Consider the following 60,948-nt stretch of genomic DNA (forward strand, 5'->3'; position numbering starts at 1 on the left):
CACTTAAAACTCAGCCCGCACCCTAAGTTCTTTTAGCCTCACCGCTGGCTGCTTTTCTCCTTGTGCAAAAAGTAAAGAGAATCCATGTCTATTCTAGTGCTCAAGGACAGCAAGGTAAGGAAGGGTGCTAGGTCGAAGGGCTCCTGACCATTACATGCCAAAACCAGTCCAGAACTTGTGTGGTATAAGTGTTTACATCTCCCACCCCAGGTTTGTTGGGAATCAAAACTCAAGGCTCTGACCTTTCAACTGGAGTCTAAACATCAAGAAATCTCCTTCTCTGGGAACATTCCACAATGAGAAATTCTTTTTGGGCTCTGAGAGGTGAGGGGCTGTTCCAGTTGGAGGTGGAGGAAAAAGATAAGGCAACCTCTCAACATCCCCTTTAGAGGATGCCTGTGCGGGTGGGACGGAGTCTGATGCCCACCCTGCCCCACCCCCACCAAACTCATGCACTTTTAAATTTTTTTGAGACAGAATCTTGCTCTGTTGTCCAGGCTTGAGTGCGGTGGTGCCGTTACAACTTACTGCAGCCTCAACCTCCTGGGCTCAAGCAATTTTCCCTCCTTAGCCTCCAGAGTAGCTAGGACTACAGGTGCTTGTTACCACATTGGGCTAATTTTATTTTTTATAGAGAAGAGGTCTCACTTTGTTTGTTGCTCAGGCTGGTCTCAAATTCCTGGCTTCAAGCAGTCCTCTCACCTCAGCTTCCCAAAATGCTGGGATAACAGCATGAACCACAGTGCCCAGCCCCAAGCACCTTTGACTGGAGAGAAGATAAAGCTCTCCAAAGCCACCTATTACTCTCCCTCCTTCTCTTACTGCCTCTCTGCAATCCAGCTAGATAAATCCTGGACCAGACAAGATTATGGGAGAAGAAAGCTGTTAAAGCTGGGGCTTTGGCATCTAGCAGGGCTTGATTTAAATTCTAGGTCTGGCCAGGCCTGGTGTCTCATGCCTGTAATCCAAGCACTTTAGGAGACTGAGGCAGGAGCATTGCTTGAGCCTGGGAGGTGGAAGCTACAGTGAACCGTGATCATGCCAATGCACTCCAGCCTGGGTGACAGAGTGAGACCCTGTTTCAATCAATCAGTTAATTCCAGGACTCCCTGCCTCCTTCTGATCCTATGACCTTGGGCAAGCCTCTGAGCCTGTTTTCTCATCTGTAAAGTATGGATATTAAATATGATAAGCAAGAAGAAGCAGGGGGAGCTGAGGGGGCCATCTCCCCCAACTTCCCCACCATTCATCCCACCTGCCTCTAGGGGACAGTAGGGCTGTATTCTCTCTCCTAGAAGAGATCACAAGCCACTCTGGTCCTGGTCACATCCTTCATCCCCCACCTCTTTCAGGAAGATCCTGATTCCATCTATCCTAAATCCCTCTCTCTGCAAGTAAGGTCTGTGAGACGTATAAAAATAAGAACCTGTCCATGTTTTTTCAGAACACTTTCTCATGTTTGCTTCTGTGGCCCTTTAGCCCTGGTTCTTTCCCCTTCTTTGTTATTTTTCCACCACTTGCTTTCTGGAAGAAGAGGCTTGTAGTGTAGGGGGAAGGACACAGATGGGACTCAAGAAACCTGGTTCTAGCCTGGCTCTTCTGTAACTTGCTGTGTGACTTGGCCAGGTCACATGACCTCTCTGGCTCACTCTCAACATCTGAGTGGGTGAACCAGATGGGCTCTCAGGGTCCTTCCAGCAGAGAAAACAGACGGACCCTCAGACTAGCCATGTCTTGGCATTGGCCGGTCCGGGAGCTCAGCAATAGCCGCACACTCCCATTCATCTCCCGAATCAAAGGGCAGTGGCTACACCTCCCTCTGGCCCTGACCCCTTCCCTTGGGCACAGGGACAGGTGAGGACCCGGCTCATCAAAGCCCCAGGCTCTAGGGACCTTGCACCTCCCTCCTGCCCAACCTTCCCCCACAACAGTATCCAAGTCCACAGGAATGGAAACCTAGGGCAAAAAAAGAAGTAGGAATCCCACCTGTTATATCTCCCTTATTGCAATTCAGGGATGAAATACTGTATGTCTGAGGAGAGCCTACCATTGCAGCGCAGGAGCAAGAGGCTGGACTCCAGGGAAGGCTTTGTAATAAGGAGGGCTTCAAGGAGAAGCAAGTCAGGGGTTCATGGCAAGCAGCCAGGTCAGACCCTTACACAACAGCTTACTTCTGTCAGATCCGGACTGCTCCCTCCCAACTCTTTATCCTTCTTTTCTAGCCAAGACTGTGGATGAACTATGGGGAGGGAGGAGCTGTAGCCCCTTCTGCCTAGGGTGGGTGGGGGGTCTGGTATTTCATGCCCAAGTCCAAGTTTCCACCTCACCCTCTATATCCTCAGCATTTTGAGCTTCATTTTGTTGGGTCTAGAATAGGGTGAGGTGGGGATAGCCTGCCATCAGCTCTGCATACAGAAAGTAGGGTAATAGGGCCAGGTGCGGTGGCTCACGCCTATAATCCCAGCACTTTGGGAGGCCGAGGCGGCTGGATCACCTGAGGTCAGGAGTTCAAGACCAGCCTGGCCAACATGGCGAAACCTTGTCTCTACTAAAAATACAAAACTTAGCTAGGCGTTTTGGTGGGCGCCTGTAATCCCAGCTTCTCACGAGGCTGAGGAGGGTGATTTGCTTGAACCTGGGAGGTGAAGGTTGCAGTGAACCGGGATCGTGCCATTGCACTCCAGCCTGGGCAACAGAGTAAGACTCTGTCTCAAAAAAAAAAAAAAGAAAGAAAGGAAGTAGGGTAATGACAACTGGAAATTTTTAATAGGAGACTCTCACACTCTAGGCCTTGTTTGAATGTGTCTCCTTTAAACTGAGGCATCCTTTTTCCCCTTGCTCAGATGGGAAAAACTGAGGCTTGGAGATGACCTGCCCAAGCACTTGTGATAAATTCTGGAGATCTGGTGCTCTTGGTCCCAGATGCCTAGGGCCTAAATTGCAAGACAGGGTCCCCAACCTTTGAAGGAGAGGCTCTATTCCCATGGGGCCAAGGGTGGGGGTGGGAGGTTAACTCTCTCTCTATCGAAACTTGTCAGCAGGCAGGTGACTTGGGCAAAAAGCTTAGGATGCCTGAGTTCCAGTTCCAGCTCTGCCACTCACCTGATGGGTGATAGTGAACAATTCACAACCCCTCTGAGACTCAGCTTCCCCTTCTGTGAAATGGGCTAATGACTCTGCCATGCTTCCTGCCAAGTCTGGGGGCTGCTGCTCTGTGATTAGCAGGTAGAGGGTGACTCATTTTCTTTCTTTTTTTCTTTCTTTCTTTTTTTTTTTTTTTTTTTTTTTTTTTTTTTTTGAGGCAGAGTTTCACTCTGTTGTCGCCCAGGCTGGAGTTCAGTGGTGCAATCTCGGCTCACTGCAACCTTGCAAACTGCACTTCCCCAGTTCAAGTGATTCTCCTGCCTCAGCCTCCCAAGTAGCCACGATTACAGGTGCCCACCACCACGCTTGGCTAATTTTTTTGTTTGTTTTATTTTGTTTTCGAGATGGAGTCTGGCTCTGTCACCCATGCTGAAGTGCAGTGGTGCGATCCTGACTCACTGCAACCTCCGTCTCCCGAATTCAAGAGATTCTCTTGCCTCAGCCTCCCAAGTAGCTGGGACTACAGGTGCCTGCCACCACACCCGGCTAAATTTTTGTGTTTTTAGTAGAGACGGGGATTTCACCATGTTGGCCAGACTGGCCTTAAACTCCTGATCTCAGATGATCCGCCTGCCTCAGCCTCCCAAAATGCTGGGATTACAGGTGTAAGCCACCACGACTGGCCAGTTGCCTCATTTTCTCTTTGTCTCTGAAAGGACCAGCTTTGAGGGACTGGGGAAGAAATGCCTGATCTCAACTGGTCTTGGCTGCCTATATGTGTGGGCAATTCATACCTAACACCTGCCATTATGACCTCTCACAACCCCACTCTTACCTTCCCTGCCCAGCAGGATTCTCTTTCCCATGCTCAGGGTGGAGCCCCCAGGAAAGGCAGTCTCTGGAACAGCCAGCAAAGCCCAACTAGGCCAACTGAGAGTGGGACAAGGGGATGGTTAAAGCTGGGGCTCTAGATCTGGCTTCCAATCCCAACTCCCCCACTCGTGACTATGTGACCCTGAATCAGCCACTTAACCAAGCCTCAGTTTCCCCACCTTTGTCTATCTCATAGACTAAGTGAGATAATGTATATGTACCACGGTACCCTGGATCATAGCAGGCACTAGTGAAAGGGTGAGATTTTAAACCCAGAGCCTCTCCACCTCAGAGCGAGATGGCTTCCCAGCTAAATGGGGGCACCCAAATGCTCCCTCCCAAGACGCCGGAGGGTCTTTGCAAAGCTTGGGTTCTTTGCTTCCCGCGCGCCCTCACCCCGCACTCACTTGGGTAGCGAAAGTAAAATTCATTGTCCGCGTTACTGTGGTTGCCCCGGTGCCAGAGGGCAGCGTCGGTTTTGTGGTTGTAGCGGACAAAGACAGCAAAGAGAACGGCAGTGGCGCCCTGGAGGAAGAGGCACAGCAGGGGAAGCTGCAGTCGCCGGCCCGCGGCACGGCTGGGAGACCCGGCCATAGGTCTGGGCTGCGATCTAGGCTGGCGCTCGCAGGCTCTGGCAGACAATCCCCGGCGGCAGGGCAGGTTTCGCGGAGCCCCGCCCACAGAGGCGCTGCCCACGGAGGCCCCGCCCTCACCTGCCGCAGGCCCAGGGCCCCGGAGACCAGGAGCAGGGCGTGGGGGGTTCCTGGACCCTCGGCCCGAGGTGGGGCCAAGACTTGGGGAAGGGAGTCGCACAGTCCTGGCGCTGACCCTAGCACTGTTAAGGTGCCAGGTCCTTGGACGTGACCCTGGAAAGGTGCCATGTGTTCTGCCCTGATAGGCACAGCTGTGGGACCTGGGGGTGGGAGAACCCGCACCCTCATACATGATGTTACTTTAGAGTGTCTCCCAAGGAATAAGTGGCCCTTAAAAATCCTGGTCTGGGCCGGGAACGGTGGCTCACGCCTGTAATCCCAGCACTTTGGGAGGCCGGGTTGGGTGGATCACTTGAGGTCAGGAATTGGTGACCAGCTAGGCCAACATAGTGAAACCCTGTCTCTACTAAAAATAAAATAAAATAAAATAAAATAAATAAAATAAAATTAGTTGGGCATGGTGGCAGTGCTCCTGTAGTCACAGCTACTCGGGAGGCTGAGGCAGGAGGATCTCTTGAACCCAGAAGGTGGAGGTTGCAGTGAGACGAGATCGTGCTACTGCACTCCAGAGTGGGCAACAGAGCAAGACTCTGTCAAAAAAAAAAAAAAAAGAAAGAAAAAAAAAAACCTTGGTCTGGCCCCTCTAGGGTTAACACAAGAGAGAGTTTAGGGGTTACTCAATCTTTTCCCTACTGAAAAAGCAGAGGTGGAGAACAGAGATAAACAATGCTCTTCAGGCACTGATGATTAACCAGGCTGGGGAGTCTGGGCCTCTGCAGTGGAGTCCCTTACACTGCTCCAAGTGGTGTAAGGTAAGGGACTCTTCCCTTTCCTACCCCCAATCTGTACCACACCACAGGGAAGCAGGCCGGGCAGGCGCCACACTGACACCCGAGTTCCCTGCGTGCCCACTGTGGATGTGAGAGAGCCTGGGTTGCCTCTGCAGCTGCAGTGGAGGGAGGCTGAATGCAACGAGGGCTTCTCAATTCCAAGTCCAGGGTTCCTCATTACCCAAGCAAGATTGGCATCCACTGGGGGCCCAGTAGACAGACATGGAGGAGACAGACATTTATTGAACACTTACTGTGAGGCAGGCTTTGGAGATGAACCAGATAGCCCCTCCCTCCAGGAACCACTGTCTGGTGTCGAGACAGACACTTAGGAGGAAATTTGATTACCAGTGGGATAAGCGACCAACCCAGAGAAGAACAGAGATTGCAGGGGCCCAAAAGGAGAGGCTGCAGAGGCCCCAGGGATGGGGTAAAGGAGGGGACTGAGATGGAGAATAGCTTCCTGAGAAGGTAATGAATATATGAAGGTGATCTGGAAGAACAACCTATGAATTGGACAAGTGAAGAAGGAAGAGGAGCTATTACAAGAAGTGGGACCAACATAGACCGAGCCTGGCAGTGTAAGCATCCAATGTGTTCAGGAACTGAGGCTGGGGGAGGCTGGGGGGCAGTGCTGGGAAGGCCCTGAAGGCCCTGCTAAGGCACAGGGCCTCTACTCAGTGGGTTCTGGGCCACTGAAGGGCTCTAAATAGGTGTGGAACCCTGGCACTATTGGTTCTGACACCTGACACCTCCACAGGGTGAAGGCAAGTGTTCCATGGGGCTAGTAGGAGGGGAGGCTCTCTCTCTATGCTGCCGCCCATCCCAGGCCAGCCTGTCTGAGGGAGCCATTGTGTGCAAGGAGCCCGTGGGTGTCTGTAATGGTGTCCCAAACCCCATTCCGAAGGAAAAGCTGCCACTCCCATGAATATGGCCTAGGTCCCTAGGGGCCAGCCTCCCCCGAGAACAGATGCAGGGTAGGGCTCCTTCTCAGGAATGGGCAGGGATGGGGTCAACAGTAGAGTCCCTAACCTCTTCCTTTTCTTTCCTGCTGTCCCTTCCCCAGCTCACTTCTCTCTACCTCCCCTTAGGGGCTCCAGCCTCTGGCACAGAGCAGATTCTGGAGGACAGTTGGATTCTAGGTATCCAGTTTCCCTAACTCAGGCGCCAGCCAGGGGTCAGACTCAGGGTGGCAGACTCTGGTAGCACTGCTTTCTGGTAGAGGGCTTTCTGGCCCTCAGTGGCCTGTCCCAGAGAGACTCTGCTCCTACTTGCTCAGCAGGAAGCTTGTTTTCTAGCCCTTCCTGGGACAAGGGGTGTATCAGGTCAGCATCCTTGCCCAGCCTTCTGCCCCAAGACACTGCCTGAGTCCTGTTTGGGAGTGGGGGGTTGCTCAGGGCTGTCCAAGCAGGGACTGGACAGGCCCTGGGATGGGAAGAGCCTTCAAAAGCTGCAAACCAGGGAAAACAAAGAGGAGTAGGCTGGGCCTTCCCAGCATCTTCTGGGAATTGCCTCCCTGATTCCAGCCTCTTCCATCTCTTTGTCACCTGTCGTAGCCCTTAGTCTCTTTTAATTCCTCTAGGTCTCTGATTCTCTCTCCTCTGTTGCTCATTCATTCACTCAACAAATACTCATTTAGACTAATCCTGGGCCAGGTCTGGGGCTACAACCACAGGTTCTAGTCAAGGTATAAAACAGGGCTCGGTCCTGGGGCCCCCCCTGCCTGGCAGGTGTTAACCTCTTCGTTGCTGGATTATGGGGAGTTGTAAAGGAACTCCCCCCTGCCAGCCCAGGAGAGCTGGGCCAGTCTCTGGAGGGTACACTTAGAGACCTTTGGGCAACAGCTACTTGCCAACTTGAATGGGATAATCTTGATATTTCAACAGCTAGTGAGCACCAGCTGAGCTGGTATCAGCCCCTGGCTCAGAAGACAGCAAGACCCTGACAGCCCTCCCCTTCGGAGGGTCCCCTCCCTGGCTCCCCCACCTGTCTGAGGACTCCCTTGCCAGGCTGCCACCTTAGAGAATCTTAGAGGACCCCCTGGCCCACCACCTACCAAACACTATGGAGAGGCTTAGTCTATGGTTTCCTTTTGGACTGTGAAGTGATGTCAAGCCCTCGGTCCTCCCCCTGCCTTCTCTGGCCCTGGTGGTTCTGATGGAATGGTGAGGGCTTCATCTCTCATTCCTCCTTCCACTCCAGGCCTCCTCTGAGAAGCCCCTGACTCCACCATCAGCTGTCATTCTGCCTGGCCTGAAGTCTGTCCCATCTTTGACCTTCCATCTCCAGATTCCAGCTGTGACTAGCTGAGCGCCAGAAGGGTAGCCAAGGGGAACCGGTGTCTGCTGCCTGCCCTGGCCCAGATTGGCCAGTTTGTCCCTGGGGACCAAGTATTTGAGGTTACTGAGTAACTTGGTGTTGCTCAGAGCTGATTTCTACCAGGGTCAACTCCTCCCAACCTCCTGCTTTCTTGGTTCAGGAATCCCCAAAGCCACTTGGCTCCTTTAGTTCCATGGAGCCACCCCCAATGTTTATGTTGGAAAGAGAGAAAAATAGCAAAACACCAGAGTCAATAAGGTTCTTGTTAATCCATTTATTCATTAATTAATTCATCCATCCATCCATCCATCCATCACATCTTTACTGTATGACCTTGGGCAAGTAATTGAGCCCTATTTGAGTCCCATTTTTCTTATCTGTAGGAGTAACAACATAGTTCCTTTGTGGAAGTATAAGGATTCCAAGTAAGTGATGTAGATCACTGGCATTTTTGTAAGCATTCAACAGATGTGCTGATTATTATTGTTCTGATTGGCTGAGCAGGAAGGGCAAATGGGTGGCTGGCTCCAGTACACTACGGGGTGATAGTGTCTCTGATAGGAACAGATGGAGAAGGCAGGCAGAGTCTTGATGCATTGACTGGAGGGAGGTGGCAGCAGGGGCTAGGGGCCTAGGATAGGCACATTCAGGAAGGACCATCAGACCAGCAGCCCCAATGACATAATAACTTTTTTTTTCTTTTTGAGACTGGGTGTCACTCTGTCACCCAGGTTGAAGGGCAGTGGTACAATCACAGCTTGGCTTACCGCAGCCTCAATATCCTGGGTTCAAGTGATCCTCTCACTTTCAGCCCCCCAAGCGAGTAGCTGGGACTACAGATGCAAGCCACCTGCTGGGCTAATTTTTGTAATTTTTGTAGAGATGGTTTTTTTCCATGTTGCCCAGGCTGGTCTTGAACTCATGAGCTCAAATGATCCTCCTATCTTAGCCTCCCCAAGTGCTGCAATTATGTGCCCAGTCCATGACAACTCTTGAACAGACGAGATTTGGAAGAAGACAAAGCCTTCCTTCATTTAACAAATGTGTGTTGAGTGAGCACCTACTGTGTGCTAGACACTATGCTAGGCACTGGGCATCCAGTGGAACAAGATATAACCCCTGCTATACATCATCTCTACCCAGGGCCTGGCAAGGGACCTGGCACAGCAGGGTAGGAAGAAACAGGATGGAGATGATGAGATGAGTCCTCAAGGTCTGGCAAGAGCTGTTGGCCCTGAGCAGCTTGTGGCTGGAACATGAGCAGTGCGAGGGGCATGCTGGGAGGGGGGCAGCTGGGCCAGGGCACCCAGGGTGCAGTGAGGAGCAGGGACTTCACAGTGAGGACTATGGGGAGCAACTAAGGGGTCAACAGCAGAGAAGTCATATGATCCGATTTGTTATGTTAAAGTCCTGGCTGCCTGGGGATCATGGGCTGTAGGAGCCAGTGCAAGCAGGTTACCAGTCAAGAGGCCACTGCAATAACCCAGGCAAGAGCAGATGGTCATGGTAACAGTGGCGAAGAGAAGTAGTCAGGTTCTGGATGTATTTGGAAGGTAGGAGGTACATCCTATTGGATTTATTGAAGGATTAGGTATGAGGGTGAGAGACAAAGGAGTGCTGATTGGACCAGACTGTGTCTCTCCAAAGTTCATGTTGAAGCTCTAACCCCAATGTGATGGTAATTAGAGATGGGGCCTTTGGGAGGTGATTAGGTTTAGATGAGGTCCCAAGGGCGACTCTCATGATGGGATTAGTGCCCTTATAAGAAGAGACACCAGAGAGCACACTCACTCTCCCTCTCTCCCTCTCCACCCCACCTCATTCTCTATCTCTGTCTCTCTCTGCCATGTGAGGACACAGCAAGAAGGCGGCTGTCTACAAGCTAGGAAGAGGGCCCTCAGCAGAACCATCCTGGCTGACCATGTGGGCACTCCAATCTTGGACTTCCAGCCTCCAGAACTGTGAGAAAATAAATTTATGTTGTTTAAGCCCCCCAGCCTATGGTACAGTCATGCACTGCATAATGATATTTTGTCCAACAAGAAACTATTATATATGACAGTGGTCCCATAAGATTGTAATGAAGCTGAAAAATTCCTACACCTGGCATTTACCCTACTATACTTCTTATCATTCTCTTAGCTTATGTTTCTTCTACTTATTAAAAAGAAGGTTAACCGTAAATAGGCTCAGGCAGGTCCTTCAGGAGGTATCCAGAAGGTGGCATTTTTATCACAGGAGATGAGCACTCCATGTGTGTTACTGTCCCTGAAGACCTTCCAGTATGTCAAGATGTGGAGGTGGCAGCCTGGCCAACATGGCAAAACCTCATCTCTACTAAAAATACAAAAATTAGTCAGGCGTGGTAGCAGGTGCCTGTAATACCAGCTACTCAGGAGGCTGAGACAGGAGAATCACTTGAACCCAGGAGGCAGAGGTTGCAGTGAGCCAAGATCGTGCCGTTGCACTCCAGCCTGGGCAACAAGAGTGAAACTACATCTCAAAAAAATAAAAATAAAATAAAATGTTGAGGTGAAAGACAGTGATATTGACAATCCTAACACTGTGCAGACCTAGGCTAAAGTGTCTTTGTGTTTTTTTTAACAAAAAGCTTTTAAAATTAAAAAAAAAATAAGTAGGAAAAAGCATAGAATGAGGATATAAGGAAAAAATATTTTGTGCAGCTATACAATGTGTTTGTGTTTTAAGCTAAGTGTTATTACAAGAGTCAAAAAAGGCCAGGCACGGGGGCTCACGCCTGTAATCCCAGCACTTTGGGAGGCTGAGGCAGGCAGATCACGAGGTCGAGATCGAAACCATCCTGGCCAACATGGTGAAACCCCGCCTCTACCAAAAATACAAAAATTAGCTGGGCATGGTGTCGTATGTCTGTAGTCCCAGCTACTCGATAGTCTGAGTCAGGAGAATCGCTTGAACCAGGGAGGTGGAGGTTGCATTGAGCCGAGATCACGCCACTGCACTCCAGGCTGGCAACAGAGCCAGACTCCACCTCAAAAAAAGAAAAAAGAGTAAAAAAGTTTTTTAAAATTTGCCAGGTGCAGTGGCTCATGCCTGTAATCCCAGAGCTTTGGGAAGCCGAGGCAGGAGGATCTCTCAAGCCCAGGAATTCAAGACCAGCCTGGACAAAACAGGGAAACAGTCTCTACAAAAAATGTGAAATAGACAGGCATGGTGGCACACTCCAGTGGCCCCAGCTATTCAGGAGGCTGAGATGGGAGGATCACCCAGCCTGGGAGGTCGAGGATGCAGTGAGCCATGATCGCACTACTGCAAGACTGGGTGGCAAAGCAAGACCCTGTCTCAAAAAAATGTGTAAAAAGTTTTTAAAAGTTAAAAAGATTGCCGGGCGCAGTGGCTCACGCCTGTAATCCCAGCACTTTGGGAGGCCAAGGCAGGTGGATCACGAGGTCAGGAGATCGAGACCATTCTGTCTAACACAGTGAAACCTCGTCTCTACTAAAAATACAACAAATTAGCTGGGCATGGTAGCGGGCGCCTATAGTCCCGGCTACTTGGGAGGCTGTGGTAGGAGAATGGCATGAACCCAGGGGGTGGAGCTTGCAGTGAGCCGAGATTGTGCCACCGCACTCCAGCCTGGGCAACAAAGCAAGACTCCGTCTCAAAAAAAAAAAAAATTAGGCCAGGCGCAGTGGCTCATGCCTGTAATCCCAGTAATTTGGGAGGTTGAGACAAGAGGACTGCTTGAGCCCAGAAGTTAGAGACCAGCCTGGGCAACGGTGTAAAACCCAGTCTCTAAAAAAATTTTTTTTTTAATTAGCCGGGCAAAAAAAAAAAAAATTAGCCAAGCATGGTGGTGCACACCTGTAGTCTCAGCTACTCAGGTAAAATGATTGCTTGAGTTCAGGAGGTCAAGGATTCAGTAAGCCATGATCATGCCAGTCTGCATTCCAGCCTGGGTGACAGAGTGAGACCCTATCTCAAAAATTAAAGAAAAAAAAAGTTAAAAATATTTGAGTCTATAAAGTAAAAGGTTATCATAAGCTAAGGTTAATTTATTATTAAAGAAATAAATTTTAAAAACACTTTTTCTGTTTCCAATAGGGTTAGACAAAAAAAAAAATGCCTTTAAATACATTTAGTGTAGCCCAAGTGTAGTGTTTATAAAGTCTACAGTAGTGTTAACACTCTAGGCCTTCATATTCATACACCACTCACTGACTCATACAAAACAACTTCCAGCACTGCAAACTCCATTCATGGTAAGTGCCTTATACAGGTATATGGGTTTTTTTTTTTTTTTTTTTTTTTTTTTTTTTTTTTTTTTTTGAGACGGAGTCTTGCTCTGTCGCCGGAGCTGGAGCTGGAGTGCAGTGGCCGGATCTCAGCTCACTGCAAGCTCCGCCTCCCAGGTTTACGCCATTCTCCTGCCTCAGCCTCCGGAGTAGCTGGGACTACAGGCGCCCGCCACCTCGCCCGGCTAGTTTTTTGTATTTTTTAGTAGAGACGGGGTTTCACCGTGTTAGCCAGTTTGGTCTCGATCTCCTGACCTCGTGATCCGCCCGTCTCGGCCTTCCAAAGCGCTGGGATTACAGGCTTGAGCCACCGCGCCCGGCCAGGGTTTTTTTTCTTTTTCTTTTTCAGACCCTGTCTCACTCAGGCTGGAGTGTAGTGGTACCATCTCGGCTCACTGCAGTCCCGACCTCCTGGGCTCTGGTGATCCTGCCACCTCAGTCCCCCAAGTAGCTGGGACTACAGGGGTGTTCAGGGGTGCACCACCATGCCCAGTTAATTTTTCTTAAGACGGGGTTTCGCCATGTTGCCCAGGATGGTCTCAAACTCCTGGGTTCAAACAATCTGCCCACCTCGGCCTCCCAAAATGCTGAAATTACAGGCGTAAGCCACAGCACCCTGCAGGTGTGCCATTTTTTATCTTTTATATTATATTGTTGTTATTGTATCTTTTCTATGTTTAGATACACTTAGATACACAAATACCACTGTGTTACAATTGCCTACAGTATTAGGTACAGTAACATGCTGTACAGGTTTGTAGCCCAGGAGCAACAGGCTATACCATACAGCCAAGTATGTGGTAGGCCATGCCATCTAGGTTTGTGTAAGTACACTCTATGATGTTCACACAACAATGAAATTGCCTAACGACACATTTATCAGACTGTATCCTCGTCATTAAACAAAGCATGACTGTACTTTGTTATGGCAGCCCAAGCTGACTATCAGAGGAGTCAAAGATGGTACCCAGGTGTTTGGCCTGAGCCACTGGTAGAATGGTGGTACCGTGTGCCAAGCTGGGGAGTACTGAGAGAAGAGCAGGTCTGGGAGCCATCGGGTGTTCCATTTGAGATGTCAGGAGGCATCAGATACATGAGTCCAGAGTTCAGGAAAGAGGTCCAGGGTAGGGACAGAAATGTGGGTGTCGTCAAAGCCTAGCACCGTGGCTCAAGCCTGTAATCCCAGCACTTTGGGAGGCCGAGGTGGGTGGCAGGAGTTCGAGACCAGCCTGGCCAAGATGGTGAAAGGCTGTCTCTACTAAAGCTACAAAAATTAGCCGGGAATGGTGGCGCGTGCCTGTAATCCCAGCTACTAGTGGGGCTGAGGCAGGAGGATAGCTCGAACCTGGGAGGCAGAGGTTACAGTGAGCTGAGATCATGCCACTGCACTCCAGCCTGGACAACAGAGCAAGACTGTGTCTGGAAAAAAAAAAAAAAAGAAAGAAAGAAAAGAAAAGAAATGTGGAAATGTGGGCATCGTCAGTGTGGAGCTGGCATTTAGTCATGTTCTGGGTGAGGGCGGCTTGAAAGCAAGTAGAGAGAGAGGAACAGGAAAAGAGGGCGATCCCAATTGAGCTGGGAGGTCTAGGCTGCAGTGAGCTGTGGTTGCACGATGACAGCACTCCAACCTGGGTGATGCATCAAGACGCTGTCTCAAAAAAAGTGCTTTTGAACTGGTAAAATGCTGGTAGAATTTATCAAAACTATTGTTCACAAACCTACTTACCAAGCAGATGAGAGTAATAAAGATGGCTCTGCAGAAGTGCTCTAGGAAAACATTTTCTGAGCAGTTCACATATGGCAACATGAGTTATGAGCTTAAAATCTTTAAATCCTAGTGATGAATTTGGGAGTAAAGTAGCAATGGCTTAAATGTCCCACAGCTTCTCCTAATCTTTTTTTTTTGAGACGGAGTCTCGCTCTGTCGCCCGGGCTGGAGTGCAGTGTCCGGATCTCAGCTCACTGCAAGCTCCGCCTCCCGGGTTTACGCCATTCTCCTGCCTCAGCCTCCCGAGTAGCTGGGACTACAGGCGCCCGCCACCTCGCCCGGCTAGTTTTTTGTATTTTTTAGTAGAGACGGGGTTTCACAGTGTTAGCCAGGATGGTCTCGATCTCCTGACCTCGTGATCCGCCCGTCTCGGCCTCCCAAAGTGCTGGGATTACAGGCTTGAGCCACCGCACCCGGCCGCTTCTCCTAATCTTAAAGGATCCTTATAACATATCATATATGAAGATGCAGTGCAACTGAAAATACTCAGAAAATATTTCTGTTTCTTAAAGCATGCATACCAGCCACTAAAGAGGAAAGTAACTTCCAAATAGAAAGAAATTGCAAAGATAAGTTAGCCTCTTGCTGCTCTTGGGAGAAGAGACAGCCCGAGTGGAGAGTGAGCAATCTGGGAGAGGGGGAAGCCTGGGAAACAGCCAGCTCACCTTTCAGAGACAAAGAGATGGGCCATGCCTCTGCTGTGCCAATTCCAGGAAAATGCACTTCTAAAGACTTGGGTGAGCCTGTTGTCATGGAGACCACCAGATTGAAGGGCTGAGGGTCCAGCCCGGCCCTGGACAGGTGAGGCTTTTCACTCTTCCTGAAACACAGGGCACTTGGCCTCTGATGTCTTTCCCTTGGCTTGGCAACCCCTTTTTCCACTTGCTTCCAAGTTTCCTGCCCACCTTGGGGAACCTTTCCCCAACACCAACTCCTGTGCCCTCTCTCTGGGTATAGACTCCTTAAGTAGGAGCTTATGGTACAGTGGAAAGAGCATAGTTTTGGAGTCAAAAAGACTTGGATATCAATCTTGCTTCTGCTCAAACTGGATGACCTTGAACTAATTACTTAACCTCTCTGGGCCTCAATCTCTGTTTATTAAAATGGGGATGCCACTATGAGGTTGACCAGGTGGTTGTGATTCTAAGATGCTGTGTATCCAGTACCCAAGACAGAATAAACAATGAACAGAGCTATTACCACTTTATTATTACATAGTATTGTAATGAATTGTTTATGTATCTTTTTGGGTAGACTATGAACCCCTCAAGGGCAAGGGCCCTGTCTCATTGACCTCTATCTAGTGCCCAGCACAATGCCAGATGGAAGTAGGTGCTCAGGGAGTATCTGTAGAATGCATGCATGAATGAAGCAACTGGTGGGGTGTGCAGAACCACACCATCAGGTCCCCAGTTCTTCCATGATCATTTTACTTATTTATTTATTTAGAGACTGTGTCTTGCTCTGTCGCCCAGGCTGGAGTGCAATGGCATGAACTCGGCTCACTGCAACCTCCACCTCCCAGATTCAAGCCATTCTCCTGCCTCAGCCTCCCAAGTAGCTGGGATTACAGGTGCCCACTACCATACCCAGCCAATTTTTTTTTTTTTTCATTTTTAGTAGAAACGTCGTTTAACTATGTTGGCCAGGCTAGTCTCGAACTCCTGACCTCGAGTGATCCATCTGCCTTGGCCTCCCAAAGTGCTGGGATTACAGGCGTGAACCACCACGCCGGGCCCTCCATGATCATTTTAGAACGTCCCTTCTCCCTCTGATTCCTACAGATGCTGGAAAGCCAGCCGGAAGGTGTCGCTGGAAGCCTCGGTCAGCCTCCACTCCTCTTTGCAATTCAGACACACACCACACACAAACCCACACTCCCCAAGACCTCACCCCCTCAAGCCACCAAACCCCTTCTGACAGAAGCAGGCAGGCCCATCTCCAGCGGGGAACTGAGAAGACCCCTTCCCAACTCAGCCTGTTCCTCCTTCCAGGTTGAAAGAGTCATTTTCCAGGCTCTGCACTTGTTCAGGCTGTTACCCACATGCTGCTTCTGCTAAAACAGAACTCCGCCTGCAAGGCGCACCTCAAATGTGATTCCCTTAGGAAACGACCCCTGCCTTTGGACTCCTTGCTGCATTTTCCCCCCGAATTAGAGCACAGGGCACCCCATTGGGATTTATACTTCCACCCCTTTCTCTGGACGGGGGGTGCCTTGAGGTGACACCCCCTCACCCCTGCCCCTCATACTGGGCAGAGCATGGTCCCTATTTCCAATTCCTGAATAAAATATCTCCTTGAACGAAGTCGAAGCCTTGGCTCCACCCAAGGGAAGCGTCCCCCAATGTTGCTGGGGGTCCTACGCAGATTCCCTCCCACCGCCAGGGTCCTCCCGGGCCCTTCCCTGCTGGGCTCCTCCCCCTCCGGCTCTCACTGCCAGGCTCACCAGTCCTGAGCCAGCCCGCCACCTAGCGGCGGAGCGAAGTCCACGCCCTACTCTGTCGGCCAAACACCTCACCCTAGGCTTTCAGCCTAATAGTTCATTCCGGTATAGAGAGCAGGGACCAGCGGCTGCAGCTCAGCCCACAGCCTGTGAGCTGGGGGAGGGAGCAGGGCAGGGAAGGGTACGTCCTCCCTCTCCAACACCACTGGTCGCCGAGGGGAAGGGGTGCCCCCCACTGCCTTGGCTGGGCTGTGCTCCCTGGCTGGCTGTTTCCTCTTAGCCTCCCTTTCTTCTCAGCCGGATTAATTTGTAAACAATATTATCCTTCCCACTTATACATTCAATAAGTATTTACTATTTAAATATTTAATTTTGGGCAAGCAAGGCGGCTCATGCCTGTAACCCCACACTGTGGGAGGCCAAGTTGGGAGGATCACTTGAGGCCAAGAGTTTAAGACTAGCCTGGGCAACATAGGGAGATCCTGTCTCTGTAAAAAATTGAAAAAAATTAGCCGAGCATAGTGGCACGTGCCTTTAGTCCCAGCTACTCGGGAGGCTGAGGCTGGAGGATCATATGAGCCCAGGAGACTGAGGCTGAACTGAGCTATGAACGCACCACTGCACTCCAGCCTGGGTGACAGAGTGAGACACTGTCTCAAATATGTATGTATTTAATTTTATTAGTCAAATAAGTAGCAAATACTTAAGAGTGACAGCTATGTGACAGGCACTGTTCTGTGCACTAGTTATACAGCAATGGAAAAAAAAAACTGTCAAGAACGGGGGGGAAACACTGATTATTTTTTCACTAGTGTGAAACTTTTAAAAAATTGTATTGTTTTAAGCGGGGCGTGGTGGCTCACACCTGTAATCCCAGCACTTTGGGAGGCCGAGGCAGGTGGATCACGAGGTCAGGAGATCACGAGGTCAGGAGATCAAGACCATCCTGGCTAACATGGTGAAACCCTGGCTCTACTAAAAATACAAAAAAATTAGCCGGGCGTGGTGGCGGGTGCCTGTAGTCTCAGCTGCTCGGGAGGCTGAGGCAGGTGAATGGCGTGAACCCGGGAGGTGGAGCTTGCAGTGAGCCGAGATTGAGCCACTGCACTCGAGCCTGGGCGACAGAGCAAGCCTCCGTCTCAAAAAAAAAAAAAAAAAAAAAAATTGAATTGTTTTAAAATGTGTTACTAGTTGAAACTGGTAATTTGACTTTACACCAAACTCCTACCAAGTGGTTCGCAAATGTTAGAAGATGAAAAATCTGGGCCGGGCGCGGTGGCTCAAGCCTGTAATCCCAGCACTTTGGGAGGCCAAGACAGGCGGATCACGAGGTCAGGAGATCGAGACCAACCTGGCTAACACGGTGAAACCCTGTCTCTACTAAAAAAATACAAAAAACTAGCCGGGCGAGGTGGCGGGCGCCTGTAGTCCCAGTTACTCGGGAGGCTGAGGCAGGAGAATGGCGTGGGCCCGGGAGGCGGAGCTTGCAGTGAGCTGAGATCCGGCCACTGCACTCCAGCCTGGGCGACAGAGCAAGACTCCGTCTCAAAAAAAAAAAAGAAAGAAAAATCTGGCAGGGTGCGGTGGCTCACGCTTGTAATCCCAGCACTTTGGGAGGCTGAGGTGGACGAATCATGAGGTCAGGAGTTCAAGACTGGCCTGGCCAACATGGTGAAACCCCATCTCTACTAAAAAATACAAAATTTAGCCAGCATGATGGCACACACCTGTAATCCCAGCTACTTGTGAGGTGGAGGCAGAAGAATCACTTGAACCCAGGAGGCGGAGGTTGCAGTGAGCCAAGATCAAGCCACTGCACTCCAGCCTGGGCGACAGAGCAAGACTGTCTCAAAAAAAAAAAAAAAGAAGAAGGAGAAGGAGAAGGAGAAGGAAAAGGAGAAGAAAGAAAAATCGCATCGCCTGAGTTCCATATGCTTTAAAAAAAAAAAAAAAGCCTGGCGTGGTGGCTCACGCCTATAATCGCAGCACTTTGCGGGGTCTGAGGAGGACGGATCACCTGAGGTCAGGAGTTTGAGACCAGCCTGGCCAACATGGTGAAACCCTGTCTCTACTAAAAATATAAAAATTAGCTGGGTGTGGTGGCCCATGCCTGTTATCTCAGCTACTCTAGAGGCTGAGGTAGGAGAATCGCTTGAAACTGGGAGGTGGAGGTTGCAGTGAGCTGAGATCATGCCATTGCACTTCAGCCCAGGCAACAAGAGCAAAACTCTGTTTCAAAAAGAAGAAAGAAAAATCCCAGATCATGTTTCCAGGAAGGGAAGAGATGGGCTAGGTGTTGGAGCAGGACCCAACAGGATGTCTTGGGGGGGATGCTCCCTGGAGCATGCCTAAAGAACCCCTGCCAGCTTCCTGAATCTCCCCTTCCAAATTCCATTTCTCCCAAACTCTGAACACACCTGGATCTCTGGACTCAGTTAGCAGTGCTGCATCTGAGATGGGCAATAAACGGCAGGTTTGGATGAAAACTGCAGGAAGGTGTTAAAGGAACTGGGCTGCTTGATCTGGAGAAGAGGGGCCTAGGATGGGAGGGGGAGCAAAATTAGTCCCTGTCTTTCCTACGAAATTGGCTCACTAAGGGCTTGGAGAAAGATGTGAGTCACACCCAGGTCCAGGTACAGGAAGAGCCTTCTCACCCAGACCTGCTGCCCTGGGAGGGGGTTGGCTCTCCTGAGGCTAGGCTGATAGCCGGGTGACTCCTGGCAGGAGAATCATGGACCCAGAGGAGTAGGAAACCTAAAGCACACTCACCAGAACCCCTGGGTAACATTTTATTCTACTTGCTTTTTTACATAACTATACATCTATCCATTAATCCATTTTATTCTTGTATATATTTCAGAGTGAATTGCAGATGTCAGTATACTTCACCCCTAAGACCTTCTGTATGAGTAACATTAAGTACAGTTCAGTATTTGTTCAGTTTTTTAAGGTAAAATTTATATCCAGTAGGCCTGGCGCAGTGGCTCACAACTGTAATCCCAACACTTTGGGAGGCTGAGGCAGGCGGATCACATGAGGCCAGGAGTTCAAGACTAGCCTGGTCAACATGGCAAAACTCCGTCTCTACTGAAAATACAAAAATTAGCCAGGCATGGTGGAGGGCACCTGTAATCCCAGCTACTCAGGTGGCTGAGGCATGAGAATTGCTTGAACCCGGGAGGCAGACGTAGGAGTGGAGATTGCACCACTGCACTCCAGCCTGGGCGACAGAGACCTTGTCTCAAAAAAGAAGTGTATATCCAGTGAAATGCACAAATCTTAAGGGTACCGTTTGATGAATTTTTATAAGTGCATAAACCTGTATAACCCAAGCCACTATATCAAAATATAAAACCATCAACCTATAGTTTCCTATGCCCCTTCTGTCAATCCCTATTCCCACTCCTCCCACAATGGCCACCACTGTTCTTAGTTTTATCTACCATATATTAATATTGCCTGTACTAGAACTTCAAATAAATGGAATGGTACGATGTGTATTCTTTTTTTTTTTGAGATGAAGTCTCGCTCTTGTCCCCCAGGCTGGAGTGCGATGGCACGATCTCGGCTCACTGCAACCTCTGCCTCTCGGGTTCAAGCAATTCTCTTGCCTCAGCCTCCCATGTAGCTGGGATTAGAGGTGCCTGCCACCATGCCCAGCTAATTTTTGTATTTTTGGTAGAGACAGGGTTTCACCATGTTAGCCAGGCTGGTCTTGAACTCCTGACCTCAGGTGATCCACCCGCCTCGGCCTCCCAAAGGGCTGGGATTACAGGCATGAGCCACCATGCCTGGCCAATTTGTGCCCGGTCAATGTGTATTCTTTTGTGTAAGACTCCTTTCACTCAATGTAATGTTTTTGAGATACTTTCATACTGTTGCATTTATGAGTCCTTTGTTCTATTTTATTGCTCAGTAGTGTTCAATTGCATGAATTTAAGTTTATTCTAACCTTTTTATCATTATGAAATGTCTCTGTGACAGTACAGTTTGTCTTAAAGTTTACTCTATATTCTCTGATATTAATATAGCCATTCCAGTATCCTCTGATTACCCTTGGCCTACTGTATCTTTTTCCATCCATTTGCTTTCACCTAAATGTTTTTATATTTAAAGTATGTCTCTAATCAGACTGACTCCTGAGGGGTTTTTTTTTTTTTTTTTTTCACAATTTTAGCAAGATTTGATAGCCTCTTTTTACCAAACAGGGTAAGATATTCTAGGCTTATCTTGTATTTTTTTTCCTGCCTGAGACCTGAAAACAGTCATTTCTTCAGGATCCTTCCTTCATTTCTTGAAAAAAGTGGTATTTAGAGACTATAATCTGTGTGCTAGGGGTATCATTGCTACCAAGTTAATCACTGTTTGAAGGCCTTTTCAGTGAGCATGACTTTTTGGCAGGGTCTAATTTTTTTTTTTTTTTTTTTTTTTTTTGAGACGGAGTCTCGCTGTGTCGCCCAGGCTGGAGTGCAGTGGCGCGATCTCGGCTCACTGCAAGCTCCGCCTCCCGGGTTCCCGCCATTCTCCCGCCTCAGCCTCCGAGTAGCTGGGACTACAGGCGCCCGCCACCGCGCCCGGCTAGTTTTTTGTATTTTTAGTAGAGACGGGGTTTCACCATGTTAGCCAGGAGGGTCTCGATCTCCTGACCAGGGTCTAATTTTTTTGCATGTGATGTCCAATTGTTCCAATACTATTTGTTGAAAAGACTATCCCTTCTCCTTTGGATTGTCTTTGCTCCTTTATCAAAGATCAGTTGTCTATATTTGTGTGAATTTTTTCAAGAGCTGTCTATTCTGTTCCATTGGTATATGCCTATTCTTCCATCAGGACCACACTGTCTTGATTAGTGTAGCTTTATATTAAGTCTTGAAGTTGGGTAGCATCAGTCCTTTCAACTTTCATTCTCCCTCCACATCAAAATGTTTTGCCCGTAGTGTTTCTACTATCTTATGTGTGTCTCATCGCAACCTGGAAGCTGACAATGGCTTTCCAGACTTTCTCTTTTTTTTTTTTTTTTTTTTTTTTTTGAGAGGGAGTCTCACTCTGTTGCCCAGGCTGGAGTGCAGTGGCACAATCTCAGTTCACTGCAGCCTCCACCTCCTGGGTTCAAGTGATTTTCCTGCCTTAGTCCTTAGCCCCCAGAGTAGCTGGGATTACAAGTGCGTGCCACTACGCTTGGATAATTTTTGTATTTTTTAGTAGAGACAGGGTTTCACCATGTTGGCCAGGCTTGTCTGTAACTCCTGACCTCAAGTGATCTGCCTGCCTCAGCCTCCCAAAGTGCTGGGAATACAAGTGTGAGCCACTGCACCCAGCCACTCTCCAGACTTTCTAAAAGCTGCCATCAGAATAATTCTGCAGGAAAAGCTGACTTGCCTCAGCTCCTTTACATTCTACTTCACACTCTATATTCTGGGGGAAAAAACTCTTCCCCTTATTTATGATGACTTATTCTCCTACTGATATGGTTTGGATATTTGTCCCCACCAAATCTCATATTGAAACGTAATCTCCAGTGTTAGAGGTGCGGCCTGGTGGGAGGTGTTTGGATCACAGGGATGGATCCCTCATGAATGTCTTAGCACCATCCCCTTGGTGATGAGTGAGTTCTTACTCTAAGTTCACATAAGATCTGCTTGGTTAAAAGTGTGTGGTACTTCTCTTTCTCCCTCACTCTCTTGCTCCCTCTCTTGCTATGTGACATGCTGCTTATCTTTGCCTGATGCAAAGCTCCCTGAGGCTCTCATCAGAAGCAGATGTGGCACACACAGCCCGTAGAACAAAACTATGAGCCAAAATGAATATATTTTCTCTACAAATCACCCAACTTTAGGTATTTATTTATAGCAATGCAAGAATGGACTAATATATCTACCTCTAGGTCTTTGTCCAGGCTTCCCAACTGATATGGACCTACCTGACTTCATCTGTCCATGCCACCCAACCCCTCCCTTCTTCAAGTGGCATCATAAAGCCACATTCTCCATCAAGATTCTAAAATTGGTCCAGTTGTATCCTAGTAACCTCCAATGTTATTTCTTAACCTCCATCCCCTTTCAGAACACCACTACATTTTGTAATGAATTGTCTGCCTCATTAGACAGTAATTCCCCCAAACTCCTTTGTACAATGCTTTGACCTCAATGAGCACTTATTATGAACCTGTGAACAAATTAACCATATGTAGAATACATATACCCAGATTCCAACAAGGGTTTACTGGGAAGACAGAGGAAAAAAAAACACAGTAACTTTGTTCCACAGTTCATTTACTGAATGGGGGCAGGTGATTTAACAATGGATTAGGAGATAAGGCTGGGAGAGAAGAGTTATTGCTTCCCCTCCCAGGAGCCAGTTGTGTCACGGATGCCTGTAAATGTTCCAAAATAGCCATCTGTTGTTGGGCGAGCTGGGTCTGAAGCTGGAGGTTGGCATACATACATTCCAGGAGTCCTAGGCATTCCTTGGGCTTGTGATCAACTCCAGAAGGAAAAGCAATGGAGGTGCAAGGAAACAAAGGAGAGAGATTTGGTAATTGTACTGAGGTTGGAAGGACCGTAATAAAATGACCTCTCCAATCTTTCCAGGCACAACCCAACCCAGACATACCTTTGCCCAGCTGTCACCTCCCAGTGAGGCATACCTGACTATCCTATTTTAATTTGAAATCAATCATTGGAACTTATTACCCCTCTCCCTTGTTTTAGTTTTCCCATAATATTTATGGTCATATTGCATATTTTATAATTACTTAATTTTTTTTTTTTTTTTTTTTTTTTTTTTTTTTTTTTTGAGACGGAGTCTCGCTCTGTCGCCCAGGCTGGAGTGCAGTGGCCGGATCTCAGCTCACTGCAAGCTCCGCCTCCCGGGTTCACGCCATTCTCCTGCCTCAGCCTCCCGAGTAGCTGGGACTACAGGCGCCCGCCAGGTCGCCCGGCTAGTTTTTTGTATTTTTAGTAGAGACGGGGTTTCACCGTGTGAGCCAGGATGGTCTTGATCTCCTGACCTCGTGATCCGCCCGTCTCGGCCTCCCAAAGTGCTGGGATTACAGGCTTGAGCCACCGCGCCCGGCCTAATTACTTAATTTTTGTCTAAGTTCCCCTTCTAGAATGTAAGCTCCAGGAAGGCAAGGATTTTTATCTGATTTATTCACTACTTTAACCCAGCACCCAGAAAAATGCCCGGCGTATAACAAATATTTGATAAGTGAATGAAATGGTCTGGGAGGGAGGCCTAACTTCCCTAGAGCTCATGGGATACCTCAGCCTCCTCTGTTACCTGACATAGTGTCTCACTGACCTGAAGTTCCCTAACTTCAACCATTCTTGCTGCATCGGTCCATTCTTTTTTTTTTTTTTTTTTTTTTTTGGAGACGGAGTTTCACTTGTCACCCAGGTTGGAGTACAATGGTACGATCTCGGCTCACTGCAACCTCCACCTCCTGGGTTCAAGCAATTCTCCTGCCTCAACTTTCTGAGTAGCTGGGATTACAGGCATGTGCCACCATGTCCACCTAATTTTTGTATCATTAGTAAAGATGAGGTTTCACCATGTTGCGCAGGCTGGTTTTGAACTCCTGACCTCAGGTGATCTGCCCGCCCTGGCCTTCCCAAGTCTTGGTATTACAAGCGTGAGCCACTGCACCTGGCCAGTCCATTCTTTTTCTAATATTTTTCTTTTTCTTTTATTATTTTTTTTTCAGTGGAGCCTTGCTCTGTCTCCCAGGCTGTAGTGCAGCAGTACAATCCCAGCTCACTGCAACCTCCACCTCCCGGTTCAAGCAATTCTCCTGCCTCAGTCTCCCAAGTAGCTGGGATTACAGGCAGGTGCCACCATGCCCAGCTAATTTTTGTATTTTTAGTAGAGACAGGGTTTCACCATGTTGGCCAGGCTGGTCTCAAACTCCTGACCTCAGGTGATCTGCCCACCTCGGCCTCCCAAAGTGCTGGGATTACAGGCAAGAGCCACCATGCCCCGCCAGTCCATTCTTTTTTTTTTTTCTGAGATGGAGTTTCACTCTTGTTGCCCAGGCTGGAGTGCAATGGCCCAGTCTTGGCTCACTGCAACCTCCGCCTCCCGGGTTGAAGCGATTCTCCTGCCTCAGCCTCCTGAGTAACTGAGATTTCAGGCATCTGCCACCACACCTGGCTAATTTTTGTATTTTTAGTAGAGATGAGGTTTCACCATGTCGGTCAGGCTGGTCTCGAACTCCTGACCTCAGGCAATCCGCCTGCCTCGGCCTCCCAAAGTGCTGGGATTACAGGCGTGAGCCATTGTGCCCAGCTACTTTTTCTACTATTTTAAACTACACTATACACAGCCAGTTAACTTTGGTAATTATATTATCTGCTGTTTGTATTTTTATCAGTCTTGACTTCTTTGTTGGACTCTGAGATCCTCAAAAACAGGGGTTATGACTGTCTAGTTAGTGCCCTGTTTGGTTCCCCATAGCTATGCCAAATACCCACTGACCTCCCCAGGGGAAGATGAATGATGAAAATTCAAAGAACCTGAGACCGAGCTAATAGTTTCCTTCTCTGGCCACCGTCTTTTAAAATTTTACCTTCCCAAGTGAACAGGGGTAAACCTGGCCAACTTTTAACTAAAATTACCAATAAGCAATGAGAGGTTCACTTCACTCCTGCCTAGTCTATCAAAGGTGCTAACAAGCAAGGAAACAATACAAGTTGTTAGAACTGGGATGATAATGAAATCAATGAAACTAAATAATCAACAAGCTACCATGGAAAAATCTATAGATGCCTAACATAGATTTGGCTCTTGATCAATAGGTGACAGCTCAAGCCACCTCCTCCATGCAACCTCCCCCTGCTGAGTCCATTAGAAAACCCTCCCTGGCCGGGCGCCGTGGCTCAAGCCTGTAATCCCAGCACTTTGGGAGGCCGAGACGGGCGGATCACGAGGTCAGGAGATCGAGACCATCCTGGCTAACATGGTGAAACCCCGTCTCTACTAAAAAATACAAAAAAAAACTAGCCGGGTGAGGTGGCGGGCGCCTGTAGTCCCAGCTACTCGGGAGGCTGAGGCAGGAGAATGGCGTAAACCCAGGAGGCGGAGCTTGCAGTGAGCTGAGATCCAGCCACTGCGCTCCAGCCTGGGCGACAGAGCGAGACTCCGTCTCAACAAAAAAAGAAAAAGAAAAAGAAAAAGAAAACCCTCCCTACATACTTACCCGAGGGCAGCTTTGTTGTCTGGATGTTCAGAAAAGTGGCTGGTGGGGAACTTGCTTGAAGATTAATATAGCTGGGGGAGGGTTTTGCTCTACAAAGAGGCACAGCATTAGCTTCCTCTTTGGCTGGAACTAAATCAGAGGTAACTAAATCAGAGCTCATTCCAACAAGGGACAGCCATTCTAATTAGATCCCTGCACCTGGTCCATGAAAGCAGGTGCCCAGGCCCTGCTTTGAATATGTTACATATCAGAAAGACACATAAGACAAAAAGGAAATCATAATAGGATTAAGAGAAACCAAGCAGGAGTGGGATAAGCTAAAATCTAATTTGTTTACAAGTTCTTACTGATACACACTACATGCTTGTGACTGTACTAAATCCTAGCGAGTACATGAGATATGTTAAGACGTGGTTTCTTAGATGCTTCTTATCTAGTTAGGAAGACAAATCGCAGGTGAAACAGTGATCTAACAAGACGAGGACATAAACAATGAGTCTGATAGTCTGGGGTGAAAATAAAAGCCTTTTATCTGTTAGTTATACTATGTGATTACATGTAAAAGTGAATGTTTTTAAAAGGGAGAAGAGATCAATATGAGTAGTGAGAGAACTCTACCTGCCTTCTGGTAGAGGGTATTCACTAAATCTTAAAAACTTGAGAAGTGGCTGGGCACGGTGGCTCACGCTTGTAATCCCAGCACTTTGGGAGGCCGAGGCGGGCAGATCACCTGAGGTCAGGAGTTCAAAAAGTAGCCTGACCAACATGGTAAAACTCCATCTCTCCTAAAAATACAAAATTAGCCAGGCGTGGTGGTGGGTGCCTATAATCCCAGCTACTTGGGAGGCTGAGGCAGGAGAATTGCTTGAACCCGGGAGGGAGAGATTGCAGCGAGCCAAGACGCCACTGCACTCCAGCCTGGGCAACAAGAGTGAAATTCCTTCTCAAAAAAAAAACAAAACAACAACAACAAAAAGCTTGAGAAGCCAGGCTATACTGGTAAGACCACAATCAAGCCCCTCTCCCTAACAAGGATTGGCCTGTGACCCAATACAGGCCAATCATGGTATTCCCATCCCCCTTGGCAACTGTGACTGAGCCAAGGGAGTAGGCACATGAGGTAAGTTGGGCCAGAGTCATTCCTTGGGATCAATATATGGATTTCGAGTCTAAGAAATTTACTTTCGGCTGGGCGCGGTGGCTCAAGCCTGTAATTCCAGCACTTTGGGAGGCCGAAACGGGCGGATCATGAGGTCAGGAGATCGAGACCACCCTGGCTAACACGGTGAAACCCCGTTTCTACTAAAAACTACAAAAAGCTAGCCGGGCGAGGTGGCGGGCGCCTGTAGTGCCAGCTACTCGGGAGGCTGAGGCAGGAGAATGGCGTAAACCCGGGAGGCGGAGCTTGCAGTGAGCTGAGATCCGGCCACTGCACTCCAGCCTGGGCAACAGAGCGAGACTCCGTCTCAAAAAAAAAAAAAAGAAAGAAAGAAAGAAAGAAATTTACTTTCTTCTGATCTCCTATTCTGAGAAAATGTATGGTTGGGCCCAGTGAAAGCTATTTGGCTAGTACACCATGAGAAGTGGATAAAAGCAAGAGATCAGAGACAAGAAAAAGCATAGGATACACAGACACCAAGAGGCACTGAATCCCCAGTTTCAGTCCCTGAGGCCCTGGTTTTTGCCACTCTTCTTCCCATTATTCTGTGAGCTACTTCAGCATCTCTCCCAACTGCACAACCCCTGAATTGCCTTTTTGACTTAAAGAAGTTTGAGTAAAACTCAACTCTCATATTAACATAATCACATCTGGACATACTGAATCTGAGGTGAGAGTAGGAAATCCCAATAGAAGTGTCTAGAAAAACAGCCAGAGAGCTGGCACCGGAGCTCAAGTGAAAGGTCAAACTGCCATGCCAGCCCCAAAAAGAGGATAAAGAAGCTGCAAAAATACATTAGCTCTCCAAGCTAAAAAACAGAGAGACAAAAACTGAACCTTCGAGGAACTCCTCCACAAGAGTCTAAAAGATGAAAAGGAAGTGGCAAAGTAGACAAGGGCAATGGATGGAAAGTCAGACAGCTGGAACTAGGTAAGAGTTAAAAAGGCAAGACAGTAAGGAGACAATAATTCACTGTTATAATGAAATCAAGAAGGACGGAAAAACAATTCATTTTCATTCACACACATAAGAGACAGCTAAGTGCCTGCTATGCGTCAGTCACTGTGGATACCACAGTTTGCTAAACAGAAGTGGTCACTACTCTGCTGGAACTGACAGTCTTGCTGTGCAGACAGTCATTAGGTGATCAAGCACACACACCATTACACTTCAGTAAGTGCTATGAAAGCAACTGACCTAGTCTGTAGAGCTGAAAAACATGTCCTGAGGAAGTGGTATCTCAGCTGGGATCTGAAGGATAAAGAAGGACCTCTTCATAAAAAACAAGCCTGGTAGCAGAAGTGTGAAAAGTAGGTTGTATGAAGAAAGATGTCTTATTCTTGTTCTTTACTCAGAGGGCAACAGAAGGAATGGCCTGGTAAGAGGAAGAAGTGCTTATATGTGCGTGCCAGGGTGAGATGCTTTCTGTCTGGAAGGTCACTGAGCCTATGAAAACTGAAATCTGTTCTCTGTCAGTCACTCTTGGTGAGGAAAATATGTTTTATTGGTTTTGGTATTTTTCTTTTGCACTGGGTTACTGGGTTTGTGGATCTTCCAAGCTCTACTGGTAGGTCATCCATCTTCTTTTCCCTCCTGCTCCAGAGTCATCAGCTCATTTGACAGTTTGTGCAGAATGTGGTAAGGAGACAGAAGCTGAAACTTAGGTCTCAAGATTCTTCTCAATAATGTGTTAATTTCCATGTAAAATATGTTAATTCCCATGCAAATGCACTTCAAAATAATTTGAGTCCTTCCTAGACATATGAGAATGCATTTTGGTTTTTTTGGAGACGGAGTCTTGCTCTGTCGCCCAGGGTGGAGTGCAGTGGTGTGATCTCGGCTCACTGCAAGCTCTGCCTCCCAGGTTCATGCCATTCTCCTACCTCAGCCTCCCAAGTAGCTGGGACTACAGGTGCCCGCCACAACGCCCGGCTAATTTTTTGTATTTTTAGTAGAAACGGGGTTTCACCATGTTAGCCAGGATGGTCTCAATCTCCTGACCTCGTGATCCGCCCGCCTCAGCCTTCCAAAGTGCTGGGATTACAGGCGAGAGCCACCGTGCCCAGCCGAGAATGCATTTTATACTGGGTTATAAGGTTTGAAGAATGCTTTACATATTTTTACACAAGGTGGCATGAGAAATTAAAAATTGTTTTTAATTTTAAAAAGAGAGACTGCTTTACATACACTCTATACTAAAGGAGTTGTATTTCTGACAACATATGACAGAGGATGAGGGTGGAGAGGCCAAAGGAGGCAGAACAGAGGATATGATAATAAAAGGTGCTTTACATACATTCTCTTACGTGTTTCTCACAATGACCCTTAAAGTAGAGTCATTGTGGATACCACAGTCTGCTAAACAGATGTGGTCACTACTCTCCTGGAACTGATAGTCTTGCAGTGTAGACAGTCATTAGGTGATCAAGCACACACACTATTACATTTCAGTAAGTGCTATGAGAGTCTTGTGGAACTGGGGAACATGACCTGAGGAATGCAGATAAAGTAGGTAGCTTTACCTACATTTTACTTGAGGAAACTTAAGTCAGGAAATTTGCTCAAGATTCCACAGTTAATATGTGTGAATGAATAATGTTTTTTTAGTTAGGCCTAGCTTTATACCCTTAGCCCATCCCTTAGTAGCAGTAAATTTAAATGTTTCAATCGGTTGTGGGGTTAACAGTATTTTCTAGTAGAATTGTGAGCATTAAATAAGTTGTAAACTGGCTGGGCGCGATGGCTCACGTCTGTAATCCCAGGACTTTGGGAGGCCAAAGTGGGTGAATCACCTGAGGCCAGGAGTTCAAGACCTGGCATAACCCCATCTGTACTAAAAATACAAAAATTAGCCAGGCGTGGCAGCATACACCTGTAATCCCAGCTACTTGGGTGGCTGAGGCACAAGAATCACTTGAATCTAGGAGGCAGAGGTTGCAGTGATCCTAAGTAGGTAAACTGCTTAAGAGGGTCTGGCAAGGCTGGGTGCGGTGGCTCAAGCCTGTAATCCCAGCACTTTGGGAGGCCGAGACGGGCGGATCACGAGGTCAGGAGATCGAGACCATCATGGCTAACATGGTGAAACCCCGTCTCTATTAAAAAAAAAAAAAATACAAAAAAAACTAGCCGGGCGAGGTGGCGGGCGCCTGTAGTCCCAGCTACTCGGGAGGCTGAGGCAGGAGAATGGCGTGAACCCGGGAAGCGGAGCTGGCAGTGAGCTGAGATCCGGCCACTGCACTCCAGCCTGGGCAACAGAGCGAGACTCTGTCTCAAAAAAAAACAAAAACAAAAACAAAAAAAAGAGGGTCTGGCAAATAGCAGCTGGAATTAAATCTGGTCCTGTAGACTCCAAAGTCATGCTCTTTACCACTGCACTACATACTCTGTGAAAAGAGCTAGTTAATTTATGTCCAAGCTGGGGCCGGGCGCAGTGGCTCATGCCTGTAATCCCAGCACTTTGGGAGGCCAAGGCAGGCAGATCACCTGAGGTCGGGAGTTGGAAACCAGCCTGACCAACATGGAGAAACCCCATCTCTACTAAAAATACAAAATTAGCTGGGCGTGGGGGCACATGCCTGTAATCCCAGCTACTCGGGAGGCTGAGGCAGGAGAATTGCTTGAACCCGGGAGGCGGAGGTTGCAGTGAGCCAAGATCATGCCACTGCACTCCAGCCTGGGCAACACGAGCAAAACTCCGTATTAAAAAAAAAAAAAAATTATGTCCAAGCTATGGAATAGTAGGTCTTTCAGATAATGTATTCCACCTATAGTTAAGTGGATAGGCTCTGGAGTCAGAAGGCCTCAGGCATTTCCCTGGCCACCAATGGAATTGTCCTACTACAACTCAGTATCTGTTCACTCTAGCTAACACCATGTCTTCTAAGATCCTGTACACAGTCTTGTTCTAAGTAGTAAGAGGAGATACAAAGGAAGAATAATAAATTCATTTAACAAATAATTACTGAGCATCTACTATTTAACAGATCCAGTTCTAGGTTCTGGGAATACAGCAATGCTCCCATTTAATGGGGAATGCAAAGGAGGTCTTGCTTTTTAAGGGAGGGGAAGCAGGGCCTCCAACACACACCTTTTCTGTTAGGATGACTAGTGTGCTGCTCCATCTGAACACCAACAGGTGTGGTGCCTGGGAAAGAATCATAGCATCAGATGATCAACAATCCATGCTAGTATTTTCACTATGACAATTTCCTAAGTTATCTCCAGCAGATCTCAGGCTGTTCCAGTCTGCGGAGGAAAAAGTAGGAAACTCTATTTCATGGCCAAACGCGTGACTGTTCTTTGCTAGTTTGGAAAACAGCTATTTCTATAACAGTGCTTCCTTTTTTTTCTGGACAAAATAGTAATTTAACCAAAGCCAAACCTTAAACCTCTCTGATGAACGCGCAATTACTTTCCGTGTTCTCACCATGTTTAATTTCCACGGTATGATGAGTCCTTCTCCTATCCCGAATGGTAATTTTAAAACTCTGGCTCCCCATCATCTCTAACTAAGACTGAGGACAGCAGGAGAGGGATGGATGTGGGGAAATAAAATCTCAAAGCACCACAGGGAATACTTCTCTTTTTTTTTTTTTTTTTTGAGACGGAGTCTTGCTCTGCCACCAAGGCTGGAGTGCAGTGGCCGGCTCTCAGCTCACTGCAAGCTCCGCCTCCCGGGTTCACGCCATTCTCCTGTCTCAGCCTCCCGAGTAGTTGGGACTACAGGCGCCCGCCTCGTCGCCCGGCTAGTTTTTTGTATTTTTTAGTAGAGACGGGGTTTCACCGTGTTAGCCAGGATGGTCTCGATCTCCTGACCTCGTGATCCGCCCGTCTCGGCCTCCCAAAGTGCTGGGATTACAGGCTTGAGCCACCGCGCCCGGCCTACTTCTCTTTTTTTTGAGATGAAGTCTCACTCTGTCGCCAGGCTAAAGTGCAGTGCCGCGATCTAGGCTCACTGCAACCTCCATGGTTCAAGCGATTCTCCTGCCTCAGCCCCCCGAGTAGCTGGGATTACAGGCGCGCGCCACCACGCCCGGCTAATTTTTGTATTTTTATTAGCAGTCGGAGTTTCACCATATCGGCCACGCTGGTCTCGAACTCCTGACCTCAGGTGACCCACCCGCCTCGGCCTCCCAAAGTGCTGGGATTACAGGCGTGAGCCACAGCGCCCGGCGGAAATATTTGGAAAAATATTTTAGATAGGATAACTTAAGGAAACGTAAGCCATCACCCTCCGGTACTGCTCATAGCCTCACTGAAAGCATTTCCTAAGAAGGGAAAAGTCCACATACAGCCATTAGTCCAGATGCGATAAACCACAACTCCCAGTGTGCCCGGAGAAAGGCTGCCCAGTACGGCACTGTAAGACTACAACTCCCACTTCACCCAGGGCCAAGTCGGCCAGGTCTTCCCCCATCTGCTGGCGGGAGTCCCGCCTCTCTAGTCCACCTATTGCTAAGGCTAGAACAAAACAGTGGAAACTGTCAAGCCTTTCTTAGCCTTCACGGTCGGATAGGAGCCGAGTCGCGATACACAGTTTAACGACCTCACCTGGGGTGTTAACCGAAAGCCGCAACGCCAGCACCCAACCCTACAACTGACACACATGCGTAGTGGTGTGCCGGCCAACTGCCAGAGCCTTGGCGCCTGCGCCGACGTTCGCGCTGCACGCGGCCGGGAGCGGCCACCCTATTGCGCAAGCGCCTGTGCCCTCCCAGTGCCTTCATCGTGCTCTCTCTGCCTAACTTGTCTGGTCGTTCTTGCGTAGAGGGCGGGACTCAGGATGTCAATTGGTCGATTTTTGTGCCGATCAATGAGATGGGTGCGGTGATTGGTGACTACCTTGAGAGTAGCGGGTTGAGGTGTAAGCCCTGAGGAGGCAGCGTTTTCTGGGTTTCTGTCTGGTTCTCTCTCTCCAGAAGATTCTGCCGGTTCCCCCAGCTCTGGGTACCCGGCTCTGCATCGCGCCGCCATGATGGGCCATCGTCCCGTACTTGTGCTCAGTGAGTTCTGGGGATGCCAGGAAAGGGACCCCCTTTTCACCCTTCTCTGTCCATGGTTTTCTGTGTTGCCTCAGCTCCGTCCCGCCCTGACCCGGCCCTTGAGCCTTCCAGTCATCATCTTCATTTTGGAAGCCCGGTGTCCCGCTTTCCTTTCTTCCCTTAACCTGTTTGCTTCTCTTCACAAACTCAAACTGACCTTTTTCTCGCCGAGCCTCTTTTCTTGACGTGTGCTCCTCTTGGGAAGCTCTTTCCCACTCCGCGTTCTGTCCCTCAGTCCCCACGCTTCCCCCGCCGCTGCACCCTTTCTAGCCTGATTGTCGCTGTATAGCTGCATGAATAATGCTTTTTGTTTTTCAGTTAGGTCTAGCTTTATATCCTTGGCCCATCCCTTAGTAGCGGTCATTTAAATGTTTCAATCTGTATTACGGAGTTAATAGTATTTCCTAGTAGAATTGTGAGAATTAAATGAGATAAGTGGGCAGACTGCTTGAAGAGGGTCTGGTGAATAGATAATATCCTTGGTCACTTTACGTTACATTTATTTTCAGTAAAAGTCGCTTGAACAGCAACCCTGTTCCTGAAGTAACCGTACTTGCTTCACTGATCATAGATTGTAATCGTTCCCTCCGTGTCCCCGGCGTTGTAATCTTTCCCACTCACCAGTTGGGTTTTCCTAGATTTCTCGACTGGTCATCTTTTCCCTTTGGAAGATCCCTTATTTTTTTTTTCTTTCTATTTTTTGCGGCAGAGTCTCGCTCTGTCACCCAGGCTGGGGTGCAGTGGCGCGATCTCTGTTCACTGCATCCTCTGTCTCCCAGGTTCAAGCATTTCTCCTGCCTCAGCCTCCCGAGTAGCTGCGAGTACAGGCGCACGCCACCACGCCAGACTAATTTTTGTGTTTTTGGTAGAACTGGAGTTTCACCATGTTGGCCAGGCTGGTCTCCAACTCCTGAGCTCAGGTGATCCGCCCATCTCAGCCTCCCAAAGTGCTGGGATTACAGGCGTGAGCCACCTCGCCTGGTCCCTTATTTTTTCTAATGAGCACCACCTCCCTTGTCTTCCTTTGATATGTTTCCATTCTGTGTGTAACTTCTGTACCTCATCTGCAGAGCCTGACTAGCCATCTCCCCTCCCTTACTGTCTTCTGTATACTGAATGCTTTTCAGAGTTTTTATTCATTATCTCTGTACCTGGGAAATAACTTTTAAGGAAAAAAATAAAATAAAACTTAACGCTATTTTGAAAAAAAAAAAAAAAAAAAAAAAGGTTGGGCGCAGTGGCTCACGCCTGTAATCCCAGCACTTTCGGAGGCCGAGGCGGGCGGATCATAAGGTCAGGAGATGAGACCATCTTGGCTAACTCAGTGAAACCCCGTCTCTACTAAAAATACAAAAAATTAGCCGGGCGTAGTGGCGGGCGCCTGTAGTCCCAGCTACTCGGAGGCTGAGGCAGGAGAATGGCTTGAACCCGGGAGGCGGAGCTTGCAGTGAGCCGAGATCCCGCCACTGCACTCCAGCCTGGGCGACAGAGACTCCATCTCAAAAACAAACAAACAAACAAAAAACCTTCTTTCTGATGGATTGTAGGTCCATGAGGGTTTTTGGTTACAGCTCCCTGAGATAGATGTAAATCCTAAGCATTGTGGGTGTTTTGGTTTGATGGGACTGGATTGAAAGATTTACAGACTTAAATTGTAAGGGAATGTAATTTAGAGAGAGGAAGGAAATAAACATTATGTTGGTTTGGTTGTAACCACTGGCTTGTCTCCACTGGGATGACCTGGGGGTGAGTGGTGTATTTGCAAAGCTCCTTTCAGATCTGCATTAATCTCTGGCATTAGTTGGCTGTGACCAATTAGGCTCCCAGTTAAAGTTTGTAGTTAGTTCTTAGTGGTGGTAAATGGGTTACTGATGCCTTCTTATTACATCCAGTTATGAGGTGACTATATAATTTATCTTGCATACTGTTGAGTGTGTTCTAAACAGTATGCTGTGGGGGCACTATCACTAATTATGTTGGACCTGTTGGAGTATGATCCGCCTATCCAAGCAGAAAATGTGAATCCCCAAACTCTTTCCCTGCTTACATAAAGCAATGAATGGTCATTTCTTAGGGTCACCAGCCCTTTGAGAATCTGATAATAGCTATGGATCCTCTTTCCAGGGGGGAAAAAAATTGCAGTATCTCTCATTTTCTCACATAATCTCAGGGAGTTCACTATCCCATTAAGGCCCATTCATGGATCTCAGGTTATGAATCCCTGCTGTAAATATATGAATATCTGGTTAGAAGGTAAGTATTAACCAGGATTTCAAAGTTATTTCTTAATATATCAAGGGTTGAAATACAGAAGGAGGTAAATAGCCATAGGGACATATGTTTACAAGTTTTTGAGATATGGTTGACATGTAATAAACTGCACTTATTTAAAGTGTAGAGTTTGATAAGCTTTGCTCTGTGGATACACCATGAAACCTGCATTCTTATTTTTCAAAGACTAGGAAATAAATAGCTTGTGTACGATGGGGCAGTCCTGGGCTGTTGACTGTTGTGTTTTTATCTATTTTAGGCCAGAACACAAAGCGTGAATCTGGAAGAAAAGTTCAATCTGGAAACATCAATGCTGCCAAGGTCACAAATCTTTTAAGTGTTTATGGTAGTTTGCCTCCAGCTATCTTCCCTGGTATTTGGTCATAGCCGTGTGTCCTGAACATCTAGACTTTATAGAGTGAGCAAATAGAGGAAAAGTTGACCTCTTCTTTCAGAACATTTTCCTGATGATGGTAGGGGAAAGGAAGCCCTCCCCTTCTGAGTTAGGACTGATAATCTTCTCATATTGTGCATTATTCTGTTGCTGTGTATTGTTTTATAGTATTCTATTTGTGTTTGTCTCCCATACTAAACTGAGTTACTTGAACAGAAGTACTTTATTAATTCCCTTTTGTATTCCTAGTGCCCACCGTAGATCTTGAATAGATATTTGGTAAATGTCTTTTGAATGAAATAGTGAAGTAGCCTTATATCTGATTTAGGATGATGTAGAGGCCACTGTCATGGAAAGAAATACTAAGACGTGGACTTCTAGTAATTAGGACTGCTGGGAAACAGAAGCTCTGGGAGCCATTTCCCCCTTACTCTTGTGAAAAGTCATTTCTGTATCCATCCTGAAAGCATTCCCAAGGGGAGAAAAACAACAGAGCTAGCCACATGCTATATCTAAAGTGGCATGCTGTGTCTGAAGTGATTGCTAACCATGCTTTAGGGGTATCATTAAAAACACTGACTCTGGCTGGGCGCAGTGGCTCATGCCTGTAATCCTAACACTTTGGGAGGCCGAAGTGGGTGGATCACTTGGGCCCAGGAGTTTGAGACCAGCCTGAAAAACATAGTGAGACCCCGTATCTAAAAATAAAATGAAATTAAAATAAAATAAAACACTGGCTCTGTGGGTTGTTTATGTCCCTTTCCCCTATTACTCCAACATTCTCACACTGTCCTCTGATTTGTGCTTGCATGTTTTATGTTCCCTTTCCATTAGACTATTGCAGATATCATCCGCACATGTTTGGGACCCAAGTCCATGATGAAGGTAGGCTTATCTCTTCCTAAAACTCTTAGACTACAATTTTTTTCTTCCTGTTATCTAGGACACTTTAAATATACCTTTTGCTTTCATCTTAGATGCTTTTGGACCCAATGGGAGGCATTGTGATGACCAACGATGGCAATGCCATTCTTCGAGAGGTGTGTTCTGTTTCTGTTTTTTTCTTTTTTTCTTTCTGACAGTTCTATGAACATAAGGGACCTATTAAGATACAGGCTCTGATTAGTTTTTTTAGGGCTGCTATAACAGATTACCAGAAACTGGTTGGCTTCAACAACATTTTTATTAACAACAAATTTATTATCCTATAGAATGAAGCTAGAAGTCTGAAATAAAAGCGTCAGCAGGGCCATGCTCCTTCTGAAGTCTCGGGAAGATCCCCACTTTTCTTCTTTTTTTTTTTTTTTGAGACGGAGTCTTGCTCTGTCGCCCAGGTTGGAGTGCAGTGGCCGGATCTCAGCTCACTGCAAGCTCCGCCTCCCGGGTTCACGCCATTCTCCTGCCTCAGCCTCCCAAGTAGCTGGGACTACAGGCGCCGCCACCTCGCCCGGCTAGTTTTTGTATTTTTTAGTAGAGACGGGGTTTCACCGTGTTCACCAGGATGGTCTCGAACTCCTGACCTCGTGATCCGCCCGTCTCGGCCTCCCAAAGTGCTGGGATTACAGGCTTGAGCCACCGCGCCCGGCCCCCACTTTTCTTCTTGCTTCTGATGGTTGCTGGCTTTCCTTGGCATGAACTTGGTCTGCCTCAGTCTTCATATTATTCCCCTTGTGTGTCTCTTACACAAGGACACTGGTGATTGGACTTGGAGCCCGCCCTAATTCAGAATGACCGTATCTAACTTGGTTACATCTGCAAAAACCCTATTTTAAAATAAAGTAAAATTCACAAGTTCTGGGAGTTATGACTTCAACATATCTTTTTTTTTTTTCTTTTTTGAGATGGAGTCTCTTGCCACCCAGGCTGGAGTGCAGTGGTGTGATCTCGGCTCACTGCAACCTCCGCCTCATGGGTTCAAGCAATTCTCCTGCCTCAGCCTCCTGAGTAGCTGGAATTACAGACACGCGCCACCACCCCCGGCTAATTTTTATACTTTTAGTAGAGAAAGGGTTTCGCCACGTTGGCCAGGTGGTCTCGAACTCCTGACCTCAGGTGATCCACCTGTATCCACCTCCCAAAGTGCTGGGATTACAGGTGTGAGCCACTGTGCCCAGCTGGCTTCAATGTATCTTATTGAAGAACACAATTCAACCACAGTGGTGCCTCCAGTAGATAAGCTAAAAGATATCGGTCTGCCCTCTGGAAGCTTTAATAGTTGAGTTCATGGAATACATTTTTTCCCAAAAAGAATTTGGAAAGTGGTTTACTTAAGCTATTTGGGGGTGTCATTTTTAATCTTTCAAGATATGGTAAAACATTAAAGGAAAAGTAAGTACGTATAGAAGCAAGAAGCCCAAGAGTTAGGGCCAAGCTTCATGAGTTAAGAAGTCTTCGAATAGTGTGAATTCATTAGTGATCTACCTTTTTAGATTCAAGTCCAGCATCCAGCAGCCAAGTCCATGATTGAAATTAGCCGGACCCAGGATGAAGAAGTTGGAGATGGGACCACATCAGTAATTATTCTTGGTAAGAGGAGAATAAGAGATTGATAAGAAAAATTAGAAATAACACCCGCGTATTTTAAGAAGGAAATTATGTTACCAATCCACTAATTACAAATATTTAAACAACTTATTGGTTATTTTCTATGTATTCTCTCCAGTTGAGTATAAAACATTTATATGAATAGGGTGAGCCATGCAAATCTGGCTGATAAAGTAGTAGTTAATTCTCTTTATTCACCATAAGTTATAATTTTTTTTTTTGAGACAGAGTCTCAGTCTGTCACCAGGCTGGAGTGTGGTGGCAAGATCTTGGCTCACTGCAACTTCCGCCTCCCGGGTTCAAGTGATTCTCCTGCCTCAGCCTCCCAAGTAGCTGGGACTATAGTCGCGCACCACCACACCCAGCTAATTTTTGTATTTGTAGTAGAGACGGTTTCACCATGTTGGCCAGATGGTCTCTATCTCTTGACCTCGTGATCCGCCTGCCGTTGCCTCCCAAAATGTTGGGATTACAGGCGTGAGCCATCACGCCTGGACAAGTTACAATATTCTATAAAGTCACCACAAACACTGAATTGGCAAATAATAAATCATTGCTTCTATAGAAAATACAAGGTTAAGTACCTATAAGCCGCTGGTCACACTTTCTTTTTTCTGTTCGTTTGTTTGAGACTTGAGTCTTGCTCTGTCGCCCAGGCTGGAGTGCAGTGGCGCAGTCTTGGCTCACTGCAAGCTCTGCCTCCTGGGTTCACGCCATTCTCTCGCCTCAGCCTCCCAAGTAGCAGGGACTACAAGGTGCCCGCCACCACACCTGGCTAATTTTTTGTTTTTGTATTTTTAGTAGAGACGAGGTTTCACCGTGTCTGCCAGGATGGTCTTGATCTCCTGACCTTGTGATCTGCCCGTCTCAGCCTCCCAAAGTGCTGGGATTACAGGCGTGAGCCACTGCACCCAGCTGGTCACACTTTCATCAGCTGATAAATATATACCTTATTGTATGTGTTTTCTGTCTTCAAGACGCCCGTTTAATATATACAGTTGATTTATTTATTTATTTTTTTTTTTTTTTTTGAGGCGGAGTCTCGCTCTTTCGCCCAGGCTGGAGTGCAGTGGCACGATCTCGGCTCACTGCAAGCTCCGCCTCCCGGGTTCACGCCATTCTCCTGCCTCAGCCTCCTGAGTAGCTGGGACTACAGGCGCCCGCCACCGCGCCCGGCTAATTTTTTTTTTTTTGTATTTTTAGTAGAGACGGGGTTTCACCATGGTCTCGATCTCCTGACCTTGTGATCCGCCCGCCTCGGCCTCCCAAAGTGCTGGGATTACAGGCGTGAGCCTCCGCGCCCGGCCTTACAGTTGATTATTAGCATTGAACTCATAGCCCATAGCAATATAACTCGTGCCTGGACAAAGCTCACCTAACATGTATTTTCTCTGTAAGGCACATCACAGCCTTCTCGCACATAGAAGCATTAGATAGCAGTTAAGCACTACAGTTGTGAGCCATTATAAATACCGAAATCATCAAGAAAAATGTGAAAAACATAACCTTAAATATACTGCATAAAGGACACTTTTTTTACAGTGTGAGAGCTAAAGGCCTTGTTTGACCTCACCTAGGAATGTCATTGGGTGACTCAGATTTTTTGCCATCCTGTGAATTTCCATGAATGACTATGAAAGTGTCATGAATATTGATTTGGGGGTTGCAAATAATAAGAAATGAAATCTTTAGGATAATGACCCTGGGCTATGTATGTTTAAAGACTGATCTTTCTACTTCTTATAGGATCATAAAGAATTATTTTTCAAATCTTGGCCTATTGCCTTTATTGTGTAAATATCAAGATGATAGTAAAATTTTTATGCTAGAAACACTGGTTTTAAAAAATCTGATTGCAACCAAGTGTGGTGGCTGACGCCTGTAATCCCAGCCCTTTGGGAGGCCAAGGTGGGCGGATCACGAGGTCAGGAGTTTGAGACCAGCCTGGGCAACATGGAGAGACCGCATTGCTATAAAAAAATTTAAAAATCAGCTGGATGTGGTGGCACACACCCGTAGTCCCAGCTGTTGGGGATACTGAGGTCGGTGAGGCAGGAGGTTGAGGCTGCAGTGAGCTGTGTTCGTGCCACTGCACTGCAACCTGAGCAACAAAGCAAGACCATGTCTCTTTTTTCTTTTTCTTTTTTTTTTCTTTTTTTTTTTTTTTTTTGAGACAGAGTCTTGCTCTGTCACCCCGGCTGCAGTGCATTGGCACAATCTCAGTTCACTGCAGCCTCCGCCTCCCAGGTTCAAGTGATTCTCCTGCCTCAGCTTCCCTAGTAGCTGGGAATACAGGCATGTGCCACCACACCTGGCTCATTTCTGTATTTTTAGTAGAGACAGGGTTTCACCATGCTGGCCGAACTGATCTCAGACTCCTGAGCTCAGGTGATCTGCCAACCTTGGCCTCCCAAAGTACTGGGATTACAGGTGTGCTCCACTGCGCCCAGCCAAGGGATGCTACTTTATAGTGTTGGCCCACATACCTAAAAATAAAGTTCTTAATCAAAATTATTATTTATTTTTCGTAGAGATGGGGTCTCATGTTGCCCAGGCTTGCCTCAAACTCCTGGGCTCAAGCGATCTCCTGCCTCAGCCTCCGAAGTGTTTTTTTTTTGAGATGGAATCTTGCTCTGTCACTCAGGCTGGAGTGTAGTTATGCAATCTCAACTCACTGCAGCCTCTGATCCTGGGTTCAAGTGATTCTCCTGCCTCAGCCTCCCGAGTAGATGGGATTACAGATGCCCACCACCGTGCCCAGCTAATTTTTGTATTTTTAGTAGTGACGGGGTTTCACCGTGTTGGCCAGCTGGTCTTGAACTCCTGACCTCATGATCTACCTGCCTCAGCCTCCCAAATTGCTGGGATTACAGGCTGTGAGCCACCATGTCTGGCTAAGCCTAGCTGATTTTTCAAATTGAATTTACTTATTTATTTATTTATTTTTGAGACAGAGTCACCTAGGCTGGAGTGCAGTGGCACAGTCTTGGCTCACTGCAGCCTCCACCTCCAGGGTTCAAGTGATTCTCCTGCCTCAGCCTTTCTGTTAGCTGGGATTACAGGTGCCCACCACCGTGCCAGGCTAATTTTTGTATTTTTAGTAGAGACAGGGTTTCACCATGTTAGCCAGGCTGGTCTCAAACTCCTGACTTCAGGTGATCCTCCTGCCTCAGCCTCCCAAAGTGCTGGGATTACAGGCGTGAGCCACCATGCCCAGCCTCTCAGCCATCTTTTAAAATGCAATAATATGCTGCTTAATGATGGGTATATGGGCCGGGCGCGGTGGCTCACATCTGTAATCCCAGCACTATTGGAGGCCAAGGCAGGCGGATCACAAGGTCTGGAGTTCGAGACCATCCTGGCCAACATGGTGAAACACCGTCTTTACTAAAAATAGAAAAAATAAGCTGGGTGTAGTGGTGCGCGCCTGTAGTCCCAGCTACTCGGGAGGCCAAGTCAGGAGTATCACTTGAACCTGGGAGGCGGAGGTTGCAGTGAGCCCAGATCCCACCACTGCACTCCAGCCTGGCGACAGAGCGAGATTCTGTCTCAAAAAAAAAAAAAAAAAGATGGGGATACGTTCTGAGACAAATGTGTTATTAGACAGTCTCATTACTATGCAGACTTCATGGAGTGCACTTTACAAACCTGGGTGGTACAGCCTACTATATACTTAGGCTGTATGGTATAGCCTATTGCTTCTAGGCCACAAAGCTGTATAACATATTACTGTACTGAATATAGTTATAATACGGTGGTATTTGTATAATAGGCATAGCGGAACATAGAAAAGGTACAGTAAAAATGTGATATTATAATCTTATGGGACCACTGTCATATATGTGGTCCATTGTTGGCCAAAATATTAAGTGGTACATGAATGTATTTTTTTATTATTTTTCTTTCAATATACATGATTGACACTTAGGAATTGAAACAAAATATATTGAATTCAAACACTGGAGCACATACTAATGAATAACATATTATGTACATTTCTTTTTTTTTTTTTTTTTTTTTTGAGACGGAGTCTCGCTGTGTTGCCCGGGCTGGAGTGCAGTGGCCGGATCTCGGCTCACTGCAAGCTGCACCTCCCGGGTTTACGCCATTCTCCTGCCTCAGCCTCCCGAGTAGCTGGGACTACAGGCGCCCGCCACCTCGCCCAGCTAGGTTTTTGCATTTTTTAGTAGAGACGGGGTTTCACTGTGTTAGCCAGGATGGTCTCGATCTCCTGACCTCGTGATCCGCCCGTCTTGGCCTCCCAAAGTGCTGGGATTACAGGCTTGAGCCACCGCGCCCGGCTATTATGTACATTTCTAAAAGCTTATTTTACCTGCCAATAAGCAGGTAGTACAAGCAATTTGTGCGAAAGGCTTTTGACAAAAAGAATATTTACAATACTCTCTTTACACTTTTTCTAGAAACAGGCTTTTTTGTGTGTGCGTTTATATCTGTGTATGTGTTATTTTGTGTGTGTCTATTAGAAAGTAAAGATAAATTTATTCATTTTGAGACAGAGTCTTACTCTGTCACCCAGGCTGGGGTGCCTGGGCACAGCCTCCACTCACTGCAACCTCTGCCTCCCAGATTCAAGCAATTCTTATGCCTCAACCTCCCAACTAGCTGGGATTACAGACACCCGCCAACACACCTGGCTAATTTTTGTATTTTTGGTAGAGACAGTTTCACCATGTTGTCCAGGCTGGTGTCAAAACTCCTGGCCTCAAGCAGTATGCCTGCCTCGGCTTCCCAAAGTCTGGGATTACAAGGCATGGGGTAAAGACAAATTTTAAAAGAAGGAGATGTTTTACCAATAATCCCTCATCTAGGAGGTAAATTGTATACATTTTCTTTTTTTTTTTTTTTGAGATGGAGTCTCACTTTGTCACCTAGGCTGGAGTGCAATGTCATGATCTTGGCTCCCTGCAGCCTCCACCTCCCTGGTTCAAGCGATTCTCCTGCCTCAGCCTCCCAAGTAGCTGGGAATACAGGCACGTGCCATCATGCCTGGCTAATTTTTGTATTTTTAGTAGAGACAGGGTTTCACCATGTTGGCCAGGCTGGTCACGAACTCCTGACCTCAGGTAATCCATCTGCCTTGGCCTCCCAAAGTGCTAGGATTACAGATGTCAGCCACCACACCCAACCTTAATTGTGCACATTTTTAAATTTTAACTTTTTATTTTTTTGAAACAGAATCTTGCTCTATTGCCCAGGCTGGAGTGAAGTAGTGTGATCACGGCTCACTGCAGCCTTGACCTTCTGGGATCAATGAGCCCAGCTTCCCAAGTAGCTACAGGCACATGCCACCATACCTGGCTAATTGAATTTTTTTTGTAGAGACAGGGTTTTGCTATGTTGCTCAGGCTGGTCTAAAAACTTCAGGGCTCAGGTGATCCACTCACCCTAGCCTCCCAAAGTGCTGGGATTACAGGTGTGAGCCACTGCATCCAGCCCTGAATATTCTTTCAAATGTAAGTTTTTGTGTGTTTTGTTGGTTTTTGTTGTTTTTTTTTTTTTTGAGGCGGAGTCTCGCTGTGTCGCCCAGGCTGGAGTGCAGTGGCTGGATCTTGGCTCACTGCAAACTCCGCCTCCTGGGTTCACGCCATTCTCCTGCCTCAGCCTCCTGAGTAGCCAGGACTACAGGCGCCCGCCACTTCGTCCGGCTAGTTTTTTGTATTTTTTGGTAGAGACGGGGTTTCACCGTGTTAGCCAGGATGGTCTTGATCTCCTGACCTCGTGATCCGCCCGTCTCGGCCTCCCAAAGTGCTGTGATTACAGGCTTGAGCCACCGCGCCCGGCCTTGTTTTGTTTTTAGTTCCAGCAGTTTAACTAGATCCTAAGGTATTAAGGTACTAATAAACAAGTCAGTTTTTCTTTTGTGCATTTTTCTTTATTTTATTGCCTTTAGGGAAATTTTTTTTTAGAAAGATCAAGAGTAGGCCAGGTATGGTAGCTCACGCCTGTAATCCCAGCACTTTGGGAGACCGAGGTGGACAGATCACCTGGTTCGAGACCAGCCTGGCCAACCAACATAGTAAAACCCATCTCTACTAAAAGTACAAAAGTTAGCTGGGTGTGGTGGTGCATGCCTGTAATCCCAGCTACTTGGGAGGCTAAGGCGGGAAAATCGCTTGAACCTGGGAGGCAGAGGTTGCAGTGTGCAGAGACTGTGCCACCGCACTCTGGCCAGGGTGACAGAGCGAGACTCCTCAAAAAAAAACCAAAAAGATCAAGAGAGTAAGTAAGCCCTGGAATCATTCTTTCATCATTTTATTTATTGAGATAGGGTCTCACTCTGTCACCCAGTGCAGTGGTGCAGTCAAGGCTCATTGCACTCTCATCCTCCCAAGCTCAAGTGGTTCTCTTAACCTCAGCCTCCTGAGTAGCTGGGACCTCAGGCTTGTACCACCACACTAAGCTAAATTTTAATTTTTTTTGTAAAGACAGGGTCTCACTATGTTGCCGAGGCTGATCTTGAATTTTTGGGATTACAGGTATAAGCCACCATGCCCAGCCTGATCTTTTAAAAAATGGACAGCAAGGATGTTTTCTGTATGAATTGCCCTGTCTTATACAAAGTGTAAAATTTGGAATAGTATGAATGGCCAAATGTCATATCTTTTGGGAGAGTCTGATTTAGGAGAGTATTTTTTGGAAGAATAATGAAGTTACTTGCCTTGATATCCAGATACTTTTAAATATTACTGTGGTGCTTTTATCTTTTTCAGCGGGGGAAATGCTATCTGTAGCTGAGCACTTCCTGGAGCAGCAGATGCACCCAACAGTGGTGATCAGTGCTTACCGCAAGGCATTGGATGATATGATCAGCACCCTAAAGAAAATCAGGTATCTTGGGGGCAAGAAATAGGTAGTATCAAATATGAGAGGCCTGGCCAGACTTGGTGGCTCATGCCTGTCATTCCAGCACTTTGGGAGGCCTAGGTGGGTGGATCATGAGATCAGGAGGTTGAAACCTTCCTGGCCAACATGGTGAAACCTTGTCTGTATTAAAAATACAAAAAATTAGTTGGGCATGGTGGCGCATGTCTGTAGTCCCAGCTACTTAGGAGGCTGAGGCAGGAGAATCTCCTGAACTCAGGAGTCAGAGGTTGCAGTGAGCCGAGAGAGCCCCATTGTACTCCAGCCTGGTGACAGAGCAAGACTTTGTCTCAAAAAAAAAAAAAAATTAGCCGCGTATGGGTGGCGCACACCTATGATCCCAGCTACTTGGGAGGATGAGGCAGGAAAATTGCTTGAATCCAGGAGGCAGAGGTTGCAGTGAGCCAAGATCTCTCCATTGCACTCCAGCCTAGGCAATAAGAGTGAAACTCCGTCTCAGAAGAAAAAAAAAAGCATATATTACCTCTAGCTTCAGGGAATTTTAGTTAAGGTTTAACATCGTGCGGAGTCAGGTAGAGCAGGTCTTGAATAAACGTTTTTGTTTAAAAAGTAAAACTTGGCAGGGCCCAGTGGCTCATGCCTGTAATCCCAGCACTTTGGCCGAGGTGGGCGGATCACGAGGTCAGGAGTTAGAGACCAACCTGGCCAACATGGTGAAACTTCGTCTCTACTAAAAGTAGAGAAAATTAGCTGGACGTAGTGGCAGGCGCCTGTAATCCCAGCTACTCTGGAGGCTGAGGCAGGAGAGTCGCTTGGACCCAGGAGGTTGCAGTGAGCTGAGATTGTGCCACTGCACTCCAGCCCAGGCGACAGAGTGAGACTGTCTCAAGAAAATAAAAAGTAAGACCTGGACTGGGCGCGGTGGCTCACGCCTGTAATCCTAGCACTTTGGGAGACCAAGGTGGGTGGATCACCTGAGGTAAGGATTTCGAGACCAGCCTGGCCAACATGGTGAAACCTCATTTCTACTAAAAATGCAAAAAATAGCCAGGCGTGGTTGCATGCGCCTGTAATCCCAGCTACTCAGGAGGCTGAAGCAGGAGAATCACTTGAACCCGGGAGGCGGAGGTTGTGGTGAGCCAAGATCGCGCCATTGCACTCCAGCCTAGGCAAACAGCAAAACTCTTGTCTCAAAAAAAAAATAAAAATCTATAATGTATTCTTTTTTCCATGCCTGACTGGAAATAGTTTGGTTTTTTTTTCTTTTCTTTATTTAAATGTTCTACTCATATGGTTGAGTCACTAGATGCATAAGTGTTTAGTAGTTTGGTGAGGTTTATATTATACTGTCTGCTCTTTTTTTTTTTTTTTTTTTTTCCTAAGATGGAGTTTTTGCTCTTGTTACCTAGTCTGGAGTGCAATGGCGCGATCTTGGCTCACCGCAACCTCTGCCTCCCCGGGTTCAAGCGATTCTCCTGTCTCAGCCTCTTAAGTAGCTGGGATTACAGGCATGCGCCTCCACGTCCAGCTAATTTTGTATTTTTAGTAGAGACGGGGTTTCTTCATGCTGGTCAGGCTGGTCTCGAACTCCCGACCTCAGGTGATCCACCTGTCTTGACCTCCCAAAGTGCTGGGATTACAGGTGTGAGCCACCGTGCCCAGCCATATACTGCCTGCTCTTAAACAAGTTGTACAGTAATATCTGTATGGCACACTTGAGGAATGAAGTGTTTAATTATTTTTATGCAATAAGCTCTGTGAGAATGTAGAGGTACCTAAAGATTTTATTGTGTGGAGCTGCACCCTTAGAAAGCTTTTTTGTTTTGTTTTGTTTTGAGATGGAGTTTCACTCTTATTTCCCAGGCCGGAATGCAGTGGCTGGATCTCGGCTCACCTCAACCTCTGCCCTCTGGCTTCAAGCAATTTTCCTGCCTCAGCCTCCTGAGTAGCTGGGATTATAGGCATGTGCCACTAGGCCTGGCTAATGTAATTTCAGTAGAGATGGGGTTTTTTTCCAAGTTGGTCAGGCTGGTCTCAAACTCCTGACCTCAGGTGATCCTCCCACTGCCTGCCTTGGCCTCCCAAAGTGCTGGGATTACAGGCATGAGCCACCGTGCCTGGCCCGAAATATATATATATTTTTAATCAAGTAATAGCTGCCTACCTAGAACACTTTAGTCTTATGTAAAAACATTTTTTGGGGGGGAGTGGGGAGTCTTGCTCTGTTGCCCAGGCTGGAGTACAGTGGCACAATGTTGGCTCATTGCAACCTCTGCCTCCTGGGTTCAAGCAGTTCTCCTGTCTCAGCCTCCCAAGTAGCTGGGACTACAGGCGCATACCACCATACGTAGCTAATTTTGGTATTTTTAGTAGAGATGGGGTTTCACCATATTGGTCAGTCTGGTCTCAACTCCTGACCTCAGTTGATCCACCCACCTCGGCATCCCCAAAAATTTATTTTTTAGAGATATGGTCTCACTCTGTTGCCTAAGCTGGAGTGCAGTGGTGCAATCACAGCTTACTGCAGCCTCCAGCTCCTGGACTCAAGCAGTCCTGCCCCAGCCTCCCAAGTAGCTAAGACTACAGATGTGTCCACCACGCCCTGCTAATTTTTTTTATTTTTCATAGAGATGAGGTTTACTATTTTGCCCAGGTTGGTTTTGAACTCCTGGCCTCAAGCTATCCTCAATCTTCCAAAGTGTTGGGATTATAGGTGTGAAGCATGGCACCCAGCCCCCTTTATCTTAGATACTACTTTTGGAGTCATTGCTTCTTCCCAAAAGTCCATAATTCAACCATTTAATAATTGGTATATTATGTGCCTTTAACTGTTAAAAGAGGGATTTGGTTTATTTTGGGGTTTTTTTTTTTTTTTGAGACGGAATCTCTGTCGCCCAGGCTGTAGTGCAGTGACACGATCTCCGGTCACTGTAACCTCTGCCTCCAGAGTAACTGGGACAACAGGCACAGGCCACCACTCCTGGCTAATTTTTGTATTTTTAATAGAGCTGGGGTTTCACCATATTGGCCAGACTGGTCTCGAATTCCTGACCTCAAGTGATCTGCCTGCCTTGGCTTCCCAGAGTGCTGAGATTACAAAGTGTGAGCCACCGTGCACGGCCAAAAAAGAGATTTTAGCATTATGTGAAAGTATTTTGTGAGGAGAGACTGAAATTAATATAAAAATGGAAAATACATAAAATGTGTTTACAGTAACATAAAAACACAAAGATGACCAGTTGGTGGTCATCTTTGACCACTGTGGCACACCATGAGTTAAAAATAAAATTTGCTGTTCAAAATGAATGATTGATGAAACTCTTAAAGTTGGCTAGTTACAGGATAGAGTTTCATAGAAAAAAAAGTGTCTTGATCTGAGTTGTAAAAGTTGAAAAGTTTACTTGGTTGAAGCAGAAGATAAGGAACAAATTATTTTACTATAATCTTTGTATGTAAGTGTAAAGGGTTGCTCAGGGAATTAAGGCACCTTCTACAGATGAGTTGTAATCTTGCTGAAAGGTAGAGGAATGGACAAAGGTTACCTCCTGATGTCCTTTTTGTTTCCTCCAAAGGAACAAGTCCTCGTGCTCTGCCTCTTGGTCCATTATTATAGTCACTAAGGTATAGATGAGGCACATCTCTACATATCTAAGATGCCTTCTTCACATATTGTCTGGTTTTCTTTTCTCTAGTATCCCAGTCGACATCAATGACAGTGATATGATGCTGAACATCATCAACAGCTCCATTACTACCAAAGCCATCAGTCGGTGGTCATCTTTGGCTTGCAACATTGCCCTGGATGCTGTCAAGACGGTCCAGTTTGAGGAGAATGGTCGGAAAGAGATTGACATAAAAAAATACGCAAAAGTGGAAAAGGTAAACTTTCGCAGTGTATACATTGGGTCAAATTATATCTTAGCATGAGTCATCTCACTTGTGAGGAAATAGTTTGTTTTTAGTGTTGTTTTGTTTTATTTTTGAGACAGAGTCTCACCCTCTTGCCCAGGCTGGAGTACAGTGGCACAGTCATAGCCCACTGCAGCCTCAAACTCCTGGCCTCAAGCAAATCCACTGATTTTCTAGGACTACAGGCACATGCCACTGTGCCCAGCTATTTTTTTTTTCTTTTTGTAGAGATGAGGGTCTCACGTTGCCCAGGCTGGTCTTGAACTCCTGGCCTCAGGTGATCCTCCCACTTTAGGCTCCCAAAGTGCTGGGATTACAGGCATAAGCCATCGCACCCTACTTCAATGAAATAGTTTTAAATCAGAGCAAGGTATGTTTGTTTGTTTGATATGGAGTCTTGCTCTGTCGCCCAGAGGCTAGAGTGCAATGGCGCAATCTCAGCTCACTGTAGCCTCCACCTCCCGGGTTCAAGTGATTCTCCTGCCTCAGCCTTTAAAATAGCTGGGATTACAGATGCCCACCACAACACCCGGCTAATTTCTTTCTGTATTTTAAGCAGAGACAGGGTTTCACCGTGTTAGCCAGGATGGTCTTGAACTCCTGACCTGAGGTGATCCACCCACGTTGGCCTCTCAAAGTGCTGGGATTACAGGGTGAGCCACTGCACCTGGCCAGAACAAGGTACCTTTAATTAGAACTGGGAAGAATTGGCTGGGCGCGGTGGCTCACACCTGTAATCCCAGCACTTTGGGAGACTGAGGTGGGTGGATCACGGGGTTAGGAGATCGAGACCATCCTGGCTAACACAGTGAAACCCCGTCTCTACTAAAAAATACAAAAAACTAGCCGGGCGAGGTGGCGGGCGCCTATAGTCCCAGCTACTCAGGAGGCTGAGGCAGGAGAATGGCGTAAACCCGGGAGGCGGAGCTTGCAGTGAGCTGAGATCCGGTCACTGCACTCCAGCCCGGGCAACACAGCGAGACTCTGTCTCAAAAAAAAAAAAAAAAAAAATACAAAAAATCAGCCAGACGTGGTAGTGGGAGCCTGTAGTCCCAGCTACTCTGGAGGCTGAGGCAGGAGAATGGCGTAAACCCGGGAGGCGGAGCTTGCAGTGAGCTGAGATTGCGCCACTGCACTCTAGCCTGGGCAACAGAGCAAGACTCTGTCTCAAAAAAAAAAAAAAAAGAAAAAAAAACTGGAAAGAACTATACTTGCTGCCTGGAAACAAAAACCTAAAGAGGCTACCAAGTTGGAATTTCCTGAAACAATTTTGTTGTTACCTTCACTGCTATCCCTACACAAGGTTTATAAGGACAAGGGACAGGCTTATTGGTGTCTCCATGCTTGTGTATTTGCATACATCAGTCATTTGATCAGGATATAAGCTTAACAAGGGCTTTATTATATAGTACTATTATAATGGTAAGCCCAGAAAGCTTTCTCTCCTCTACTAAATTTCATTAAGATCAAAAAGTTTAGTAGTATAGCTTGTGGCCAGTAGATGGAGCCCCAAGCCTAAAATTCTCTGGCAGCGTTGGTTTGGTTTTGTTTTGTTTTGTTTTGTTTTGTTTTAATTGGAGAGACCTAAGCCCTTATTTATTTAAATAGTAATTGGGTCTCAATGTGTTGCCCAGGCTGGTCTCGAACTCCCAGCCTCGAGGGATCCTTCTGTCTGAGCCTCTTGAGTAGCTGGGATTTTAGGTGTGAGCCACTGTGCCTGACTCATAAGCCCCTCTAAGTCTTTTGTCAAGTCATTGAATTTCTATGGGTCTCAGCTGACCTTCAAGTTGAGTGTCATGGTCTAAAATTGGTGTATTTCCTAGTGGGGGAAAAAACGTGATTCCAACCATATTTTTGAACTTCATCAAAGAAAGGAACTTTAGAAACCTGAAACAGTGGCTATTTGGGAAAGATGAACATCTGGGAAGGAAATTAAGAAATTGTCTCTTGATTGTGGATTATAAAGTGCAGTTGTCTTTTGTTCAGATACCTGGGGGCATCATTGAAGACTCCTGTGTCTTGCGTGGAGTCATGATTAACAAGGATGTGACCCATCCACGCATGCGGCGCTATATCAAGAACCCTCGCATTGTGCTTCTGGATTCTTCTCTGGAATACAAGAAAGGAGAAAGCCAGGTAAGGTTCTTGGCCTTGTTCCTTAAAGTAGATGCAAGAATCTGACTACAAATATGAACAACAGAAATAAAAGGTATGTTTATTGTATGCCTTCTGGGTGCATAGTGTACACTGACTCTTAGAACAATCCTTTAGTTGGTATTGATTCCATTTTACAGATGAGGGATCTGAAGCTCAGACAAGCTAGGTTAATTGCTCAAGGAATACAGCTGGTATTGGCCAAAATCAAGATTTGAACCTGGTCATGTTTGGCTTGTTTTATACTATCATGCGACCTTTCCTAATGTACCAGGGAACATAAGGTAGGAGTTAATTCAGCTTTGAAGTACTAAAGGAGAATTTCAGCTGGATGCAGTGGCTCACACTTATAATCCTAGCACTTTGGGAGGCTAAGGTGGGTGGATGACTTGAGCCCAGGAGTTCAAGACCAGCCTAGGCAACATGGCGAATACTGTCTGTATTTAAAAAAATTAACTGGGCGTAGTGGCACATGCCTGTAGTCCCCACCACTAAGGAGGCTGAGGCAAGAGGATTGCCTGAACCCAGAAGGTCAAGGGTGCAGGGAGCTGTGATCACACCAGTGAACTCCAGCCTGAGCGACAGACCTGTCTCAAAAAAAAAAAAAAAAAATCTAGGGTGCAGGAGGCTCACAAGGCTCCATCACATTTGGAAAGAACAAGAATCAGTTAGTGGGAAGAATTAAGGCCTGGAATTTTCATGCACATTGCCAGGACAGATGTAGGATTGGACTGGGTGGTCAGAGATCTTAGAAAGGCCAAACTCAACACTAATTGCTGTGTGACTTTCAGTTCTGGTTGTTTTATAATGATATAACTAGAGCTAAATTGGCTTACAGAGGTATAGAGGTCATGGCTTTAACATAATTCTGACTCTGAGATACGTGGGAGACGTGGGTGGAGGGAGTATAGTATGACCCTCAGAGCTTCACCAGTCCAGGGATTTTAAAATCGTGTCTTTCCTTTACCACACAGACTGACATTGAGATTACACGAGAGGAAGACTTCACCCGAATTCTCCAAATGGAAGAAGAGTACATCCAGCAGCTCTGTGAGGACATTATCCAACTGAAACCCGATGTGGTCATCACCGAAAAGGGCATCTCAGGTGGGACTTTTAATTTTTCCAGCCTACCTTTGAGGTAGACGAGGGTGGGTGATTTGTTTTTTCCCCTCATGTTTGGCAGGGGTTAGAGTACTTTGATTATAAAACCAGTTCAGAACCCAGTTTGACATCTGTACTCTTGGATTTGTAGATTTAGCTCAGCACTACCTCATGCGGGCCAATATCACAGCCATCCGCAGAGTCCGGAAGACAGACAATAATCGCATCGCTAGGTGAGTAGGCCAGGTAAAAATAAGACTTTTCTTCCCGTGTGTTTCCTTTTTGTAGTTGCATAACATAGTCATCATTACCTGAAAAGGTTTAATAAAGGATCCAGTAACAGGTGGAAATAACCTTGGCTTAGCTGCCTGCCCTCTTCAGAAGTCCTCTAGTCCAACGGTTATTTACTGCATGAGTCTCATCTGTGCTGCCCCTAACCATTAGTGAGCAGCTTGTGCTTAGACATCTGTAATTGCTACCTTGGTGGGTGTCCATTACATTTCTAAATAACTGCCTATCAAAGAGGTTTTTCTTTAATGTCATTATGATGATTTTTGAATGAATATTTCCAGAATAGCCTGTTTTAAGTGGCCTGGATTATAGCAGAACCATCAGTTTCCTCAACTACATCCTTAGCTGCTGTTTATGCAACTCTAGATTGCATTCACTACTTCTGCACTGATGTCTGTGCTCAGAGACCATTCTTTTTAATAGACGAGGTCTTGCTGTATTAGCTAGGCCTGTCTCAAATTCCTGGGCTCAAGCGGTCATCCTGTTATCAGCCTTCCCAGTACCTGGAACTATTGGCATGTACAGCAAAGTTCATGCCCAGCAAAGTTCATTCATTTTTAATACTAATTTATTAAAAAGCTGACAAATGTACCCCAACATAATATAGCACAGATCCAAATCATATTTTATACCTTTATACCCTAAAGGGTATTAACATGCATACACATGTTGACTTCACATGCCCATGAGTTGGAGGGAGTGACAAATAAGCAATTAGTCCTATATTCATTAAACATGGGTCAGACGTATGCAGTCATCCCTTGATATCCACGGGGCATTGGTTCTGGGATCCCCCCTTGAATACTAAAGTTTGGATGCTTAATCCTTATATAAAATGGCATGGTATTTGTGTATAACCTATACGCATCCTTCTTTACACTTTAAATCACCTTTAGATTGCTTATAATGCCTAATATAACGTAAATGCTATATAAATAGTTGCTATACTGTATTGTCTTTAAAATTTATATTATTTTTGCTGTTGTATTATTGTCCATCCCCCCACCCCACCCCCCTGCCATATTATCGATGCTTGGTTGGTGGAATCTGGATGCGGGACCTGCGGATATAGAGGGCCGACTATACTTACATGCTTATTCGCCTTCCTCCTTGCTTGACCTTTGCATCTTTGATACAGTCCTATTATTGGCCTGGAGACTCAACTGGGCCGTACAGGATGGGTTATATCTAGGTATTACCATTATATAGTATAGACATGTTAATTTTTTTTCTTTCTTTTTTGCACATTCTAATTCTCTAGTTGAAATATGTACATGTTAGATATGCATGAGAACTAATTTGTCCAAATTATAGTAACCACATAGTATATTTTGAATTCAACTATATCTGGTTATAGTAGTGATGACTAGTTGCCTTAGGTGTACAGTTGACCCTTGAACAACTTGGGGGTTAGGGGAATCAGCCCCTAAGGAGTTGAAAATCCATGTATAATTTTTTGACTCCCCTACTCCTAATAGCTGACTGTTGACCTGAACCCTTACCAATAACACAATTAACTATCACATATTTTGTACATCATATGTGTTATATACTGTATTCACTTCAATAAAGTAAGCTAGAGAAAATAAAATGTTATTTTTTTATTACAGGCTCATGCCTGTAATCCCAGCACTTCGGGAGGCCACGGCAGGTGGATCACCTGAAGTCAGGAGTCCGAGACCAACCTGGCCAACATGGTGAAACCCCGACTCTAATAATAATACAAAAATTAGCTGAGTGTGGTGGTGCATGCCTGTAATCCCAGCTACTCAGGAGGCTGAGGCAGGAGAATCGCTTGAACCAAGGAGGCGGAGGTTGCAGTGAGCCGAGATGGTGCTATTGCACTCCAGCCTGGGTGACAAGAGTGAAACACCGTCTCCAAAAAAAGAAAATCATAAGGAAGAGATAACACATTTACCATGCCTTAAGTGGAAGTAGATCATCGTAAAGGTCATCATCATCTTCATGTTGAATAGGCTGTGGAGGAAGAATAGGGGCTGGTCTTTCTGTCTTGGGTGTCAGAGGCAGAAGAGTGGTGGAAGGGGAGGCAGGATGGGCAGGAGGCACACTCGGTGTAGCTCAATGAAAATACATCGTAATTTGTCTGACTTTCGCTTTTTCGTTTCTCTAAAAATATTTCTGTATAGTACCAGTTGCTCTTCCACTGTTTCAGTTTCAGTGCCTCTATCATAGAAGGGTCCATATTGTAAAAGAAGTCAAAAGCAGTCTTGAATAATTAGAAGCCTTCTGCCAGATTGTCTAATTGTCAGTTTGTTTTCTGGCACTGCTTCTTCTACGTCCTCTTCCTCATCATCTGGCACTGGTTTGGAAGCAGTCGTGTCCATCAAGTCATCTTCTGTTTGGTTGTTTTTGTTTTTGAGACTGAGTTTCGCTCTGTCGCCCACGCTGGAGTGCAATGGCACAATCTAAGCTCACCACAACCTCTTGCCTCCCGGATTCAAACGATTCTCCTGCCTCAGCCTCCCGAGTAACTGGGATTACAGGCATGAGCCACTACGCCCAGCTAATTTTGTATTTTTAGTAGAAACGGGGTTTCTCCGTGTTGGTCAGGCTGGTCTCGAACTCCCGACGTCAGGTGATCTGCCCACCTCAGCCTCCCAAAGTGCTGGGACTACAGATGTAAGCCACCGCACCTGGCTTGTCATCTTCTGTTAATTCTTCTGGTGTATTGTCTGTTAGCTTTTTAATTTCTCCAAGATTCATATCTTGAAACCCTTCACCATCACCACGCCAATTTTTTTAGCCACATCCAGTCTCTTTCATGATTTCCTTGATTAGCTCTATCATAAATCCTACAAAGTCATGTAGAACATCTGGACACAGTTTCCTCCTGCAGAAATCTTCTGTTTTGGGCTTGATGGCTTTCATAAGGCTTTTTCTATAACAACTGGTATCTTTAGTAGTGTAATCCTTTCATATTTTCATCATGTTCTCTTTGTTGGGGTTCTGTTTCATAATGTTGACTTTATTTTTTATTTTTTTGAGACAGAGTCTTGTTCTGTCGCCAGGCTGGAGTGCAGTGGTGTGATCTTGGCTTACTGTAACCTCCTGGGTTCAAGCAATTCTCCTGCCTCAGCCACTGGAGTAGCTGAGACTACAGGTGCACACCACCATGCCCAGCTAATTTTTGTATTTTTAGTAGAGATGGGTTTTCACCATGTTGGCCAGGATGCTCTCAATCTTTTGACCTTGTGATCTGCCCGCCTGGGCCTCCCAAGTGCTGGGATTACAGGCATGAGCCACCACGCCCAGCCAACGGTTCTTTACATGAAGTACCATGTGTAATAAGCCTTACAGGTCTTTCTCTGACTGGTCTAGAGTATTTGAATGTCTTCAGTGTTGAACTTATGTGGCTCTGGGTATCCATGGGCATTGTCCAATATCAGAAGCACTTTAAAAGGTAGTCCCTTTGTGGAAAAGTACTTCCTGACTTAAAGGACAAAGCATCGATGGAAGCAATCCAGAAAAAGTGTTCTTATTGTCCAGGCCTGGTTGTACAACCACAAGACATAAACTTGACCCTCCAAGGGACGGGCTAACTCCTTTGCACAAAATCCTGGTGCTCCCTTCTCTTTCTTACTAATAAATGTCATTTGTGGCATAATCTTCCTGATTAGGTCACTTTCTTATACATTAAAATTATATTTAGGCAAGTACCATTTCTCCTCAATTATTTCTCTTTTTTTTTTTGAGACAGAGTGTCACTGTCACCCAGGCTGGAGTTCAGTGGTGCGATCTCGCTCGCCGCAACCTCTGCTTCCTAGGTTCAAGCGATTCTCCTGCCACAGCCTCCCAAGTAGCTGGGAGTACAGGCGTGTGCCACGACACCTGGCTAATTTTTTCTTGTATTTTTGGTAGAGACAGGTTTCACCAGGCTGGTCTCAAACTCCTGACCTCAAGTGATCCACCCGCCTTGCTTGGCCTTCCAAAGTGTTGGGATTACAGGCATGAGCCACCAAGCCCCTGGGAACATGTCTGCTGTTTCTTGGTCACCAGAAGCTGTTTCCTGTTATCTTGACATTTTAAAAGCCAAACAAACCTCTTTCTAAAATTATCAAACCATCCTTTGCTGGCATTAAATTCTCCAGCTTTAGATCTTTGACCTTCCTTTTTTGATGAGGTGTCATAATGATTTCATGTTTTCTCAAATCATATTAGCATATATAGGTATGCTGTTCTTACCTACATAAAAGCTGCATTTTCAATGAGATTAATAGGTATATTTCTCAAAAAGCACAGGGTTTTCACAGCTGCTGGCATAACTGCAATGCTGCTGTAACTGCAGTGACGGCTTCAGTGGTTTTTTTTTGTTTGTTTTTTGGGTTTTTTTTGTTTTTGTTTTTGTTTTTTAGATAGGGTCCCACCCTGTTATCTAGGCTGGAGTGCAATGGCATGGTCACAGCTCACTGCATCCTTGGTATCATGTTTTCAAGGGATCCCCCAACTTACCCTCCTGAGTAGCTGCAGCTACAGGTATGCATCACTATGCCCAGCTAGTTTTTTATTTTTTGTAGAGACAGTCTTGTTACATTACCCAGGCTGGTCTCAAATTTCTAGGCTCAAGCAGTCCTCCTGCCTGGCCTCCCAAAGTACTGGGATTACAAGTGTTAGCCGCTGTGCCTGTCCCTCTGGAAATCTTTTTCACCGGACAGGCAAGACCTCTTAAGTGATGTTTCCAGCAATCCACTTTTGCCCTTATCCCTAACTACAGACCTTAGAGACTAGGGAAATGGGTAAAAGTATCTGAAGTCATCTGATTCTCCCCATCTTTTCCATCCAATAGAGCCTGTGGGGCCCGGATAGTCAGCCGACCAGAGGAACTGAGAGAAGATGATGTTGGAACAGGAGCAGGCCTCTTGGAAATCAAGAAAATTGGAGATGAATACTTTACATTCATCACTGAGTGCAAAGACCCCAAGGCCTGCACCATTCTCCTCCGGGGGGCTAGCAAAGAGATTCTCTCGGTGAGTCAGCCTTGGATGTATGACCAGATGAAATAGATCACTGGACTTCTTGAGAGTTTCCCAAAGGGCCTGAAATAATTCTGTGGTCCATTTATAGCTATTTAATTTGGACTTATAGCCACAAATTCCTTTTCTGCTTCCTTTTTTTAATTAAATAATTTAAAATTTTTAAAATTGTAATAAGCATAAAATTTACCATCTTAATCATTTTAATTGTACAGTTCAGTAATGTTAAGTATATTCATGTTCTTGTGCAAGAGATCTCCAGAACTTTTTCGTCTTGCAAAACTGAGACTCTGTACCCCTTGAACAAGATATCTCATTTCCTCCTCCCTGGCAACAACTGCTTTCTTATTTTTTATGTTGAAGTTATAAATATTACTTTTTTTTCCCTCATTGAGGCTAAGTAACTTTCCCAAAGGCACATAGCTAGTAAGTGGGAGAGTTTGTACAACACCATGCAACCTCCTAAAAGATACAACTAGGGGCCGGGCGCGGTGGCTCAAGCCTGTAATCCCAGCACTTTGGGAGGCCGAGGCGGGCTGATCACGAGGTCAGGAGATCGAGACCATCCTGGCTAACACGGTGAAACACCGTCTTTACTAAAAACTACAAAAAACTAGCCGGGCGAGGTAGCGGCGCCTGTAGTCCCAGCTACCCGGGAGGCTGAGGCAGGAGAATGGCGTGAACCCAGGAGGCGAAGCTTGCAGTGAGCTGAGATCCGGCCACAGCACTCCAGCCCGGGTGACAGAGCGAGACTCCGTCTCAAAAAAAAAAAAAAAAAAAAAGATACAACTAGAAAGGGATGGAATAGGTTTTGGCTCTTATCTAGCAAGATACATGCTGTTTATTTCCAGATAACTAGCAAGGGACGAGATAGGTTATTGCTCTAATCTAGCATAATGGACAAAGACCTAACTCTATGGTTGAGTGATACCCCCAAACCCTTTGCAGATACCACTCCCCGCCACTCTATATTATAGTCATGAGTTACATATTCTCAGATAAATAATCTACCCTGCCCAGCAGGGGTTCCAAGTACCTTTTCTAGTTGCCCTTCTTGGTGGTTTACTAACTTTGGCAGTTAGGAAGTCCTTTTGGTGCCTCTGATTTTTTTTATGAGTCATCAAGCTTTGGCTTCATACTGTCTGTTTGCTTCTCCAAGGAAGTAGAACGCAACCTCCAGGATGCCATGCAGGTGTGTCGCAATGTTCTCCTGGACCCTCAGCTGGTGCCAGGGGGTGGGGCTTCCGAGATGGCTGTGGCCCATGCCTTGACAGAAAAATCCAAGGCCATGACTGGTGTGGAACAATGGCCGTACAGGGCTGTTGCCCAGGCCCTAGAGGTCATCCCTCGTACCCTGATCCAGAACTGTGGGGCCAGCACCATCCGTCTACTTACCTCTCTTCGGGTGAGTTCCTCTCCAAGCTTTTCTCTTGATGGAGCAGGGAAAGCTGTGTTTGCCCTGAGGGGAAGGTTCATATCTGGCTATCCAAATTCTCCTTATAGTTTATTCCTTGAAATCTTTCTCTCCTTTTAGTCTTTGACTTGTTTGCTGTCATTGCCATTTTTCCCTATCCCTTCCATACCAGTCCATTATTTTTTATTTCAGTTTTTACCTGATGTTTCCTGTTAACGATTATTTTCCCCTTTACTTCTTGCTTCAATTGCAGGCCAAGCACACCCAGGAGAACTGTGAGACCTGGGGTGTAAATGGTGAGACAGGTACTTTGGTAGACATGAAGGAACTGGGCATATGGGAGCCATTGGCTGTGAAGCTGCAGACTTACAAGACAGCAGTGGAGGTAAGACACCCTAAGAATGTACATGCTGTTTAAATTTTTTTTTTCTTTTTTTTTTTTTTTTTTTTTTTGAGACGCAGTCTCACTCTGTCGCCCAGGCTGGAGTGCAATGGTGTAATCTCAGCTCACTGCAATCTCCGCCTCCCGGGTTCAAGTGATTCTTGTGCCTCAGCCTCCCAAGTAGCTGGGGCTACAGGCATGCACCACCACTGCCAGCTAATTTTTATATTTTTTAGTAGAGATAGGGTTTCACTATGTTGTCCAGGCTGTCTCGAACTCCTGACCTCAGGTGATCTGCCCACCTTGGCCTCCCAAAGTGCTGGGGTTACAGGCATGAGCCACCATGCCCAGCCTGGTCTAGTCTTGAAGGGAGGGGTATAGAAGGCAGAATATTCCTCTAAGGTATTCTAAGATAATCCCTAATTATCTTTAGCTCATACTAAAAGCAAGATAACATAGCACAAGCTGTATCACTTGCTTAGGGAGAACTGCAATTTTTTTTCCTTTTTTTTTTTTTTTTTTTTTTTTGAAATGGAGTCTTGCTCTGTTGCCCAGGCTGGAGTGCAGTGGAATGGTCTCGGCTCACTGCAGCCTCCACCTCCCGGGTTCAAGCGAATCTCCTGTGTCAGCCTCCCAAGTAGCTGGGATTATAGGTGCCTGCCATCAAACCTGGCTAATTTTTTCTATTTTTAGTAGAGACAGGGTTTCATCATGTTGGCCGGGCTGGTCTCGAACTCCTGACCTCGTGATCCACCTGCCTTGGCCTCCCAAAGTGCTGGGATTACAGGTGTGAGCCACCACGCCTGGCTGAGAACTGCGTTTTACATTCAGGACTGAAAAGGCGGGACATGGTGGCTCACGCCTATAATCACAGCACTTTGGGAGGCTGAGGCAGGTGGATCATGTGAGGTCAGGAGTTCAAGACCAGCTTAACCAACATGGAGAAACCCCATCTCTACTAAAAATACGAAATTAGCCGGGCATGGTGGTGTGGGCCTGTAATCCCAAATACTTGGGAGGCTGAGGTAGTAGAATCGCTTGAACCCGGGAGGCGGAGGTTGCAGTGAGCTGAGATCATGCCACTGCACTCTAGCCTGGGTGGCAAGAGGGAAACTGCATCTCAAAAAAGAATAAAAGACTGAAAAGGTAGATGTCAGACAAAATGGCAGTTCTGTAGTAGGATCTAGGTGATAGATCTAAAGGAAAGAAAAGTGTCCTTTCCTTCTCTACTGACCTCTTTGCATCTGTGGTTTTTCTTCTAGACGGCAGTTCTGCTACTGCGAATTGATGACATCGTCTCAGGCCACAAAAAGAAAGGCGATGACCAGAGCCGGCAAGGCGGGGCTCCTGATGCTGGCCAGGAGTGAGCGCTAAGCAAGGCTACTTCAGTGCACAGAACCAGCAGAGTCTCCCCTTTTCCTGAGCCAGAGTGCCAGGAACACTGTGGACGTCTTTGTTCAGAAGGGATCAGGTTGGGGGACAGCTCCCAGTCCCTTTCTGTCCCAGCTCAGTTTTCCAAAAGACACTGACATGTAATTCTTCTCTATTGTAAGGTTTCCATTTAGTTTGCTTCCGATGATTAAATCTAAGTCATTTGAGAAAGTTGTTATGTGTTTTTCAACCTTGAGCCATCTCTCTTATCTTCTGGCAAATAGGAGGAGGCAGAAAACCTTACTGGGGAGGGAAGGGAGACCTGGAATGAGGACATTCGGACTCTTTTGCCTTCTTGAGGGAGTATTCTTCAGATTTCTCAGTGAATTTTGGTTGGAAAGACCCTTTTGGAGTTCAAAGGATAATACTGTAAAGCTTATGAAGCACCATTTTGCATTCACCACCCAAAGAACGAGCAACCTGTCTAAAGCATGGGTGTTCCCCATATGTGGTTGTATGTAGAGCAACACCCAGTACCTCCTAGGGCTCTGGTATATAACATAACATATAAAGGACATATAA

The 60,948-nt window shown here is 46.6% G+C and overlaps 3 protein-coding genes across 5 annotated transcripts in view; 1 reads left to right on the forward strand and 2 right to left on the reverse strand.

Moving 5' to 3' along the window:
- The window catches only part of RHBG (Rh family B glycoprotein), a 19,771-nt gene extending 15,220 nt beyond the window's left edge, over positions 1-4,551 (reverse strand). The window contains exon 1 of the mRNA XM_010356424.2: positions 4,365-4,551. Coding sequence (XP_010354726.2) covers positions 4,365-4,551 — 187 coding nt within the window. The remainder of the gene's footprint in view (positions 1-4,364) is intronic.
- An 18,005-nt stretch (positions 4,552-22,556) lies between these two features.
- Positions 22,557-32,347, reverse strand: TSACC (TSSK6 activating cochaperone). 3 transcript variants are annotated; one of them, XM_030935980.1, is made up of 4 exons: positions 32,208-32,347; positions 30,745-30,801; positions 25,498-25,626; positions 22,557-22,773 (listed from the first exon to the last, which is right to left on the reverse strand). In XM_030935980.1, exons 2-4 carry the CDS (start codon positions 30,776-30,778, stop codon positions 22,634-22,636), a joined length of 303 nt encoding a protein of 100 aa, XP_030791840.1. In that variant the 5' UTR covers positions 30,779-30,801; positions 32,208-32,347; the 3' UTR covers positions 22,557-22,633. The 3 variants fall into 3 exon arrangements, 2 of the variants coding, with proteins under 2 accessions (XP_030791840.1, XP_030791839.1); XM_030935979.1 differs by having other exon boundaries at positions 22,557-22,784; positions 32,208-32,314; XR_004058789.1 differs by lacking the exons at positions 22,557-22,773; positions 30,745-30,801 and having other exon boundaries at positions 32,208-32,320.
- Positions 32,348-32,397: 50 nt separating this feature from the next.
- CCT3 (chaperonin containing TCP1 subunit 3) lies at positions 32,398-60,593 on the forward strand. Its single transcript, XM_010356426.1, has 14 exons — positions 32,398-32,659; positions 35,229-35,290; positions 36,198-36,248; positions 36,341-36,403; positions 37,793-37,889; positions 44,639-44,756; positions 48,443-48,629; positions 50,646-50,795; positions 51,788-51,920; positions 52,069-52,150; positions 57,013-57,193; positions 58,359-58,604; positions 58,867-58,998; positions 60,258-60,593. The coding sequence occupies exons 1-14, from the start codon at positions 32,629-32,631 to the stop codon at positions 60,360-60,362; spliced, it is 1,638 nt and encodes a 545-aa protein (XP_010354728.1). The 5' UTR covers positions 32,398-32,628; the 3' UTR covers positions 60,363-60,593.
- Positions 60,594-60,948: the final 355 nt, after the last annotated feature.

Source organism: Rhinopithecus roxellana, chromosome 8 (genome assembly GCF_007565055.1).
Source record: "Rhinopithecus roxellana isolate Shanxi Qingling chromosome 8, ASM756505v1, whole genome shotgun sequence".
NCBI classification, from domain to species: Eukaryota; Metazoa; Chordata; class Mammalia; order Primates; family Cercopithecidae; genus Rhinopithecus; species Rhinopithecus roxellana.

Coding starts and splice junctions, on each gene's coding strand:
- TSACC (XM_030935979.1), bottom strand. CDS start 30,778: ATGGAGCAGCACACTAGTCATCCTAACAGAAAAG. Junction 25,627..30,744: donor TAGTCATCCTAACAGAAAAG/GTGTGTGTTGGA, acceptor CCTCTGATTTAG/TTCCAGCCAAAGAGGAAGCT. Junction 22,785..25,497: donor GACAACAAAGCTGCCCTCGG/GTAAGTATGTAG, acceptor TTCCTTCTGGAG/TTGATCACAAGCCCAAGGAA.
- CCT3 (XM_010356426.1), top strand. CDS start 32,629: ATGATGGGCCATCGTCCCGTACTTGTGCTCA. Junction 44,757..48,442: donor AGCACCCTAAAGAAAATCAG/GTATCTTGGGGG, acceptor TCTTTTCTCTAG/TATCCCAGTCGACATCAATG. Junction 58,605..58,866: donor GTCTACTTACCTCTCTTCGG/GTGAGTTCCTCT, acceptor CTTCAATTGCAG/GCCAAGCACACCCAGGAGAA.